We start from the raw sequence: 72089 nt of genomic DNA, 5'->3' as shown, positions 1-72089 counted from the left end.
AGGGTTTAGCCTGGACTGATAATCCTAATCGACCTCCTCTGAGCTTATGTTATATAAAGGATTTAGCCTGGACTAGTAATTCTGTTACACGATATGTGGCTCGAGAGAGTGTTTCTTGCTTAAGTGCCTTAATAGGTACCCTTGAATAAGGAATTGACGGATTATTGAATCGTACACTTCGAGTGTACTACTTGAACATCCATCGAAATTCAATGGACATATTACTCTTGACATGACATGAAAATCTTGAGATGATATGATATGAACTTGAAAGAATATTGCTTGATAAGCTCATCTATGTTACTTGATTGATATGAAGATTTTGGTGACTAACATGTTTGATTGAATGTATGTGATTAGGCAATTTTGCCAAATGGATGGAAACATAACACTGTATGCCTAGATTTAATAAGCAAGATTGGTAAGTTTAGTTTCCGTTAAACGAACTTACTAAGCATGTAATACTTACTCCGTTTTATTTTCCCTGTTTTATAGTGCTTGAAAGCTTGTGAAGGTTGGAAGATTATTGGAGCATCGTCACGCTATCAACTAGTCATTTTAGGTATACTTGGTTGAAATCATTTTGGTATAATGGCATGTATAGGACAACTTGACCATTTTATTTTGTAACCTACCCATCAGAATGTCTAGTAATGGTTCATTTTCGTATGATTAAGTATATTATTATGATACATATATATACATATGTTATGTTAAGAATACGTGAACATTGTTGTGAATGCTCTAAGTTAAACTAAGGTAAGTTTATAACCACCTATGCATGTAATGATATGCCTTGTTGAATCATGAAGTTTGTTTAATTTGAATGTTTAAATTGGTTAGTACTGGTTGTGTGTTTCAAGTACAGGTCTTGGGTAAAATTTTTGGTCAGAAATGAAGCTAGGAATGACTTCATTTTGTCCACACGGGTAGACACACGGGCTTGTGTCCAGACCGTGTGCGACACACGGTATGGTAACATGGGCATGTGGTTAGGTCATGTGTCCCCTGCACCTTAATTTTGAGAAATAGAATGCTCAGAATTGAGCACACAGGTAGAGACACGGGTGTATGTCTCAGCCATGTGTGCCACACTGTCTAGAACAAGGGCGTGTGTCTTGGCCGTGTAAAACCCACACCTAATTTCGAATTGAATTAAATAACGACACGGCCTAGCATACTGGCGTATGGCATGGCTGTGTGTGCAAGTCAGAGAGTTACACGAGGTCGAACACAGCCTCCAACACGGGTGTGTCCCAAGGTCACACGGGCGTGTGAGCCCTGCAGCTTGGAAAAAGTTTGTAATTTCGCGAAAAATTCTTAGAGGTCCCGACTAAGTCCCAATCAAGGGACGTTATGAATGATCTCGATAAATGAATAGTAATTTATATAAGTTATATGTAAATGTTTTTGAATGTTTTGGTAATGCTCTAAAACCTATTTTAGTGACAAATACGGGTTTAGAGTGTTAATTTAGTGGTATCAGAGCTACGATTTAGCCGATTCTCGGATTTGACATAGTGAACACAAGTTTAGCTATACATGCCATTATATAAATTGTGATAGTGTGATGACTCCTGATCGTTTTAAATGTGTTTTTCATAGAGTAATATCATCCAACCGAACTAGAGCTGATTTCGAGAAAGCTGAGAGTAATGCTTCAACTTCATTACAAAGGGTTGCGTCCGTGTCTGGTAGTGAAAGGCCCGTGTCTGAGGGCCGAAGTGAGGAGGCAAAATAAGTCTTCTTTCAAATGATGAATGAATAGTTCACACAGTACCTAAGAACAAACCTTGCTGTAAAACGACCTTCCCCACCTGCTCCCCAACTGATTCTTGAGGTACTATAGGGTGCCAGACCTGTTAGAATCGGTAAGCCTCTGATATATAAAATCCGCAAGCATGGGGCAGAAGAATTTAGAGCTACGACAGATGATGATCCAGAAAGAGCTGAGTTTTGGCTAGAAAATACCATCTGGATTTTGCATGAATTATTTTGTACGCCTGCTAAATGTTTAAAATGTGCAGTATCTCTACTGAAAGATAAAGCTTACCATTGGTGGAATACCATAACTTCAATTGTACTGAGAGAGAATGTTACATGGGAATTCTTCCAGGCTGAATTCAGGAAGAAGTATGTTAGTCAGAGGTTCATGGATCAGAAAAAGAAATAATTTCTAGAGCTCAAACAAGGAAATATGACTGTGTCTAAATATGAACGAGAATTTGTTCGACTGAGTAAATATGCTAGAGAATGGGTTCTAACCGAGGCTGAGATGTGTAAATGCTTTGAAATGGGTTTAAATGAGGATATCAAGTTATTGATTGGAATTCTCTAGATAAGGGAATTTGCAGTGTTAGTTGATTGAGCCCACAAAGCTGAAGAATTAAGTAAAGAAAAGATACAAGTCAAAAGAGAGGCTCGGGTTTCTGGAAAAAGAACTATGAGTAAATCACAATCATTTGCTTCTAAGAAATTAAAGAAGTATTATGATACCTCTACGGGATATTCTAGAAGAGAGCGGGGCTCTCAACGTTCTAACTTGAGGTCTTCATCTCCATCTGTGACCAGTGTGGGAAGTGGTTGTAACCCCAAAATGAAATGTAAACATTGTAACAAATTTATTTCACTATAAGGAATGTCAGTCTAGAAGTGGAGCTTGTTTTGGATGTGGTTCACTAGAGCATTTTCTCAGAGATTGTCCAGAAAGAGTTGAAAAGGAGATAGAACCAGCTCCAAAGCCTAGTAATCCTGTTGCGAGAGGCAGACCACCCCATCACCCCAATAATGTTAGCAGTAGTCGAGGTACTACCAAGGATACAATAGTTAGATTTGAGGCACGAGCACCAGCAAGGACATATTCTATTCATGCTAGGGAAGATGCCTCTGTGCCAGATGTCATTACTAGTACATTTTCTCTACTTGATACTGATATTACTACATTGATTGGTTCTGATTCCACACATTCATACATATGCACGAACCTAGTGTCTGTTAAAAATTTACCTATTGAATTTGTGGTTAAAGTTTCAAACCCTCTGGGCCAGTGTGTTAAGGTGGACCAGTTAAAATGTGCCACTGTATTTATAAAGTTTGATCCCGTTCTGGTTATTATCAACTACGGGTAAAAGAATCGGATGTGCCAAAGATAGCTTTTAGAACCAAGTATGGACACTATGAGTTTCTTGTGATGCCATTTGGCTTGACAAATGCACCTGAAGTGTTTATGGATTTGATGAACAAAATTTTCAACCCGTATTTGGATAGGTTTGTGGTGGTATTTATAGATGATATTTTGGTTTATTCCCGAGATGAAAATAAACATGCTGAGCACTTGAGAATAGTGTTGCAAACTCTTTGAGAAAAACAACTATAAGCTAAATTCAATAAATGTGAATTTTGGTTATGGGAAGTTAGTTTTCATGGGCATATAATATCTGCTGAAGGTGCCAAAGTAGACCCAAATAAAATTTCAGCCATTGTTAATTGGAAGCCACCGAAGAATTTGTCTGAAGTTCGAAGTTTTCTGCGACTAGCTGGTTATTGTTGGAGATTTGTAAAAAGTTTTTCAATGATAGCTTCTCCGATGACTCGTTTGCTATAGAAAGATGTAAAGATTGAGTGGACTAATAAATGCCAGCAAAGCTTTGACAGATTAAAGGTTTTATTGACAGAAGCACCTGTGTTAGTCCAGCCTAAATCGGGTAAGGAATTTATAGTTTACAGTGATGAGTCATTGAATGGTTTAGGTTGTGTTTTGATGTAATATGATAAGGTAGTAGCCTATGCTTCACAATAGCTAAAGCCACATGAAAAGAACGATTCAGAATTGGTAGCCATAGTGTTGGCATTGAAAATTTGGCGGCATTACTTGTTTGGAGAAAAATGTCACATATTCACCAATCATAAAATTCTGAAATACTTGATGTCACAGAAAGATTTGAATTTGAGACAATTCAGATGGCTCGAGCTATTGAAAGATTATGATCTTGTTATTGACTACCATCGAGGAAAAGCCAACATAGTGGTAGATGCTTTGAGTAGAAAATCCCTGTATACTTTGTGAGCAATGAACACTTGGTCGTCATTTTCTGATGATGAATCAATTATAGCTTAGTTGAAAGCTAGACAAGTTTTTTGCAACAGATTTTTTAAGTTCAAAAGAATGATAGTAAGTTGCAAGTAAAACGGGTACAAAGTGAATTGACTACTGACTCAGAATTTCAGATCAAGACTAATGGTTGTTTGTTATTCAAAGGCAAAGTATGTGTACCAAAAAATTCATAATTGATATTGAAGATTTTGAATGAAGCTTAACATGCTTGTATAACCTAGTAGTAATAAAATGTATAATGATCTGAAAAAAACGTACTAGTGACCAAGAATGAAATGAGATATTACTGAGTTCGTATCTAAGTGTTTGATATGTCAGCAAGTAAAAGCTGAACATCAGTTGCCTTCTGGACTATTAAGCCGATTATGATACCAGAATGGAAATGGGAAAGAATTACTATGGACTTTATAACAGAATTACCCTTATTTCCAAGGAAGAAGGATGTCATTTGGGTAATCGTTGATCGGTTGACAAAGTCTGCACACTTTCTTCCTGTACGTATAGATTATCCCTTGGATAGATTGGCTGAATTATATGTTTCTGAGATTGTCAGATTGCATGAAGTAATCCCATTGACCTTGTTATAGAAAGGATTTAGCTCGAACGAGTAATCCCATTGACCTTGTTATAGAAAGGATTTAGCTTGGACGGGTAATCCCGATATAATACCCCTCGAGCATACGTTATGATTAGGGTTTAGTCTGGATTGGTAATCCTAATTGAGCTCCTCTGAGCTTATGTTATATAAAGGATTTAGCCTGGACTGGTAATCCTGTTATACGATATATGGCTCGAGAAAGTGTTTCTTGCTTAAGTTCCCTAATGGGTACCCTTGAATAAGGAATTGACGAATTATTGAATCGTACACTTCGAGTGTACTACTTGAACATCCATCGGAATTCAATGATTCAATGGACATATCACTCTTGACATGGCATGAAAATCTTGAGATGATATGATGTTGACTTTAAAGAATATTGCTTGATGAGCTCATCTATGTTACACGATTGATATGAAGATTTTGGTAACTAACATGTTTGATTCAATGTATGTGATTAGACAATTTAGCCAAATGGATGGAAACATAACATTGTATGTCTAGATTTAATAAGCAAGATTGGTAAGTTTAGTTTCTACTAAATGAACTTACTAAACATGTAATGCTTACTCCATTTTATTTTCACTGTTTTATAGTGCTCGAAAGCTTGTGAAGGTTGGAAGATCATTGGAGCATCATCACACTATCAACTAGTCATTTTGGGTGGTTGAAATCATTTTGGTATAATGGCATGTGTAGGACAACTTGACCATTAGTGTCTTGAAATGTTATTTTGTAACCTAGCCATCGGAATGGCTAGTAATGGTTCACTTTGGTATGATTAAGTAGATTATTATGGTACATATATATACATGTGTTATGTTAAGAATATGTGATTATTATTGTGAATTCCCTAAGTTAAACTAAGGTAAGTTTATAACCACCTATGCATGTAATGATATGCCTTGTTGAATGATAAAGTTTGTTTAATTTGAATGTTTGGATTGGTTGGTATTGGTTGTGTGTTTCAAATGCAGGTCTTGGGTAAAATTTCGGGTGAGAAATGAAGTTAGGAATGGCTTCATTTTATCCACACGGGCGTGTGTCTAGACCGTGTGTGACACACGGCCTAGTAACATAGGCATGTGGTTAGGCCGTGTGTCCCCTGCACCTTAATTTTGAGAAACAGAATGCTCAGAATTGAGCATACGGGTAGAGACACGGGGTGTGTCTCAGTCGTGTGTGCCACACAGCCTAGAACACCAATGTGTGTCTTGGCCGTGTGAAACCTACACCTAATTTTGAATTGAATTAAATAACCACACGACCTAGCACACAGGCATGTGGCATGGCCATGTGTGTAAGTTAGAGAGTTACACGGGGTCGAACACGTCCTCCAACACGGGCGTGTCCTAGGGTTACACGGGTGTGTCCTTTGCACCACACGGGTGTGTGAGACTTGCACCTTGGAAAAATTTTGTAATTTAGGGAAAAATTCTTAGAGGTACGGATTAAGTCCCGATCCGATTCTAATGCTCGTATTGGGCCTCGAGGGCCCAATCAAAGGACGTTATGAATGATCTCGGTAAATGAATAGTAATTTATATAAGTTATTTGTAAATGTTTCTGAATGTTCTGGTAATACTTCGTAACCCTGTTCCATTGATGGATACGGATTAGGGATGTTACATCTAGTGTTATGCTCTCCCTTAATGAGTCAATTAACTTTAGATTTCATAGACTAAATGTAACAACTCATTTTTCATTAAAATTGAACAGTGGTTTCGTGAACACAAATATGAAGTCAAAAAATTTATTTTATAATTATTTTATGGTCTACAATATGATAGAAATACCATATAACGAAATTTTACCGTTTACATGCTTAATTTGATAAAAAGGACTAAATCGCGTAAAGTGTAAAAGTTGAGTTCTAATAGCTAATGGTATTAAATAACTCTAAGACTTTAAAGTGGAGGTCCTTATATGGTAATTAGACCATTATTTTGTTATTGGATGATAATGGTTTGGCATTTTGTGTAATTATTAAAGTTTATAAAGGTTAATTAGGTAATTAAGTAAATAAATGATAATTAAAATAAAACCAACTTAGTATCATCTTTTCTTTCATCTTTCTCAACAGAATATCAAGGATAAGAAACCATTTTTCTTGAAGCTAGGGTCGACGAAGCTTATTTTGCTCAATTGGTAAGTAATTTTTGTCTTATTTTTAATGATTTATAGGTTTTTGGGATCGTTGTAGTTTAATCTAGCTAGCCTGGGGATTAATTTGTGAAACTGTTAAAATTTTAGGGTTTTACCATTGATGAGCATGCTTGATTTTTGAAGTTTGATGATAGAAAATGAATGGTTGTTGTTAGATAAACAACTTTTGTAAAGGAATTTTTAGTAAAATTGTCAAATAGGGACTAAATTGAAAAATAAAAAATATTGTATGGTGAAATTGTGAATTTATGAAATATATGGGTTGCTATTAATATGTATAAAAATCGGCTAGGCTTGGGTAGGGATTGAATTGCATAAATTTTATTTTTCGAGCCTAGGGACTAAATTGCAAAAAAAAATTAAAAGTAGAAGGGTAAAATGGTAATTTTTCCAAAATAAGTTTTGGACTAATTTGAATGAGAAATATATTAAAATATAAATCCAGTTAGACCTCGTACGGAGTTAGATTGGGGCAAAGAGAAAGTATTGGATTAATCACCTTCGTATCTACATATACTCGTGGAGGTAAGTTCGTGTAATTACATTGAGTATTTATATGTTTTAATAGAATTATATGTGTGTGAATTGTATAATTGTTATGTATGAATACTGATTGCATATCCGATGACGTACAATGATTATCAAGCCTCGTTTGAACCTTAAGAATTCATAGGATACAAAAGACATGTCATTAGGGTTATCGATTTGGTTGTGGTCCTGCTTGTGTTGCAGACACATACTTACACTCACCTCATGGCATGCAACGTGGAACATTTAATTACTCAAGCATTCATATTCATGGTTAAATTATGACTTGGTAGTGTCAACATATCACCTATTCAAACTATCATGTTTTCATATGGCATTCCACACCAATTTCATATTTATCTATCATCTTTACTAACCTACTTTCAAGTTACTCACTTGCATCACCTTTATTGGCATACACATTAATCATATCTCATACACCAAACATACATGTCATCCATCATACTCATTATCCATAAGTAACCATAACCACATTAAATCATAAGCACATTTGCATGCATGTACCAATAATTAGGGTTGCAACCCACATAATCAATACAAGCCACCTCTCATGGCCATATACAAAATAATCATAATACTTTCATGAGCCAACTCATTTGGCTAATCAATATGACACATAACAAAAAGACCAAGTCCTTATACATGTCGTACTCAAAATGATAAGACTAGCTATACCCAAATATTCAGTTGATAGTGTGAACGAGTCCCAACTTCTTCTGATCCCTGAGCTAACTTGGCGGCACTATAAGAAAAGGAAAGGAAAGGGGGTAAGCTTTAAAGCTTAGTAAGTTCACATTCAAATAAAATACAACTTGAATAAGTATTAATCATACATTTAAGATAATGAACATAATCTTGCATCTTATCAAATCTCTTAAACTCATTCTTCATATATATATAAATATATATATTTTTACCACAAGTTCATCATATCTCATGTCATTCTCATGAGTTCGATGTACATACCTGTGCCACTTGCACATAAGAACTTACTTTCTCATCATTGACATATTTATCAACATTACTCATTTAACTTCCTTAAGAACTACCCGTTGAACATTTGGAATACAATCAGATACATTGGAATCTCGCACCTAAGTATCTCATATGTAGCCAACGCTACCTCATATCACATATCACATTTGCTCGCTTTTGAGCTACTCACGGGTCTATTCACATAGGCTGTCAGGTATCCGCAACACATGCCAAACTTCCCAGCTATCGATAGAATATGAGACACTAGTACTCGAGCGCCAAAACATGTGTCACATGCATCATGAACTCAGACCATAACTCAATGAGTTCAGATGCCACATATGTCATGAACTCAGACCACAACTCAATGAGTTCAGATCACATAGTTTTTAGTGACATGTCACTGTATCCTAAATTATTCCTAAGGTTCAAGCGGGTTTCTTCGATACCACATTTTCGTTGAGCTTGCTCGTATTGTTGATTTCAATATTCATAGCACCAATCACATGCTCATGGAATAATCACACATACTCATAATAGTAGTAAAGCATGAAAATTCATTTTATATCAAAGCAATAGAAATATGACACAACATCTCATATGAACTTACCACACATGCAATATTAAAACATTTAAAGTATGGTACATGTTGCAATATTTGCAAATGAACTTACCTCAGTACAAAATGACAGAAACAAGCTTAATCCTCGTAAACCTTGTTTTTCCTCCTGTCAAGACCTGAATCATGTTTTTCTTGATCTATAATGCCAAATTCAACTTGTTTAATACTTAAATTTCTCATATCGACCCATAACACATGCTTTGGTAAAATTACCTTTTTACCTCTAACTTTTCACTTATTTACACTTTAGTCCCTAGGCTCACAAAATGAAATGCATGCAATTTATTGGTTACCCAATCCTAGCCAATTCATATTCTAACTCATATCAGCCCACATTTTCCTTTATTACACATTTCTACTACTCATTTTTACACCTTTTTCAAACAAGTCCTTTTTAGGTGTTTTCACTAAAAATCGCTTAAAAAAGATGTTTATCACACATCAAACATTCATATTTCTCCATTAAACATCAAAAAACAACCATATCATACATGCGTCAAATTTAATACATGACCCTAGCTCAAAATAATGGTAAAAATAGCTAGATCGGTTGATAACCATTCAAAAATGTAAAGAATATTAAAAATGAGACTTGGGAGCACTTACAATCAAGCTTGAAAATGTTGAAGAGACTCCCCAAATTTGGCACCCTTAGAGAGGATGGACATCATTTTTGCTTGATTTTTCCCTTTTTATTCTTTTATTTATGAAATGACTAAAATGCCCTTAAGGCAGTTCTTTCAAATTTTTCCTATTCATGCCCATTTTTGTCCAAAATTTTAGAACTTGGTCAAATTACTATTTAAGGACCTTTAATTAATAATCTAGTGCAGTTTCATGCTTGAAGCTTCTAGAATGCAAGTTTTATAACTTATTCAATTTAGTCCCTAAAGTAAATTTGGACACTCTAGGCATAAAATTTCTTCATGAAAATTTCACACAAATATGAAATCATATCATGGATCATCAAATAATCATAAAATAATTATTTATATTTTGTATTTGTGGTCTTGAAACCACTATTCTAAGTAAACCCTAATTTGTGATGTTACAGATAATGAGTTTGATATGATAAGACATGAGTTCGATACGAATTATTAGATATATACATATGAATTACATGGAAAATGATATTACATGGTATATATGTATATGAAATGGATGATACATGTATATGGAATTTGATTAATTGTTGAGCTCATCCATGACTTAGTCTATATATGTGTTTACATGACTAACATGGTTGATGTATATGTGCTTAGGCATTTGGCCAATATATGTTGGGATATGCTTAGATTACTTACCTTATATGTGAATAAATGGTAAGTTAAATTCTATGTTATACAAACTTACTAAGCTTAAATGCTTATTCTGTGTTTTTTCGTGTTATAGTGAATCAGACGCTCACTCGGGTTGGAAGCTTTTCGGAACTATATCACACTATCCATCTGCTCTTTCGGTACTTTTGGTTGGTTTAATTTTGGTTATAATGGCATGTATAGGTTATTTTGGCTAATATTAGCCTATGTGTTTTGGTTGTGGATATGACCATTTGGTTGGTTTGCATTTTAGCCTTGTGTTGGTGAAATGGTATATTTTGATGTGTATATAAGTTGTCTTATATGGTTGAGGTATGGCTTGATATGGTAGAATGATGGAAGGTGAAATGGTGGTTTGAATATGCACTTTGTATAAGCCTTAAATGGTTGTGAATTGGTACTTGTTTGAATGACTTGTTTGGTGTTTTTAGTGCACAAGTTATATGTGAACTATATGACCATTTGGAGCTAGTTTTTGTATGTCATATATGGTACATTTTGGTATGTTTTTAAAGGGTAAATCAAGTGGCATAATATGACTTAGTTTTGGTCAAGCCTTTGTTGGTTAAATGATCAAATTGTGTTTATATTTTCACATGTTTATGAATTGTCATTTGAGGTTCCTAAGGGCATATTGGTTGTATGTGAATATACTACATGTTTAAGGCTTGATTTTGCTTGTTTTGTATGCCCCAATATGGCTTGTTTATATGCACAATGTTGAGTGTAGGTTGATGCAAAATTGGGTGAGAAATATGGCTTGTAAAATAGCCTATTTTTGTCCACACGGACGTGTGTCTCAACCGTGTGTGACACACGGCCAGGTGACACGGCCATGTGTCCCTTGTAGTTTTCAAAGGGTTACAAGTCAGGCTGTTACACGACCTAGCACATGGGCATGTGGCTTGGCTGTGTGGCCCAAGTCAGTGAGTTACACGGGCACGAAAACGGGTTGGAACATGATCGTGTGTCCCTATTCCAAATGTCGACACGACCTAAGACACGGATACGGCCTAGCCACACGACCGTGTGACCCCTACAGCTTTGAAATTTTTCAATGTTTTTCAAAAAATTCTTTGAGTTTCCAATTTAGTTCCGACTTATTTCTAACGCATATTTAGGGCCTTGAGGGCTTGTATTTGGGGTAGTGTGTTTGATTTTGTTTGATTTTGATATGAATATTGACATGATATGATATGAAATGTTTGGAATTTTTGTCTATTTGATTTGTAATGTAATAGCCCGATTTTGGGCTTAGTCAAAATAGTGGTTTCGAGACCATCAATCTGAATTTGAATAAATTATTTTATTATTGTTTTAGAGTTATAGTGTGTTTATATTAATGCATGAAAAAATTGGTGAACTAATTTTAGTGTTTGTGAGCTTAATTACGAAAAGGGACTAAATCGCATAAAGGGGAAAAGTTGTGATTTGCTAGCCAAAGGTGTTAAATAGATAGAGAGCCATAATTGGAGGCCTTTAAAGTGCAATTAGACCCCTTTAAAGAGGCATTGCCGGCCATAGGGACAAGAAAATTAATAGGTCAAATGATTAGGTAAATTGATGACCTAATGTATGATAAAATAATACCCTAAGAGACGAGCTTTCATCTTTTTCATTTTTCCTTTCTCCTCCACCGAAATTTTCAGCCATTCTAAGGGTCTTAGAAGCTTGAAATTTCAGCCATTCAACTCTTTCTCAAGTAAGTGATTTAGATGCTCATTTTTTATAATTTTAGTACTTTTGGAACCTTATGGCATGAACTAGCTGATGGGGGGACCATTTTGCAAAATGGTTGATAGTTTAGGGATTTTCCATGAATGAGATTACGATGTTTTCTAAAATTTTATGGAAAAATATGAGCTATGGTTGTGAAATAAACAACTTTTGTGAAGTAGTTTTCGTGGAAACCCCAACTAAGGACCATTTTACATAAGTTGTAAAATAGATGATAAATGTGTGAAATAATGAGAATTTTGGGTTGCCTCTAGTATAAAAAGTATTCGGATAGGATTGGTTAGTGAGAAAATATGATAAAAAGTAATTTTTGGACCCAGGGGTAAAATGGTCATTTTGTGAAAATCTAGGGGCAAAATGGATATTTTGCCCAATTATGAATTTTGGAGTGTCTAGATTTATGTTCTGATGAAATGAATGAAATTTTTATCATTTTAGATCAAGAATTACAAAATCCAGGCCTAGACCGGGGAAAAGCAAAGCAAGTGGACTAAGCCGAACTAGTCGTCTACATTTTGCAATCCGAGGTAAGTTGTATTTAAATAATGCAACTACATTGTTATCAATTGTGCATGAATTTTTATGGCATAAATTGCTTTATTATGGTAATGAAAATACATGATGATAATAGAGATAATAGAACTCCCGGATGAACCTTAGGAACAAATCGGATAGTCATGCCATGACATTTGGGTCATTTGTGCGCTAGTGTAAGACATGTCTGGGACATGCATCGGCCACATTATGAGAGTCAGTGTAAGACCATGTCTGGGACATGGCATCGGCATTGAGACGAGAGCTAGTGTAAGACATGTCTAGGACATGCATTGGCCTCGAGATGTAAGCTAGTGTAAGACATGTTTGGGACATGCATCGGCTACGAGATGTGTCAGTGTAAGACCATGTCCGGAACATGGCATCGGTACGTATAGAGGTGTCAATGTAAGACCATGTCCGGAACATGGCATCGGCACGGATATGTAAAAGCTAGTGTAAGACCATGTTTGGGATATGGCGTCGGCCTCGATTTTGATAGTCAGTGTAAAACCATGTCTGGGACATGGCATCGGCATTACACCCTATGTTTGAGGGTTACAGTTTAAGTTAAACAAGAAAAGTATAACCATGTTGTGAGTGGTACAGGTACCTACTTGAAATGTATGAGATGTGAGCTCAATTTATGCTATGTGAATTGTATTGGATAGTGATGAGTAAGTTGTGCTTATGCTTATTTTTGTACTATGAGCATGACGATGAATGGTAAAGTTGTTGTTATATTTAATTGCATGTAACTTACTAAGCTTTATGCTTACTTCCTCTCCTTTCTATTTTCTTATAGTGCTGCCTAATTAGCTCGAGGATCATTGGACGTCGGAGGCATCGATCACACTATCAACCGAAGAACTTGGTATAGTTAGATCTTTTATTTTGATTATGGCATGTATAGGACCCTGAGTTTTGAGTTTTGTGTCATTGTTAATTGGCCAAATGTGTTGGCTTACTTTAGCATTTGATTCATCTTGTATAAAACCATGGAAAATAGTTAATATTGAAAGCTTATATACATGAATGCAAGATAGTCTTTCATGAATGTGAAATTGTTGGCATGGTTGAATATATGTAATGTATATAGGTCTTATCTATGGTTGAGAAACCATATTAAGTTAATCTTTGATATGTTGGTTGGTGTTAGATTGTGTTTCAGGATGGCAAAGGCTTGGTAGATAGCCTTATATTGTCCACACGGGTAGGCACACAGGCGTGTATCTAGGCCGTGTGAGACACAAAGTCAGCCCTATGGGCGTGTTGTTCAGCCATGTGTCCCCTGCACGTAAAATTTGCAAGTTAGAATACATGGTAGTAAACGCATGGGCAAAGACACGGTCGTGTGTCTCAGCCGTGTAGAGGACACGGCCTCTGGCCATTGGTGTGTGCCTTGGCCATGTGCCCTAAATTGGATGCTGACGTCAGAAACAGAATGTCAAGGTTTTTAGACACGGGCTAAGACACGGGCGTGTCATGGCCGTGTGAGGGACACGGGCCATAGACACGGGTTTGTATTAGGCCGTGTAAAAACCCCTATAGGTTCGAATTTAGAATTTAATTTACACGGGCATGGGACACGGGCGTGTCCCTAGATGCTTAGGCCGTGTGTGTCACACGGACCATCGGCATGGCCATGTTATAATGACCACACGGGTGTGTTGCCCTTTCACACGGTCGTGTGTCCTATTTCAAGAGTTATTTTTATTTAGTCAGTTTAAGGACCCGAGTTGGTTCCAAATGGTTTCCAATGAAAGTTTGAGGCCTTGTAGGCCTACATTAAAGAGTTTAAACAAAGTTCGAAAGAATTTTAAATTTGATCAAGTCTTGGTGACTCGGAAACGATTGTATGCATGTGATTAAGTATGGTAACCCCTCGTATCCTGTCCCGGCATAGGTCTTGGGTGTGGTGTGTTACAGGTTAAGTCAGGTAATGCCTCGTGCCCAGTCCCGGCCTCAGACTCGGGTAAGGGGTGCTACATGTAAACTTCGGTAATGCTCTGTAACCCTGTTCTGGTGACAGATACAAGTTAAGAGTGTTACAATAAAGTACTTCCTCTTGATTGAGCATGACTTGATATTCAAATTTAAGAGTTTTTTGGAATTTAGAAAGAAAGTTGCAATTGTAGTTCTTTAAAGAATTTTGGATGCCAAGTAGTCCAACCATAATTTTTTTTAACGAATAAGAGTGTTACTTAAAATATCTTTATTACAAAGATTAAGATCTATCAAGATTCTTGAAAGTCTAATAAAAATGGTTCCTAAACTAGAGTTACAAGTACTATGAACCATGTCAAAAAGATCATTATGTTGGGACCATATAGGTTGAAATCGAAAAGGCTTATTACCAAGATTGAGCTAAGAATGGAAAAGAGAGAGAACATGATAGTGATCAAATGATTCTGGAAAGATGTTGGTTATTCACTTCAAGAAAAAGGGATCTCCAAAGGGGGTTTGCAAGGCAAGATCAATTCTTTCTTCGATGAGACTATTATTTTCCCTAAGGTTTGACTAGGTAAATCTAGGATCTAAAAACCTAGATTAGTAAGTTGACAGGAATCAAGGCATTTATGAAAGAGTTTATGTATCACTAAGTTTAAAAGAAAACCCCCTCTTTTATGGGAGTTTGAAAGCACTTCATTAAAATCTCCAACAAAGAGCCAAGAGAAGTCATGGTTTGAGGTACCAATTATTATATTCTCCCTTTTGGATCTGACGCCCTAACTGTAGTATTTTTTTTCTATGTACACTTATATTTTTTGAACAAATTGGTTTAATAATATTCATAAATTACATTAACACCCTTTGTATATTGTCTTCAATGTTTTTCCATACAAAGTAAAATGGAAGCAAATATTAACTCACTAGTTATTTAATGTTTAAACCAATATTAAACGACATTATGTGATCGGATCTAATACGAAAAGACAATTTATATCAGTAGACAAACTTAAACATGTCATTAATCTAATAAAAAATGAGTAAACTGATTGAAAGACAAATACATCATCTATCAAGTCCAATTGGGCAGATGTTCCGTCTTAAGCATCAAAGCGAATGACTCCTAAAAGATAGAGTAACTGGACTAACAGTACATCGGGCAAGACCCAAGTAGAATAGATCCTAAATCTGTTTATGGATTTATTCACTTGTGACATTCATAGTATAACATACCTTAATCCTAAGTGAATGATGAACTATGTATACGTGACTCGTATACTTTGATGTAAGTAAAAGCTTGAGTTCAAATAGATAAAAAAAATTCGAAAGATAGTGCATTAGGTATTTGATTTCTGCAGTATGTAGCATCATTCACATTAATGGAATTCATAACCCAATAAATGGGTAAATGATATCCTCTAATTGGCATTATATAATAGATGAAAAGTAAATGTGATAACAGGTCGTTTGTCTTTGTGATAAACAACTTGATTATTATTTGATAGTAATTGACTTTTTATGAAAGAAGATGTAATGATTATCATGAGATAAAATAGGATCATATTGGGAGAACGAATATCCCAAAGAGATCAAGTTTATCCTATGAGAGTAACACACTTATGACAAGGTCATTGGATGAACAGTGATTAAGTAACTTTCGTAATTATATGTAATAAGGAAGAGCTTGGTCATGATACCATAGTGAAATGACTTCGTGATTAAATAAGTTTATAATTAATAGGCGAAAAGCTGAAACTTAATTATAAATTATTTGAGTCTTAATTACATACGTCCAATCAGCCCCTACACTAGCTTGTTGAAACCAGTAATGACATTTAAAATCAAATGAACAAAAATAAATGAAAATAATAAAATTAGATAGATGAGTCACATTCACAAATGAATATGTTTTCTCATCAAGTATAAAAATGACTTGAGAATTAATTTAAAATTTTTGAATTATTATTTAATTAAATAATTGAAGTTCGAAAATGAAATTAAATGAATTAATCATTGTGAATACATTGAATATGAAAATTAAATATGTTTCTTCATAAATTCTTTTACGGTAAAATTGTCATGACTTCAATGAATTAAAATTGAGTTGAAAAAATTATTAAATTGAAAAATTAATTAAATTAATTAATAAATAATATTTATTTTGAAAAATAGAAAAAATGTATTGGGTTGGATTAAATTTAAAAAGTGTTTATTTAAAAGTCTAGTAAGACTATATAATTGGACCAAATATAAGAGAAGCTCAATTCCCCTCGTACGTAAGCAACAACCCTAGTGTATTTAATTAGGGTGTGTCACTCCCTTCTAATTAGATTAAAAGACTAGTTTTTCTATTAAATAAATATTATTTGTATTTTTCTAATTTAATTAAAACTCTCCTACCTCTCATTATAAATAGATAACACTAGTAAAACTATTTACACAAGTTTCATACAAATTTGATATATTGTGATTCTTTCAAAAAATAAAGAGAATTATTCTCTAGCTATAAATTTTATTTTCTAATAATCACAATTCTAACGATTTCTATTGACAGATAATTACTTTCCTATTTAAAGTAATAAATTGTTTATGGTTATATATTTGGCTTGTGATTATTTGAGCCCACATTTGAAGCAATTTGTGGTACGAGAATAGCGGAGAAAGTCGTCCAATTGAAAGTCGAAAATTTTTCTAAAAAAAATTATTATTATAAATATCACAAACCATCTCCGACTACTTATGAAATGATAAAATATGGCAAAACCTATACCAAAAGTTGGTTCACGTAGGAATGGGCGCAATAGTCATAGAAAAGTGCACGTAGAATACTAAAAGGAGTAATTCATGTTCAAGCATGTTTCAACAATACCATTGTTACTATTATAGATGTACGAGGTCGAGTAACTTTTGGTCTTCCGTCGACACTTGTGGATTCAAGGTTACAAGAAAGGGGACCCTTTTTGTTGCTCAAACCGCATGGGAAATGTTATTCGAGCAGTAGTAGACCAAGGTATGCAACGAGCAGAAGTTATGATAAAAGGTCCTAGTCTCGAAAGAGATGCAACATTACAAGCTATTCGTAGAAGTGGTATACTATTAAGTTTCGTACAAGATGTAACCCCTATACCATATAATGGTTGTAGACCCCCTAAAAAGGACGTGTGTAGAAATACACACTAAAAATATTTCAAGAGAAATAAATAATGATTCAATGATCTGATCAAATAAAATAATATTACTATGGTTCAAGAGAACGAAAAAGTATCTACTTCGACTCAGATATGACAATGGAAGTGAATTTAATCAAGAACATATAGTAAGCGCCTTTATTATGTACGCTTTATTTTGTCTCCACTTATGAAAGGCCAAGCCGACACAATAAGAGTTTTGCTTGGAGAACTAGAAGGAACATGCATTACGTGTGCAAAGTGTGCAAAATCTGAAAAAATATCACACGAATATTCTACCAGTCTCAATTTTTAAAATTTTAATTTTCTGTTGTTACTAAAAATCATTTTTCTAAACCGGAATTTTCTAACACTCCCATAAAATATTACGCTCATTAAAACGATGACTAGCATAGATAGCTGAAAATAACTATGATAAATTTGAGGAATTCACCTTCACAATGCCATGAATTTCTTGCTCCGAAACACAAATATAGTTAATGGTGATGCGATACAAGTTCCACTCACCCAAATGCCACCTTTATGCCTTCGTTTTAATAATGACCAAAATGTCTAGTTGTTGAACCCTAATCAGATCATTGACTGTGATAAGAAATTTGCGATGACGATCACTTTTGTAGTTCCAAAAGAGGATTGACATAAGATGATACAAATGTTGAATACCAGTCGTCTCGAAACAAAAGTGGTCATCTTCCGTCATTTCCTTCAGTATCGTCAACAGTTCCACCTTGTAAATTAGCAGATGGTTTTCTCTCACCAGAAGGTGCGTGAAGAAAATCAGGTAATGGATATTCATGACAACCGAGACTAGAAAAATGAGGAGTTGATTCTCTGGAATCTGGATTTTCTAGAGGTTGGATGTTGAGCTCGTAAACTGATATCCTGAAAAGCTAGGGCGGAAGTTTGAGTTGATCTTGGCTCTGGCAAAATCAAGGCAAGAGTCCTCTTTAGTTCTACTGGGTTGATTGTTTCTTCTAAGATCACTTGAGTGTTTGAACTTGACCTTTGAAATTTCCTACGGTTTCCAGTTCGTTGAAGGCCATCATCAAAGTATCCAGAGCTTGTCCCACTGGCAGAAGAGGATGAAACAAAATGTTTGGAGCTGGAGGATTTGCTTCCCTTAAATGAGATCTTCTATTTCTCCTTTCCATACCAACTTTCATTCGTTGGCTGGCGTTAATGCCCTAGAATTCTGGCCTTCGGTGTTTCTTTGTCGCTCTTGGCTTGCCACAGGGTTTTTTAGGAGAAAACTAAGAGGGGGAAGGAAAGTGACCAGAGAGGCTTGGGAAGGAAAAGCTAAAATGCCCTTGAACTTTAACTCCTGGAGAAAGGGCGGAAGAAACTATCCCTTCACTATTAACAATCTTTCTAAGCATCACATCGGGCAGATTCTGGAGGGAAAGGGAGGGTTGTGGCTCAGCGTTAAAAAGTAAGTATTAGATTGATCATTTAAGATAAGACATTTCCTACCTTCAACTGGGGAGAGGGTAAGAGAGAGATATCCATTTTACAGGTGGATCAAGAGGGTTTAGCATTCTCTTTAGCAAGCAACGAGGAGTTGGGTACAATAGGATATCTTGTCTAACTTTTTACTTTTGGGAGAATGGATCTTTGGAGGACTTGTGTCAAAAGCTGATTTACTAACAGGGGACAAGTTTTGAAGGGTTTGTTTCGTCTTTCCCGCGGCATGCATGAGATTTCCTTTGAACAAGCATCCAAGGACCGTATCCTTGTTCTTCAGCTGGAGGGCTCTCAAGAGAAGAATGGTCCTTTGAGGAAATGGAGGAAGAACCTTGTTCCTGAATAGAAGGGCAATCAGGCGAGATATGGTCTAAATTCCCATATTTAAAACAAATTGAATTGAGACCCTCATAAATAATGGGTTGTCTAAAACCTTCAACATTAACAAACGAGGTAGAGGGTTGTTTAGATTGACTTGAATCCACATACAAGCATATCTACTCCTCACACCCATTAATGTTCGGTCATCCACACGAAGAAGAGGTCCAACACATCTACCCATATTCTTAAGAATCCCTATATTCAGGAAGTCTAAGCCACACTGTAACAAAAGAGTTCGTAGTAGTCCAAGCCCTAAAATTAGGTTCCCTCCTTCTAAAAATAAGACAATGCTTGAGAATATCGGCTCACCTCATCCATAGAGTCTTGCTTGAGAATGATTTCCCAGAACGGAGATTTTTCAACGAGTTTCTTGTTGCTCCCAGAGAGGTTCTCTTCTTCAGAAGCAAGAGATACAGTAAGAGGAAATTTTAGAGAAAGAATCTATTTTTTTACCGTTTTCAGAATCTATTTTTTTTTACCGTTTTCTGTGTTCAGGAGTTTTTAAGACTTCAGAGTATGATATCCATGTGGGTTTTCTAATTATAGTTACTTTAGATATATTTTTGTAATGGTAACCAAATGTAGAATGCAATAATAAAGTACATTCTGCTCTAAAAAATACTCTAACCTCTAATTTTATAACATTATTGAAAAATACAATCGTTCAAAAGTATATATATATATTCTGTGTACTACTAAAAAAATATGGAAAAAAATACCTTTTATTTCTAATTATATTTGTAAACTTCACAAAGTAGTAAACTGAATAAATATATTCTGTTTTTAAATTAGCAGGAAAGATATACGCTTACATTATATATAACAAAACTTTAAAAAATACCAATAACGATGAGTCAATTCAATTTAATTGTCTGCAATTTTTTAAAATCAAAAACACTAAACATTAAGGCTCTGTTTCCAATGTTTGTTTCACTGAAAACATTTTTCAAGTGGAAAATGTTTTCTAAGGTACGGGTAAAATGATTTACGTTTTGGGGAAAATGTCTTACAGATTTCATTTCTGTAAGACATTTTCCGATTCCTCCTTCATCCAGGTAAAAGTCTTCTTCTTCCCTTCTTCATTCATTTTCCTTCTTCCATTCTTCATCTTCTACTCCATCGCATATCTTCTCTTCTCAAGTTGCTGTTTCATTTCTTCTCTTTCTCTCTTTCTCAGGCAAATATCGCTCTTCTTCGCTGGGTCTTGGCTAAGTTATGGCATAAAGCTCTTTTTTTTTCTTCTTGTTCTTTACTTGTCCACATTTTTAACAATTTTATGCTTGAAATTTTATGTCTTTCTTTGTTTCTTTATTTTTTTTTTTTTTTGGGTTTGGGTAAATTCTATCGATTCAGGGTTTTGCATGTGCTTCTGTAATTTATACTTGTGAAATTATACTTGTGCTATTACCGCTTTCAACCTTCGTTGCTAAAATGCAACATCAAACATTGATATTGTGTTATACTAAAACGGAATCATTGCCATAAGAAGCGGTGAGTAATTCTTTTCGATTCTAATTAAACAGTAAGACTGCCTTAGATTAGGATTTGTAATTGTTTGTGTGGATATGGTATTTTAGATCGATGTTTCTTTGACTCGTTATTTCCCTGAGTACCCCTTTCCTCATCTGCATCCCAAATATTCGGAAAGGGTATTGGTTATGAACTTATGGTTCTCCAAATATATGTTAAAACTTAGAAAATTAAGCATATCCATGTTGGCACTTGGAACTCACCCTTTAGCACAAATGACATAATTTTAGATAATTGAGATTATTATGTTCTTTTTGGTAATTAGACATGGGTTTTTTATCTGGTAGGCACAAGGAAAAATGGAGTTTTATATTCCTTTTTCTTCTAAAATTATACTTGTGCTATTACTACTTTCAACCTTCGTTGCTAAAATGCAACATCAAACATTGATATTGTGTTATACTAGGACTTTGACTGTCCAACTGGCCCTTTGTTTACAATGATTGGACAGCCAGACAAGGTTGATAGTGTTAACAAAAAGCAAAAACCTGAATATCAATTTATGAAATCTCAAATAACCAACGTAGACACCATAAGTGAAGCAATGTTTTGTTTTGGCTTCCTGACAAACTCAACCTCCCTTCACCCAATGGTTGCAATTTCCCTTTGGCTTAAAAGAAGCCAAGCTAGTTCCTGCAATTTGCATTTCGTCACAGATCTCAGTAGATGTACAATTTGCATTTGCATTCAATGGAGTTTTATGTTTCAAAGTGTACAAATTTCAAGAATCCTTTCAGTTTTGACTCTAAAATGTTTGTAATTTTTCATTTTTGATTAGTCTGCTCTCAATATTTTATACTATTTGGATAAATTTTGAGTTTTAGTTAAACTGTTTAAGGCCATTTATTTCTGGTTATGGTGTTTTTAAACAGTATGTTTTTGTTTACATATACATATGATAGATATGTTTTTGTTTATTTCCTTTGTGGTATGATTTAAGCAGCTGCAATTGTGCTAGTTCGAATAGAGTAACCTTGAGCTTCATTTGGAGATGTAGACTCCCTTTGGCCCTTCTTTCTCATAGCTTTCACTGAGGAAGAAAGGTTCATGTTCTTTTCTTTAGCTTCATCTATCTCGATTTGTTCTTGTCTGCAATCTTCACTACAAAAAGGCATGTAGAATAATCACAAATAATTATACCCCTCCACCATTGCAACATCATTTAGTAGATTGAATGGGAAGTTTAGGAACAAATAGAATAGTCAAAAATCTCGTGAAGTAGGAGTAGGAGCCATTGCCAACAAGTACAAACTAGTAACTTTGGTTACTTAAGTAGCTGGGACTAGTAGAGCCTCCTGATTGCATAGACTAGTAGTGGAATTCTTGAATAATTAGCCTGCATATTTGACGTGGTTTTATAATGTTTTAGTTGCATCTTTTTTAAGGATGATTCTTGAGATAAGTTGATGTTTTTGACTGAACTTTTTTGGTTTAAAATATGCAACGCGATTTGTGGTTTCAAATTCGTTTAATCCATTGATGTAAGAGTAATTACTAGATTTGATCATTTGATGCTCGAGATTCGACTTTTTCTGCTCTTTCTTCTTCTTTTTTCTTTTCTGAACTAACAAAAAGTTAATCTAATGTTTCAATTTTCTATATTTTTGTATCCAATTCACCCAACTATTTTCTTAAAGTTGAGCTCAACTAAAATTAAAATGAAGAAAATACCCCAAGTACTATGATAGTAACTAATTATTAATGTTAACAATGTAACATCCTGATTTTGGGCTTAGTCGGAACAGTGGTTTCGGGATCACAAATCCGATGAAGAAAATTTAATTTTTATTATATTTTTATGGTCTACAATTTCACGGAATTATTTCTTGAAAAATTCATTAGAAAATTTCGACGATTGGGCACTCAATTTAGTAAAAGGGACTAAATTGTAAAAAGTGTAAAAGTGAGTTTTACATGTTAGAGGTGTCTAATTGTCATGAAATTTTAAATTGGATGTCCTTAAATGATAATTAAACCATTTTATAACTTTTTAGACAAAAATAGCCTTGGTTGGGTAAATTTTGAAAGAATAGTAAAAAGGGTATTTTTGTCATTTAGGGATAAAATGAATTAAAAGACAAATTTTAAACCCCAAATGTGTCCCTTTCTTCTTGCTACAGCAGAATGTACCAAGAGCAGCCATGGTTAGGGTTTGTCCAAGCTTCCAAGCTTAATAGTAAGTGATTCCGAGCTTTATTTTTAATGTTCTATGTATTTTTGAAATCCCGGTAACATGATCTGCTCATTTCTACCATTATTTTGAGCTAGGATTTATGTTTAAAAATTTACCCATGAATGATATGCATGTATTTTGATGTTTAATGGTAGAATATGAAGCTTGAAATTGTGTTAAACAACTTTTGCTAAGCGATTTTATGTGAAAACGAGTAAAATGACATAATTGGTAAAAATACATAATATTCATAAGTACATGTTAGAGTGAGAATTTGATGTTTCTATAGAAGGGAAAAATGATCACCATGTCATAAAACATAAGAAAATAGGAAGAATTTTAATTTCCGAACCTTGGGGAAAAATGCAAATATGCAAAAGTTTAGGGGTCAAAATGAAAATTTGTAAAAATATGATTTTTAGACCCATATGAATAGTGTGACTAATTATTAGGCTAAATGTGATATTATATATCAAGGAAATCGAGATTTGGGCTTAAATCGGGAAAATACAAGGTTATGGACTAGAATGGTAAATTGCTATTTCTGGATCCGAGGTAACTTCGCGTGATTTAATAAGCCTATTATTCATGTTATTATTGATATACATGAAATATAATTTGTTATAATTGTATTGAATTTGATGTTAATAGAAATTTGATAGAATATGATATTTAAAAGAAATGGGTGATTATCGAGAATGTGAGATCTTGCATATGATTGTCCTGTTTGCATGAGTGGTTGTGCTAAGAGATAGCACAGATACGTACTCAAAACTCATGAGTACATGTTTGACATGTGAAATGAAATGGACTTGTGAAGAGAGTGCAAATGAAATAAGTTTTAGTATTGTTCAATTAATGGACACAAACGGTGATTTGTGGTTGATGAATTGAGATTAAATGAGGAAATCTCAGTTGAACCTTCGGAATGGAAAAACGTGGTGCTAAGTGGATATACCACGGTTATATGTGTAACGTGGTGCTAAGTGGATATACCACGATTACACATATTGATACATGTAACGTGGTGCTAAGTGGATATGCCACGGTTACATATATTGATTCATTAACGTGGTGTTAAGTGGATATACCACGGTTAAACATGTAACGTGGTGCTAAGTGGATATACCACGATTAAATATGTAACGTGGTGCTAAGTGGATATGCCACGGTTATACATGTTAATTTGAAAAGTGGCGCTAAATGCGTATGCCAAAATTACATGTTAGCCCAATAGTGTGGAGCTATGTGCTAAAATCACCGGATATTGTTACTTTCCGAAGTGTTCACCAAGAGAAACAAGTTTGCTAAATGAAATTTAACGTGAAAAAAAATGCGGGATAATACCAGAATATGAATATATGAGTTTTGAATTATGAGTTAGATATGTGATTGAAATTTTTGATAAGATGAATATGGATAAGTATTATTTTAAAAGTTGATAATAAGAAATTTTAGTGAAGGAATGAAATTTGGGATAAACAATCTAAAACAGCAGCAGGGGAGTGAATTTGAAAAATCACCAAAAATAGTATAAGTTGAACTAAAAGTGGAATGAGATATGGAATTAAAGCTTATTGAATCTATTTTCATATAAAAGAAACATAGCAAACAAAGGAATTCTGTATTTTTAGATATTTATATTTTTGTAAGACTGGTTCAGACTGATTTCGTGATCCCTTGTTCTGAATTGTAAAAATCATTAAAAATTGTAAAAAAATATTTAAGGAACATAATTTATATTTTTGGTTTCCTTATTTAATTTATTTTCAGAATAAAGAAACAATAATCTCATTTGAATTTTTTACCAAAAGATAATTAAATTTTAGTGAATAGTGGTCAAAGCTGTCAAACAACAAAACAGGGGAGACTTTAAATAATAAACTGTACTTATTGGCTGGACCAAAAATTCTGAAAATTTTATGGTGGAAATATATATGAGTCTAGTTTTTGGAAAAATTTGTAGATCTTAATTTTGAGTTCCATATCTCCAGATATAAATGATTTAGTAACTATGACTCAAGAAAATAGCTTAACCAGAACATGTGTAAATGTACAATTGGGATAGTTTTACTATGGAAAGCATGTTAGTAAATTGTTTATTATTTTCATGCGAGCTTACTAAGCGTAAAGCTTACCCCCTCCTTTCCATTTCTTTTAGTGTTGTCAGGTTAACTCGGGGTTGGAGATCGTCGGAGGCAGCATCACACTATCAAGCCAACACCTTGACAGTATAAACACATATGCTAGAATTATCAAGTGAGTGGCATGTATAGGGACCTAGTTTTATAACATGTGTTATTATAGTTTGGCCAAATATATTGGTCTTTAGTGAGCTAATGATTCTAACTTATAAATCTAGCTATTCATGTTATGTCTGATATTGGTGATGTGCATATGCTTGTTTGCCATGATTGGTTGGTAATATGTTATGTGTTGTTGTAAGAATGCCATGCTTGTGTCTTGATTGTGAATATATAATTACTCAAATATGCCATGTCAATTTCCATGAAAATGTATAAGTGTATGTAGGTAATTAAGGGTGACAATTGGCTTGGAAAATAGCCTTGAAATTGACCACACGGCCCAATCCACACAGGCGTGTGACTCTCCGAAGCAAGAAAATTAGTTAAGTTGCCTAAAGATTTTCAAAGTTCTTGGTTTAGTCCCGAACCACCCCAATTCATGTTATAGGTTTCAAAGACCTATATAAGGGACGATATGCATGTGTTCAAGATGTTTTAATTTTTGGTGAAAATTTTGGGGCCCAATTTTGCATGTTGTGAATGTTTAAGTCCGTTGACGCCTCGAACCCTGTCCCGACGTTGGATATGGGTGAGGGGTGTTACAAACAAAATACCCCAAGTTTAGCTAAAAGTGGAGAATCAAATGAGGTTTTAGTTCATTTTTTATATGCTCTTGTTGCGTTTTATAATATTTTAGAAAAGTTTGTGTGTGTTTCTACCAAAGATTTCATTTTCAAGCTGCTCTATGTTGACTTGGGGCTCTTTTTTCTTTGGCAATCAAGTTAAAGAAGTATTGATAAACCAGAAACGGAAAAATGTTACTATTGGATCAAGAACTACAATATAAAGCCTATGTAGAGAAGAAGAATATGCCTACTTTGCAACTGCTCAAATTGTATTATATTTAGTTGAGTAAAGAAATTACCACATAACTTCAGAAGGGTGAAGACTGTAGCAGCAACAAAGAAGACCATTGAAATTGTAACCCAAAAATGCTGCAAATTGAAATAAGAGCTAATTAACTGTCAATTCTATAAAAACCTGACAGGCTTACTTCCCAATAACAGTAAATATTTTATTACAAGAACCAAGTTTCTCCAAGGCTAGAACGCCGAAACATTCCTATACATTCTCAAATAAACACTTACCTTCTATTGCACCGAATTGAGCTATTAATATTATTTTTGTTTAATTACCCTTTTTTGTATGAAAAGCACTAAAAACTATTGGAAGAATAAGGGATTAAATAAAAAATATGGTACTTTATGAGCTTAACTAGAAACAGAGAGTAATTTAAAGGATTGATTAGACAAAGTACTTTAAGAGCTTAACCGAATACAATATATGATAAGGGCTTATGTAGGATATTTAAAAAAGAACAAGGGCCTTTTTTAGCATTTTAGCCTTTCTCAAAATGCTCAAGATGCTTTAACTCTTTCTATATCAAAATAACATAAAATCTCCACACATCAAAGGAACCATATGTCTTAATTCTTTCTTTGTCAATATGAGAAAAACAATAACAGCAAAGGCACTAAAGTATTGCAAGCTTCAATCTTTTACTAGTTCATATACTTAGAGGAGCCTTCTATAATTTTTTTTATAATTTTAAATTTTCTATAACATTTTTTTAATAAATTTTGTTTATGATTTTTAAAAATAAATTTTAAATTTTAAAATGGCTTAATTAATTTTGTTCTATTGGGTACTACAGTTTGTGATGAATATGTCTTGAATTATGCCTTTTTTTGTTATTATTTAAGTTGGGGTTGGTTAGTTAACTCCATTCCCTTTAGTGATGGTAACTTTAGTCATTGCTTGAGAAACTTTCATATATGTATGTATGCACTTTAGTCATGGTAACTTTAGTCATATATGTGATATTATGAAAAGTTTGCATCTTTTTTTGTAGTGATCAAATATTTGTGTGGCATTATTTTGTGTAGATAGATCGTAATCAAGATCAAAATGCAATTGTCGGAGTCGTGGCTTCAGTTTTAGCTTTTGGGGCTCTTTGGATTAAAAATTAAAAACTAGGAAGGAAATTGCTTCTCACCCTCGTGTGAATTGATATTATGAAAGAGAAAATTATATTAATAGTATTTTATATAGTGGTGACCAGCATTGTATTGCTGTGATAAGGATGAGACCGATAGCCTTTTTTAATTTGTGTGATATTCTTAGTAGGAATAATTTGTTACAGTTAACTAAATCGGTGAATATTAGGGAACAAGTAGTTATATTTTTACATATAATTGGTCACAATGTAAGGTTTCGAGTGATTGGATCTAGATATTATAGATCAATTGAGACAATTCACTATTACTTTAGGGTTGTATTAAGAGCTATTTTGAAATTGTATAAGCTAGTTATTAGATTACCTGATGAGTCAACTCCTAGTGAAATCAGAAACAATCCAAGGTTTTATCCTTATTTTAAAGATTGTATTGGAGCATTAGATGGAACTCATGTTCGAGCATCCGTTCCACTTAGCGTTCAAGGAAGATTTCGTAGCCGTAAAAGGGGGACGACACAAAATGTATTGGCTGCCATTACATTTGATTTGAAATTTTCATATGTTCTAGTTGGTTGGGAAGGTAGTGCACATAATTTTTGTATTTTAAGTGATGCACTTTCACGCCCAAGAGGATTAAGAATTTCATAAGGTAAGAATTATAAATCATTAAATACAAAATATTTCTAGTAAGCTTATAATTTATTAGTAATAATTATGTTTTGTAAATTGTAGGTAAATATTATCTTGCTGATGCTGGATATGGCATCCGAAATGGATATATTACCCCATATCGTGGTGTCCGATATCATTTAAAAGAGTTTAGTACTCAAGGGCCTGAAAATGCAAAGGAACTCTTTAATCTTCGTCATTCATCATTGCGAATCACTATTGAACGTGTTTTTGGAATTTTGAAGAAACGGTTTTGTGTATTAGATGCTGAATCATTTTGGAATTTTCAAGCTCAAGTAGATATTGTTTTGACTTGTTGTATCATTCATAATCATATAATGGGAGTTGATCCTAGTGATTTACTTAATCAAGGATTATACGAGGAGCCTGAATCTGATTTGATAATACCAACTCTTACGGAGCAAGAAGAAAGAGAAGAAGCAAGAGAATGGCCTGCTAAGAGAGATGAAATTGCACAAGCTATGTCAATTGATTATATGGCTAAAAATATTAGATAGGTTTAGGACTTAGGTTATTGTTTCTATGTTAGGTATGTTTTAGTATTAAAATTGTTTTTTTTTTTTGTTAATGTTGGTTGGATAATGATATTGAAATTTTAGTTTGTTGGATCTTTAAATTATTATGTCTTGAATTTGTTAGATATTGAATTTATTATATTTAAGCTTGTTGAATATTGAAATGATTGACAATGAAAATTATTAATGTAGAATGGGTAAGGGCAACAAAGAAGGAACCTCCAAGCAATTCAGGTGGACAAAACCGACAGAACATCTTTTTCTTGAAATTCTAGCAGAGGAAGCCCAGAAAGGAAATAAACCTTCTAACGCTTTCAAAGCAGTTTCTATTAATCGAGTTGCCGAAGTTATTTTTGAAAGATTTCAAGTCCAATGCGATGCAAAACATGTGGAAAATTATTTGAGGACTATAAAAAATCAATGGCAGATTATATGTACAATTCGGGGTGAAAGTGGTTTTGGATGGGATGATTACATGAAAATGATTATGTGTGATAGAGCGACATATGATTCAACAGTGATGGTAATATATGCATATGTATTTTAAGTATATTTCAATTGTTTTTTACTTGTTATTCTAATTGTGTATAATATCCAACAGACACACAAGAAGTATGAACCATTTTTGAATAAAAGCATTGATCATTATGATGAAATGACTTTAGTTGTTGGCAAAGATATGGCAACAGGAAGTTTTGCCAGAACATTTGTTGACATAGATTTGGATGATGGTAACCAAGACTCAGTGCCTATAGACTGCGACAATGAAGAGACTGAAGAGGTAATAACAAAAGTATCTTCATCTGGCACATCCAAACGTAAAAGAAAAATTGCTCAAGAAAGTGTCGTTGATGAATAAATTAAATTTGTGGGTGAACAACTTGGCAAAATTGCTAATGCTTTAGAACAATTTACTGCGGATAAGACACCACATCTTTACGAAGAAGTGATGTCGATGGAAGTAGAAAGATTTGATGATAACTTCCTGTGTTCTGTGTTTGATTATCTCGTGAGTTATGAATCCGAGGCCAAAACTTTTTTAGCTAAAAGTAAGAAGCATAGAAAAATTTAGCTTCAAATATTTTTTTAAGGTTGAAGATATTGATACTTTTAATGTGGTATAATGTTAATTATGCACTTGGACAATGTTATTGTTATCATGTGGTATACTACTAATTATGCATTTGGATAATATTATTAATTTCTAATATTAATTGTGGTTTGAAAGCTAATTTCTAATTATTCAATTCTTGTTTTATTTTTTTATAATACAATTAGAAATAATTTATTTGATTTTGGTTGTTTTTAATTTATTATATATTTAATTTGATTTATTTATTTATAAATAAATCATTATAATATATGTAAAAATAATTTAAAATATAAATTTATTAATATATGTAAAAATAACTTTTCCGAAAAATATTTTCAAAAAATCTACCAAACAAAAAATATTTTATATAGATCCATCCAAACATCAAAAAAGTAAATTATTTCCAAAAAAGTAAATCATTTTCCAGAAATCATTTTTCAGAAAACATTTTACTCGCAAACAAACCGAGCCTAATAGCAAATTATTTTCAACACCGTACTCAACCATAAACGCTCCCACATTCTATACACCCAATGATGAAGGAACAAAACTGTCCATCAAGTGGCATGTGCCTCCACAATTATTACCGCAAAGTTTATACAACTCTATCCTACACTGAACACGATTATACCAACAAACACGACACAAGTACACGAATTACATACATATTACAAAATCTAAAAAGGGTTGCAAAACTACAGCACCAAGCAGCAGCACACATTGATTTAAACATATAATCACAGGTAAGAATCTAAGTAACCATAAGTGTGTTTTTTGTTATACTGCAGCAAACTAGCATAAGTTCTATCCCATATTCCTATATACAGAGACTCGTCATCTGGACTCAAAGATACCCCCGAAATCTCACCGAAGAAGTCGATCTCTTGCCGTTTCTGGAAACCAGCCCTTATGTTATACACATGGACAAAATCTGCCGGTTCAGCAACTACCATGAATTGGCCATCGGATGAAAAGCAGATTGATCGTACGGCACCTAAGTTTCCTTTAAGAGTCACGACTGGCATTGAGAGGTTTCTTATGTCCCATACTCGGCACGTCTTGTCCTGATTTCCCGTGGCAAATATGCGTCCATCTGGGTGCCATGCAGATGCGAACGAGTAATCTCGATGGCCTACCACTGTGGCTACAGTCTGCGACCAAGGAACATGCGATTCAGGTTCAATAGAACTAACATTTCTTACTTTCAGCACTAAGCAACATATGATATTCTTGACAATATTTAAAATACCAGAATAAAGATCAAACGGATGAAACCTCCACTGGTTTAACCAGATCGACTGGTTACACTGATTGAGTCGGATGATTAGATTAAAAAGAACTTAATATAAAATAATAGGTAACTTTAACATTAAATATTAAATATTAAATATTTTCCAAATTACTAGAATCTTTAATATTAAATTTAAAATACTTTGTAAATTATTATAAATCTTATCGCACGCGTATATGAGTGACAATCACGTATTTAGATTACAAAGATAGTGTTTGAAAATAACATAGTGTTTGAAAATAACATGCAGTAAATAAGTAAAAATATGATTTATCATCAATCCTAAATTGATATGGAGTTAATTTGTCATACAAAATCAGCAACGGTATTAATATACGCAAATATATACAAATATATATAACAAATATATTTATTAAATTTCTATATAAAAACAAAAAAATTGCTATAATTCAAATGGTAAATGAAAAAGTTTTATATACAAAAACAACCATATAATCACATAACTTACTTAGCAAATAAATAGCTTTTTTGGTAATTACCTAATTGAGTTAGGACTAAATTAATAGCTCGATTAGGAATTTAAATAATAGTATAAATACACAAATATATAAAATTAAGAACAAAAATATACTTATTAAAGTTTCAAATAAAAACTAAAAATGGTTTTAGTTAAATGGTAAATGAAAAAGTTTTATAAAAATAGTGTCCTTATTTCAAATCTTATTATAGATAATTTTTTATTGATTTATAAAAATATAAAAAAGACGAAAACACTAACATAATCATTTAATTTATTTTGTAAATAAAATAGTTATTTGATATTTCTCTAAGTTGTTGATCTCATTACATAGCTAAATGGTAGGATTTTTAATATAGATCCAAAAATAGAATGTTCAAATCTCCTTGCATAAAATAAAATTTAAAATAATAATAAAAATAAAAAAGCTTAAACCCAATTTTTTGCGATTTCTTTTTTTGGTTTTTTACCAGTTTTTAATCAGCTTAACCAATTTATCCCCCCGTTCGTTAAAGTGAACTAGTAAACGGTTTTCGGTTCAACTACTTTGACCAGTCAATGGAAGAGTCAAATGTACACAAATGCAACCCTGCTTTCAGGGAGGCTATCTCCCTATTTTGAATAACTGATTACGGAGCAACCTTACCCAGTCACCATTACAGTTCCCATATCCTATCAGAAAATTAAATTCTTACCTTTCCATTTTGCAAATCCACAAGCAGCCCATCCAAGTCATCTCCAACGACAGTGATAAGTCTTTGATCTGGGCTGACTGATGTGTGCTGCATCAGAATAAAGTTCAGTCATGTTATTGAATTTTAAGATAATCCACGAAAATGACAGATGATTTCAGTTTGCTTTTTTCTGTTTATGAAGCAACAATCTCCATTGCCGTTGAAATGCAGACCTCTTAAGTCAAATTTACTCCATTAGGTGAAGAAATTATTTACTTTGGATAAGACAACCGTTTTTAAAACACATGTGAATATAAGCCATATTGCTTCGACTTTCATTTTTCTTTATGTACCCCATGACCGAACTAGTATTGGAAATATTTTCGGAAATAAGTACGAGGATATGATCCTCCAACCACTCCCCAAATAAGTGAAAGACATTTAAAAGAAAAATTAGCTATACCTGTGCCAGAGACATACTCGTATCTGACACTACATTGTAACACAAGATGCAAGATAGAACATTAAGGATTCTGAAAGAACTGAATCAAGATTGTAGGCATCACAGTAGCAATTTGAAGGACTTACATTTACTGGCCAAGGGAACTGGAAATGGTTTAAAAGTTGAAATCTCTCAGTATCATATTCTCTCACACTACAGTCATTGTTTGAGGCCATAAAATTAATTCCACCCCTGCAAAACAGCTTCAAAATTCAATCTAATATTTTATTCGATATATTATCCAAGTCAAACAGCAAATCAGCAATTATCATGCTACCTCAAGCTGTCATATATCTCAATAGCATTTGTAATTGCATTATCGTCATACGTTGTCCGGGTACAAAAGGTTACTCCTTTTCTGTCCAAGTGCTGCAGAAACAGGAACATGAAATTGTACAATATTATATATAAAAGAAATGGCTAAAGGCAAACAGAGAATGCCAGAAATAAGTTCATACAAAACCAGAATTCGCAGAAACAAATAAATGAATGATATAAATATGGAAATATATACGAACTAGAGCATGCTATCAATCCATGTTCTTTTGAGAACATGCCAAACATTTAAATTTCTAGGATTTTCTAGAAGTCCCTTTCTTGATTTCTACCAGGATTCCCATCACAAATTAAGAATGATATCATCATAAAACAGCTGCTTGAATGGTTACTCAGAATGTAATACATCCCAGGTTGCGGTTTGGCCTCACACACTCTCCCACATACTACCTGGTTCACACCATAACACTCTCCAACACACTCTGCCTTTTCTTCCCATTGCACGTATGAAAAACTACGTTGCTTACTGTTCTTGAAACGTCTAACACATGGCATGGGAATATGACCTCCGAAAATCCTCCAAATACATGGAAAAAGTTAGAAAAAAATAACCATACCATATTGGAGAAATACGCATATTTGAGACTCACACCCGAGTTAGAGTAACATAGATGAAAAGTTCCTAAAAGAAAGGTTGTTATCTACACACGTCTCACCCCGATACTACCTGATTCACTACATAAAATCCACAACTATTCCACCCCTTCAACAAAAGAGAAAAAAGGTGAGAGAGTTGACAAGACATTCTCCTGATTTAGGAAAACAACTATTCAAATGTTTGTCATTTCTTGGGCAAGTTTTCAAAATGATTTAGCAGAAATAGGAAACGCAGAAAACATTAACTTACCTTAAAAGTAAGCTCTCCTTGGAAGCCTCCTGCAACCATAAAATTGTCTTTGACTGCTAGAGTGCTTATTTGAGTTTGTGTAAAACCTTCTAACAAACTTCCGGGATGTTTCTAGTTACAAGGAAAATTAAGAGAAATTAGCAGATAAAATAAACCCAAATTACTACAATAACCATCTATCATTGACAACGTTAATATTTGTAAAGAAATTATAAGCACTAAGGCTAACTAAGTGCAATTGTAATACCTCGGTAGGTGCCACATGCCCAGCAAAATTAAGGATCTCAGACAGATTACATGACAATGATGACCAATGCATAACCGAATAATTGGACATAAGGTAAACATCATGCTTTGAAGTAGCCCAAACCAAGTTTCTGAGCTGTAAAATTCATTCCACAACAGGTTAATTAAGTCAAGAACACTGTACATAATAAAACTTCTAAGCCAAATATAGGACCTACTTTAGGTATTCTTAATCTTACTACACAAATATTGCCATGTACAAAGACAAAAGTAATGAGTACTAAAGGAAAGAAAGGGAAGTAGAACTTAATGAAACAAACAGCAACTTATGTGCAAATGCAGATGCACACAAAGTTGCAGGTTCAAAAGCATAAATATAACCAATCAAATCTATAACCGATAAATAACACTACTGAATAACATATTCAATACCAAAGAAGAAAATCAAGTTCCTTTATAATTGTCCATGCACACAACTGCCCTAGAGAAGTGATGACAAAGGTAATCTTTTGAATGATTAAATACATTAAAGCTAAATCATTTCTGAAAGGACAAAAAGAAATTCAAGAACAATATGTTTTGACACCAAAATCAACATATTAAATAAAATGACACCCTATGTTGCTCCAATTTGTTGTTTTTCTTTAAAAACACATGTCCAGAGCCTGTACCCGACATGGCTATGGGGATTAAACCTCCACTGTTTCTCCAAATACATGAGTGAACGTAGAAAAAAAATGAACATATCAGTATCAGACACATTCAAATTTGACAATTGCACTTGAGTCCAAAGTAACTAGGATAACAACAAGAACAAAAGATATAAACATTTTCTGACTAACAAACCTGAAAATGAAGGATCGTAGGTTTAACTAATCTAGTATTGTGGAAGAATTCATAGTAGTTCCCACCCTTCTGTATATGTTTAAATTCCTGAAACAACAAATACATTTTACACATATCTTAATATGATATCCGCTTTACTACAAACTAGTTCATTTATGGATTGTAGGAAAAGATACAAACCTTGTCAACAGCTTCACCGGAAAAAGGCATATTCTCATAGTTCTTATACTGCTCAAGCCTTGTCAACCTATATTTTTCTCTAGTTATGTTCAGTCTTTCCCACGGAATCCCCTGAATGTCTTTCCCCTTCCGCGCTTGCGCAGAAGTCGTATCGGTCACCTTGGTCAGCTGCTCAAATTATAGCATGAAAGTGATGAATTTCATCATTTAGTATAAAATTAACTAAAATTAACAACAAATATATATAGAATATATAAATATCACCAAAACGAAAAACAAACCATGTCATATTCATCAGCATCCACATCTCCACCAGCTCGACCGTAGTTGTCTTCATCCATGTCATGTACAAAATCTTCATCCATGTAATAGAAATCCTCCCCTTGCGGGTAGGACATGATATATTTGCATTCAACTGCAAAAAGGTTCAATTAAAAATTTCTTTCTACAAATAAAATTAACAAATATTAAAATAAAAACGCTTAGGGAAACCTAAAGAGAGTTGAATCAAAAGGGTTCCTAAAATTCATAGAAAAAAAAACTTACTTTCAGACAAACTAGCGAATAGCAAATTTACTATTTTTCTTTTCATTTTCTTAAAACATATCTTAAAAAAAATTGAATTTCTAAAAGAGAACGGAATTTTTAAGAGCAGAAGGGTGTTCCAGGGAGCTTATTTTAAAACAAATGGCTTTCAAAAATTATTTTTAAAAAAAAAAAACCTAAAACATGATAAAATCATATCCAACATAAAAGATGAACAAGAACAAAAAAAAAACCCCAAAAATCCTTAAACCTAACAAAGGAAAAAATAAAACTATTTTTCTACCACCAAAAAGAATTGCGCAGAACTAAACAAAAAGGCGAAAAGGAATAGGACAAAAGAGAACAGATACTGAATTCACTAAAAGAAAAATTAAATTTAAAAAAGGAAAAAGGAAACGAGAGATTGTTATTCTTACAGGAAGTTTAGTATGATGGTTCTGAAACTGAGGCCTCGGATTTAATCATTTAGGTAGTAAAATATTATAAATAAAGAATAATGAAAAGAGTTCCGGGGTTACGTTATAGTGGACGAAAACCGTCATTGCAGCATGCTTTCTTGGGCCGGGTTACCCCTCTCCGATTCAATCAGCTCCGGTTTAAATTTTTTAATTTATTTTTCCTTACAGTTACATTTAAACAAAAAATATAATTACGAATCAATAGGTGATTAAAAGAAAGTGTGGTCAAGTTTAAATCCTGATGATGAGAAATTCACTTAAATATTATTCTCAATCAAAAAGGAAAAACACATCTATAATTATATCAAAATATATAACATTATTTGTCCTCTTTAAAAAATAAAATAAATAAATATGATTTATTTTCTTTTCTTTGGATAAAATAGGGTTGGGCTTTATTAATTTAAAACTAAAATTTACATGAAAACCAAAATTAAAAAGAGCAAAGGCACAAAGAGGCTCAAAGAAAGAAAAGTTATCTGATCCTAAAAGGAAGAAAAAGTATTGAAAAAGAAAGATAATAAAGAAGCTACTGAAAAAGTAAACAAACTATAAAGAAAATTAAAGAAAAACGTGCCTACTCCTTTAGGGAAAGAGATTGCCCGTCCCACTCTTATCATCTTTCTAAGCGGCACCGACGGTTCCATTTCTCCCAAAAAAAGCCTGCCAAACTTATCTCCCTGCATTAAGACAATCATTCAGTCGAAGCATCCCTGTCTAGATCTGATGCTTCGGTAACCCAAGAAACCGGAAAAACCAAGAGTCCTTCATTCGTCAGTCAGGCTCGCGGAGCCAATCATTGGAAAAAGTTGTTGCAGCGGAGTCTGGGACAGATCCGATCAGGTAAAAGCCTTTTCCCTTCCTTACACATTCAGTGCCTAGAGCGTCTGCTAAAGCATTTCCAGATCTTTTAACATGCATAAATATGATGCTTTGAAATCGGGCGAGAGTGCCTTCGATATTACGAAGGTGCGAGCTAACTTTTGATTTGTCAGTATGACTTGAGTTACATTTCGTAATAACAGACAAGGGGTCTCCTTCGATGATTACTTTTGTTAATCTGAGAACTAACCCCATTTTAAGCGCCTCAAGGCATGCAAGGGCTTCCCCGGTGAAAGCCGGTCCCACATTGTCGTGCAAGTTTTAGACACTATTACCACACCTTTTCTATTTCGAGCAACCAGCCCTGTACCTAATCTACATCGTTCCATGACAAAAGCCGTATCAAAGTTTACTTTGATAAAATCGGTAGGAGGAGGATTCCAGCTTACTTTATCACCCTGGACGGTAATTTTCTTCTCTTCTAAACAGTCCAATTCATAGAGATACCTGGAGATAAAATTAGTAATTTCCTTTCCTGATTTAACCACTTTGTCATGAACTCTCCTATTTCTTTCAAACCAGATGGCCCAAAGTGAGCAGCAAACAATCCTTCGTTGAATGTGCCAACAGACATTAAAAACTGCAGTAAGGCAATCCAACCACCCCTAACTAGGTAGGTTTAATAAATCAATGAGGCCTAAGATTTCCCAAACTTTATTTGCAACAAGACAAAAGCAGAAGGCATGACTATTGTTTTTGCTCCTCCCCCACAAATGGGACACAGAGTGTCTCGAACCAGCTTCTTCAAGAGTAAGTTTGACATGGTAAGGATATAATTTTTGGAAATACGCCAGACAGTAATTTTTAGATTGGAAGGCAAATTTAAGTTCTATAGTTTACAATAGAAACTTTTATATGTAGCTTGTTATTCCCTTAAACTGAGAAGCACTATTGATTTCTAACAATTTGTAAGCACAGCGAACGTAGAACTCACCATATGCTTCCTTCCACCAAACCAGGGTATCATCTTGTGGTTCAAGTGCCAGCGGGATCTGAAGGATTCTTGATGCATCATCCTCATCAAAGATGGAAATAATAGTATCCTTTTTCCATTCTCTATTATCATCAATAAGCTCAGAAACAAATTCAAGATTACAATTACTAACTGTACCACATAATTGAAAATTAAAAGAGCATAGTATCCATGCAGCATTAAAAATAGGGATCGCTTCACTCGTACCCACCCTCCAACCAGAACCATCCTAAAGTACCTTTTTTATTGCCTAGATGCTTTTTTCACGCATACGAAGCATTCACTTTAAGACATGAATTCAGAAAATTAGAATGTGGATAATATTTCGCTTTCAAAACCTGCGCCAACAGAGAATTTGGATTAGTCATAAGATGCCACCCTTGTTTTGCAAGAAGGGTAATATTAAATTTCGCAAAACTCCTACAGCCAATGCCATCATTTTCTTTTAATTCACACATAGAACCCAATCCACACCAATGTAAGCCTTGTTTCACATGAGTCTTTTGCCACCAAAATTGAGGCACGATGCTTTCCATCTCTTTACACAAGGATTTTGGCAAAAGAAAATAACCTATAGCATAAGTAGGTATTGCTTGTAACACTGCTTTAATAAACACTTCCTTGCCGCCTTGAGACAAGAAACGAGAACTCCAATTATCAACCTTTTGTTTCATACGGTCTTTTAAATATTAAAAAGAGACATTCTTCCTTCTACTCACTATATTTGGGAGACCCAGGTATTTCTTGAGGTTAGTAGAACACCTTACACCCAATTCGATGGAGATTTGTGTTCTCACCGAATCAATTGTATTTGATCTAAAAAAGATTGTGGATTTGTCAAAATTCAGACATTGACCCGAATGGGTCTTATATTCTTTTAAAATTTACTTCAAAATTTTATCGCCTCCCACAGTAGTCTCCTCAAATAGAATACAATCATCGACAAAGAATAAGTGAGATGTTAATGGACCTTTTCAACTAGCTTTTACCCTCTTTAGAAGACTTTCATGAACAGCCAACCTCGTTAAAGAAGGGAGACCCTTACTACAAATGAGAAAGAAAAAAGGGCTAAAAGGTTCCCCTTGTCGAAGTCCTCACAAAGGCTAGAAATGTGTCCTAATTCTTTCATTTAAGCTTATCGAATAAGAGACAGTGGAAATAGACTTCATCACAATGTCAACCCAAGCTTGAGAAAAACCTATTTTTTCCATCATTACTCGTAGAAAATTTCACTCTATCTTGTCGTAGGCTTTACTCATGTCTAGTTTGAGCGCAAGTAAACCCTTTCTACCTTTTTACTCCTGGCTAAAAGTATGCAATAATTCATATGCCAATAAAACACTATCAGATATTAATCGATCAGGAGCAAAAGCAGTTTAGGACTTGTCAATATAGACTTATAATACTTTTTGAAATCTGTTTGCAACCATTTTGGCTATGATTTTATAGATAACAGTGTAAAGCCTAATTGGTCTAAAATTTCACATTTTTGTAGGATTGTGAATTTTAGGGATAAGAATTATATTAGTGACATTTATAAACCCCATATTCATGCTATTATTTAATACTCCCAAACCAAAACAACAAACCTCCTTGCCCATAATGTACTAATATTTTTGAAAGAAATTGATGAGAAACCATCTATACCTGGTGCCTTCATAGGGGCCATACCTTTTAATGCCCCAAAGACTTCCTCCTCTATGTAGGAAGTAGTTAGCTCAGTATTGGCCTATTTAATGATGCACCTATCAACTCCGGATAGAGTATGGCTCATCCCATTACCTCCCATTCGTCACAAAAAGCTCAACAAAATAGCTCGTCTCAATGTTTTCCATTTCATTATGATCTAAGGTAATTCTACCACCCACATAGTCCAAAAACGAGATCCTATTTGAATTCTTCCTTTGCGCATTTGTGAAAAAATTTGGTATTTTTGTCACTAGCCTTTTAGCCAGTTTACTCTTGCTCTTTGTTTCCAAAAACGTTCTTCATTATCAATATCCTAATTAAAAAAGGAGTTTTGTATCAATAAATGCTTGAAGATTTGTATCGTCTATATTTTATCAAAGTCTCCTTCAAACCATTCCTTTTCTCCTTTCTTTGCCGAACCCACTTAAGTAAACTAACTCTAGTACTTTCTAGTTTGGAAAGAAGGTCCCCCTATTCGAATCTTATATTTTCTTAACTTCAGCTTCAAAGGAGTCTTCTACAATCTACCAAGCTTCAAATTGAAACTTGCGTTGTTTTTTATCTCCTCCTCCACGGTATGTTTAGATCAATAGTGGGCAATGATTTGAGAAAGAGTAGGGCAAATGACAATAAAAGCACTAAGGAATTGAGTAAACCACTTTTTGTTTGTGACCCCCTATCCAACCGTTTTCTGATGTTTGTTTCTAATAAATTCCTTCTCTCCTATGTAAACGAAGGGCCCGAAAAACCTATGTCAAACAAGCCATAGTCCATTAAGGCATCTCAGAAATCTTTCATTCTCCTTTCTTCCCTTGGTAGCCTCATTTTTTTTTAGAAGCATAGAGAATCTTGTTAAAGTCCCCGCACACGAGCCATGGGAGATTACAATTAGCTCCTAAATATCTGAAAACGTTCCATGATTCTTGTCTACTTTTTGCCAAAGAAGAACCATAAAAGCCTATGAAGTGCCACTCGTCATCTTCCTCGCTCCGTTTAATCGTCACGTCAATAAAATTATTAGAGAGCTTCTTTAAACATACTTGTAGATCATCTTTCCATGTCAGACAGAGGCTACCTTTACTACCATTAGCCCCAATCTCAAATCTATGCAAAAAGCCATATCGTTTCCTAACTATTTCCATTATACAAGAATATAATTTTGTCTCCATAAAGAACATTTTTGGCTTATAAAGCCTCAGTGAATGTCGAATGTGGCACACTGTCTGTGGTCTTCCCAAACCATGAACATTCCAACATAAGAGTTTCACTGTGCCTGGTCGGCTTGCTTATTGGTAGCTGTCAATCCTTCATTAGTTAGAGCTAAAACTTGCTCCAAGGCATTTTTGTCAAACTGTCCATCATAAAGTTGTCAACTTCTTCTCTAGCACATTTTGCTTTTTTACTAGTAGTGTCGTAGAAAGAAAACCCACTTCACTAAAGAACTCTCATTCCCCTTTACGTTTCCCATGTGTCACAACCCTACTACCTTGTTCTAAATTAGCGGTTCTAGCTAGCCTATTCTAGCGTTTGGTGGGCTGTAGTCTTTCTTCCAAGTTTCACATCTTACACTTTTGGGGCCCATTTGAGTCATTAATGGGCCCAGCTCCCAAATGGGGACTATTGTGATCCATAAGTTCCCAGCCCGAATCTTTCCCTAAAGGAGAATCAATCGAAGTCCAATACTTGCCTCTATCATCTTCTCGAATTTCATAGGCCCTATTTTTTAATTCCACATCTGACTTTTATTCATTTAAAATGCTCTTCAAACAACCTGTTTGAGTCCAACACGCCAACTTCTATTCTAACACGCCAACTTCTATTCTAACACACTTCCCCCTTTTGCGTTTCTCGTAACAAACTCTTAATCAAGCACATCACCCACAACACCCTTCCTCCCAGTGGTAATTTCGGAATCCAATACCTCATTTCCGAATCTAATGCCCTCTTTCGAAGTCGTGTCATCCATAACCGCCATAAGCAGTGTCCCAATCCCAACACTCTAGTATTTCGAATGTGTGGAATCATCGTCTTCTCCCACATAGGCAAATTGTTTCATGGATTTCTTTAAGATGGCACCCAGCTTTTGACTCACCTTTCCCACCAATTTAGATTCTACTTTAAGCACTACAAAGTAGCGTAAGTCATCCTCTAGTTAGTGGTTAATAACATTTGAAACCTCCGTGCATTCTTTTAGGTTCAGCCACAGCCAAAGTAAAAACTGGGCAAATTTTCATACTTAAAAGGGATCCATTGCTTTTCCTTCGAACCAACCTGGATAAAATTCCACGCCTTAAAGGTTTTTGTAAATTAATATTGACTCGAATTCAACAAAAATTCCTTTTTGACTCCGATACAAAACTCCACCAAAAGTGGACCCAACTACATTCATAAGGTCCTTACTGTCGCATTCTGGCAGGCAAGGGCCAACTTTGATCCAAAAGGGAGACATAATCCACTTTATCTTTCTTCTCTCCATGAATTCTAACAGTCGATAAAAAATAATTAGATTTCTCCGAAAGAACCATGGTTGACCCTCCAAAATCGTCTCTAGGTCCTCCTCTTCCTCAAACAAAATCATGAATAAATTCTACCCTACAACTTGTATTTCAAACTTTTTTCATGTCTTCCAGATTCTTTTCAGTTGGGCTCGAAAACTATCAAGATTATACGATTTCCTTGTCCACACAAAACATAACATCGTTGGCTTCCCTGTATGAGCAATCGACGAACTTTTCACTAATAACTGAACCAATTCTTCTTCCAGAAAAGAGATCTTGTCCCTCTCCTCCCTTTCCATCTACACCAAAAGTCACCACCCTTCTCGAACCCAGCCACAACAAAAGTTGTTTCTCTAAGAGACATTGAGAACGTACTCTTAACCTAGGTTTTTTACGACTAAAAGTATTATAAATATGATTTCTTAAGCCTTACTAATACATCAAACAATTATCTTATTTCTCAAGTTTGATATTGATAATGTTGTATTTAATAGATATATTTTTATTTAAATTTAATTATGAAAAAATATTTTTAAATAATAAAATAAAGGCTTTTTTACCTAAATAACAAAATAATAATAATTAATCACGAAAAATAAATTAATTACGAAAATATGCATTTGCTATAGTATTCTAATGGTGCTGCTAATACTGAAATTTGATGACTTGAAATATTCAGGGACCTAATAGGTAAATATCCCATTTTGGTTGAAAGTTGGAAAAAATACTTTACGAGTGTCGCATTCGCATGCCGGCACAAAACCTTTAAGTAGGGTAAATTGCCTCATAAACTCCTTTATTTATTATTTCCTTTTATTCCCCTTTAACACCAAAATACAAGCTGCTCCGATGTTTATTATTTGCTAATTACCCAAATAAGATAATCAGAGGCCAATGCTCCAGTGCCGAAAAGCAAGTCATGTAATCTTCCTGCTCCATCGTCGTAAATACAAACTGCCCTTCCTCTACTTTCTCCACTCACCGAAATTTGATAGGACAACCATTTTTGCAAGCATTTATAACTGTTAGAAATGTTTTGTTTGACAGTGCACTTTTTGCAGCCATTTTTGCAAGCATTTGCTAGAAATGTTTAAAGAAAGTAGAGAAAGGGTAGTTTGTATTTTATTTTATTCAAGGTAGTTTTGTGTATTATTTGCTTCATAACCTTATTTAGGTAATAAGCAAATAATAAACATTGGAGCAATTTGTATTTTAGTGTTAAAGGGGATAAAAGAAAATAATGAATAAGAGGGTTTTATGAAATAATTTGCCCTATTTAAAATTTGGTGCAATGTGTTAGTGGCACTTTAAAGCCTTTTTTTCGATTGCCAATTAAAACGAGATATTTACATAACAAGTTCCAAAATGTTTTAAGTCATCACATTTTAGTCTGGTGTCGCCAATATGTCAGGCGGCACAGTTAAAACACTGTAACAAATGTCTATTTTCGTAATTAATATATTTTTTATACCTTTTTGTAATTAATTATTATTTTTATATTATTTAAGTAAAAACCTTAAAATAATTTTGCAGTCCAACTCATATAATTGGGATGAATGTGTGTGCAAATAAGGGTGACAAATGGCTTGGTAAATAGCCTTTATTTTGTCCACATGGGTAGACACACGGGCTTGTGTCTAGGCCATGTGCGACACACGGGTTGTTCCATGGGCATGTGTCTGGGTCGTATGCACCTAAATTTTAAGAAACATAATGCTCAGAATTGAGCACACGGGCAGAGACACAAGCGTGTATCACAGCCGTGTGAGGGACACGGTCTTAAACACGAGCGTGCGTTCTGGGCGTATGAAGTCTACACCTATTTATGAAAATTAAATTAACCACACGGCCTAGCACACGGGCGTGTGGCTTGGCCGTGTGACTTCAATTTGTTCATGCCTTGCAAGTCAAAGAGTTACACGGGTTAAGGACACAGACGTGTGTGACCACACACCTTGCCCACACGGGCATGTCTCGAACCACACGAGCGTGTGACCCCTGTACATTGCCAAAATCTTTGAAGTTTTGTAAAAATTTCCTAAGCTCTCGGTTTAATCCTACACCACTTCCAACGCATGTTTTGAGCCTCGTAGCCTCGTATTAGAGACTTTATGACTGATTTCAAATGGTTTTAATTTGGTTGAAATTTATGACACGAAACTGTATGATTGTTTGCGATGTAAGTCCGATAATGCCTTATAACCTTGTTTTGGCATCGAATACAGGTGAGGGGTGTTACATTTAGCATCATTTAATTATTTCTATTTCCAATTTAGTTCTTGCCCTTTTCTTATTTTTCTATGGATGAATCATCAAAAAATCTAGTAACTTTTCTTTAATGGTCTAATTACCATATAAGGACCTCAAGTGTTGAATTTCATAACTATTTGATCCTTCTAGCTACTAAAATCCAACTTTTACCTTTTATGCAATTTGGTCATTTCCGTAATTAAGTAAATAATCAGTAAAATTTTCTTATCAGAATTTTCATATCACTTTCCTATCATAATGCAAAATATGCAATAATATAAAAATAAATTTTCTTTTCGGCTCGGATTTGTGGTCTCAAAACTACTATTCCAATTTCACTGAGAATGCGCTGTTACATTGGACACGGGCTGAGACACGACCATATGATCCCATTTCAAATTTCCACACGGCTTGTGACACAGGCGTGTCTTTGGCCGTGTGAGACACACGGCCAGGCCACACAGTCACGTCTCCTATATTCTGTAAAATTTTCTAAGTATTCCAAAAATTTTCTGTGATATCGATTAAGTCCTAAACCACTTCTAAAGTATGTTTTAGGCCTTGTAGGCTCGTATTAGGGGCGTTATGTATGATTGTGAATGGTTTATTTTTAAAAATGGAAAAATGTATGTGAAATGTATGTTTAAATGTGTAATAAGTCCGGTAATGCTTTGTAACCCTATTCTGGCGACTGATTTAGGTGAGGAGTGTTACATTTATTGGTATTAGAGTTACGATTTATTTGATTCTAGGACTAACGTAGCGTATTTAAGAGTCTAGCTATACATGCCATATATACCCTGTGATAGTGTGATATCTCTTGACAGTTTAAAATCGTATTTACATATAGTAATGGATCTCAATCGAGCTGTGGCTAATGACGTTGAGAGTAATGTGTCAGCCTCCATTCACGGAGTAGTGCAATCTTAGTCGAGGCCTGTATCAAGTAGTCAGGGAGGAGAGGCCAACCAGTCCCAGTAGCTCCTCAAGGTTTGAAACCTTTACGGTTGAGTAAGTGGCCTATTGAAAAAATTCGAAACTATGAGGCTGAAGAGTTTAAGACCTACTGTTGATGACGATCCTGAAAGAGCCGAGTTTTGGCTTGAGAATACAATCAAAGTATTTGATGAATTATCTTGCATGCCAGCTGAATGTGTAAATGTGTCGTATCACTCCTGAGAGACACTGCATATCAGTGGTGGAATACTTTGATATCCATGGTACCGAGAGAAAGGGTCACATGAGAATTCTTTCAAGCCGAGTTCAGAAAGAAATATATAAGCCAGCGGTTTATCGACCAGAAGCGCAAGGAATTTTTAGAACTGAAACAGGGTCGAATGTCTGTGACTAAGTATGAGAAAAAGTTTGTGAGACACAGTAAATATGCTCGAGAATGTGTTTCCACAGAGACAATTATGTGTAAATGATTAGAAGATGGGTTGAACGAAGACATTAGACTTCTAGTTGGGATTTTAGAGTTGAAAGAATTTGTTGTGTTAGTCAGCAGAGAATGCAAACTGGAGGAACTGTGCAAAGAAAAGAGAAAAGTCAATATTGAGGCTAGAGATTCGAGAAAAAGTCCAATGAGTAAACCCTATCACTCTTCGTCGAAGAAATCACGAGATTTGTTTAATCGTTTGAATGCTTCTATTGGGTATTTTAATAGAAATCGTGGGAAATAATACACCAGTCCTAAAATTCAAGCCACTTCAGTATCGAGCATTGGTAGTGTTAGAACCAACAAACTCGAGTGTCAATAGTGTAGTAGACAGCATTTTGGAGACTGTTGGATGAATAACAAAAGTTGTTTCAAATGTAGCTCGCTAGATCACTTTATTTGAGATAGTCTTGAGTTAGTCAAGAAAGAAACATTTCAGAATGCAAGATCGAGTAACACAGCTACTAGAGGGAGATCACTTAGAAATACAGGAAATGTGACTAGTAGCAAAAGAGTGACAAAGGACTCTACTGTGAAATCAGAGGTTAGAGCACCAGCCAAAGCTTACACTATTCGTACTTGCGAAGATGCGTCATCACCAGATGTTATCATCAGTACATTTTCTCTTTACGACACTGATGTAATTGCTTTGATTGATCCTGAATCTATTCATTTATATATCTGTATGAATTTAGTGTCTAGTAAGAGTTTGTCTGTTGAGTCTATTGACTTTGTGATTACAGTATCAAAACTTAGGCAAGTATGTCCTAGTTGATAAAGTTTGCAAGAATTGTCCTTTGATGATTCTGGGTTACTGTTTTCTGAAAAATTTGATGCTTTTACTGTTTGATGAATTCGATGTGATTCTGGGCATGGATTGGTTAACTCTGCATGATGTTGTTGTGAGTTGTAGATGAAAGACTATTGAATTGAAACGTCAGAATAGTGAAATCCTTCAAATTGAATCTGATGAGTCGAGTGAGTTGCCTGTTGTGATATCGTCGATGTTAGCTTAGAAATATGTGAGAAAAGGTTGCAATGCTTATCTTGCGTATATACTGGATACAAAAGTATCTGAATCGAATATTAAATTAGTAGCAGTGGTTTGTGAGTATCCAGATGTGTTTCCAGAAGAATTGCCTGGGTTGCCATCGATCAGAGAAGTCGAGTTTTCTATTGAATTAGTATCAGGAACATCACCAATATTGATAGCTCCATACAGAATGGCTCCGATAGAATTTAAAGAGTTGAAATCTCAATTGCAAGAGTTAATAGATAGAGGTTTTGCACGACCTAATTTTTTGCCCTGGGATACACCAGTGTTGTTCGTAAAGAAGAAAGATGGATCGATGAGACTGTATATTGATTATTGTCAACTTAACAAGGTTACGATTAAGAATAAGTATCCTTTGCCGAGAATTGATGATTTGTTCGATTAGTTGAAGGAGTAACAATATTTTCGAAGAGTGATCTGAGATCTGGCTATTATCAGTTGAGAGTTAAATATTCGAATATGTCGAAGACTGTGTTCAAAACTAGGTACGGGCATTATGAATTTTTTGTTATGCCATTTGGATTAACTAATGCTTCTGCAGTTTTTATGGATTTGATGAATCGAATCTTTAGACCGTATTTAGATAGACTTGTTGTTGTATTCATTGGTGACATTCTGATTTATTCCCGAGATGAGTCTGAGCATGCTGAACGTTTGAGTTTTGTATTACAGACTTTGAGAGATAAGAAATTGTTTGCTAAATTTAGCCAATGTGAGTTTTGGCTCTGAGAAGTTGGATTTTTGGGATATATTATTTTAGCGGAAGGTATCCGAGTTGATCCGGGTAAGATTTTTAGCAATTGTTGACTGTAAACCACCAAGAAATATATCCAAAGTTAGAGGTTTTCTGAGATTAGCTGGTTACTATTGGCGTTTTGTAAAAGGATTCTCAATAATTGCTATACCGATGACTTGTTTATTATAAAAAGATGTGAAGTTCGAATGGTTCAAGAAATGCCAACAGAGTTTTGAATAGTTGAAAGCATTGTTAAGGGAAGCACCAGTTTTAGTTCAGCCTGAGTTGGGTAAAGAGTTTGTGATTTTCAGCGACTCGTTATTAAATAGTTTGTGATGTGTTTTGATGCAAGAGGGAAAAGTGGATAGCTTATGCTTTTAGACAGTTGAAACCGCATGAAAAGAATTATTTGACGCACGACTTAGAGTTGGCTGCTATTGTATTTGCATTAAAAATTTGGCGACATCATTTATTTGGTGAAAAGTGTCACATCTTTACCTATAACAAGAGTTTGAAGTATAGAATGACTCAAAAATATTTGAATTTGCGAAAACAAAGATGGCTCGAGTTGTTGAAAGACTATGAATTAGTGATTGATTATCATCCGGGAAAAGCAAATGTAGTCGTAGATGCTCTGAGTAGAAAATCTTTGTTTGCTTTGCGGGCGACGAACACACAGTTTACCTTGTCTGATGATAGTTCGATTTTTAGCTTATTAAAAGCTAAATCGTTATTCCTATAGCAAATTTGTGAATATCAGAAATGTGACAATAAATTGCAAGCCAAAAGTGTGCAATGCAAGTCGACTACTGATTCAGAATGTCAGATCGAATTCGATGATTGTTTAATGTTTCGAGGTAGAATTTGTTTACCAAAGAATCCTGAGCTTATACAAAAAATTCTATAAGAAGCACACAGTGGTTGTTTATCTGTTCATCCGGGGAGTATTAAAATGTACAATGATTTGAAACAGTTGTATTGGTGGTTGGGCATGAAACGAGACATTTCAGAGTTTGTGTCGAGATACTTAGTTTGTCAACAAGTCAAAGTCGAACATCAAGTGCCTTCGGGATTATTACAGCCTGTGATGATACTAGAGTGGAAATAGGATAGAGTTACGATGGATTTCGTATCGGGATTACCCCTATCTCCAAAAAAGAAAAATGTTATCTGAGTTGTTGATCGTTTGACAAAATGGGCACATTTCATTCCGGTACGTATAGACTTTTCGCTTGATAGCTTAGTTGAATTATAAATCTTTAAAATTGTCAGATTGTACGGGGTGCTAGTTTCTATTATTTTGGATAGAGATCTAAGGTTTACTTTGCGACTTTTGGAAGAAATTGCAAGAAGGTTTGGGTACGCGATTGTAATTTAATACTACTTTTCATCCGCAAACTGACAGTTAGTCTGATAGAGTAATTCAGATTGTCGAAGATATGCTTCGTTGTTGTGTTCTAGAGTTTGAAAGCAACTGGAAAAAATATTTACCGTTGGTTGAATTCGCGTATAACAACAGTTTTCAATCGAGCATAAAGATGGCACCATATGAAGCATTGTATGGTCACAAATGCCGAACGCCGTTGTACTAGACCGAGCTTAGTGAGAAAAAGATTCACGGGGTTGATTTAGTTAAAGAGACAGAAGAGAAAGTGAAAGTAATTCGCAACAGTTTGAAAGCATTCGAAACGTAAAGACATTGAATTGGGTCGAATTTTTGAAAGTGTAACACCCCAAATCTGGTCTGGATGTTATGGTTGAATCTGGCGATGTCACATTGAAGTGTTTTTTGTAAAGAGATATTGTTAAAAACCCATTCTCTACTACATCTTTGAGTGATCTTAAAGATGATTTCAAGACATGTCGTTTATTTTCCAAATATGAGTTGTTTGCCGAAAGTTAACCATATTAAAACATCTTTATTTAATTTTTTCTTATTTAAAACGATATTTCTTGTGGAAGCTCTTAAAATCGATTACGTATTTGTTGTATTTTTGAAAAACATTTATCTTTTTGAAAACCCACGTCTTATCCTACTGCTAGCAGTTATAAATCAAAGCAATTAAAAACCCAAGTTAGAAATAAAATTCAAAGAGGCTTTATTACAATAAAAATACCCAAAATAAAATTACTTATAATTTAAAAATCAAATAAGAAAGTATGTGTAGTTGTATGGCCACTTTTGAGTTTTGTATGGCCACTTTTGAGTCCCTCGTAGCACCGATCCACCTAAGACTAGAGATTACCTGTACAGATAAATAGATGGGTGAGTTATGAAAACTCAGTGTGTAATCTCATATCAAATAACCAAACAGTGAGCATATACAGTCTGGGCCTAAGCCTATTTCAGTAATGGTTCAGTCTCAGTTAATGACTTAGCCCACTACAGTATCAATATCAGTTTGTCCATCTCAATGACAGTAACAGTACAAATATGCAATCAAGAGATCCCACCCATCCAGCCTCTACACTCCATCTCCGTCCAACCCTGCACTCTATGTGAGGATATAATCAACCCACCCATCCTTACACTCTAAGTAGTACTGGTTGCGACACTAAACAGTATTTGCAGCAGAGCTGCCAGTACAGTACACATCCTCCAGTCATAATAAACCCATCCCCATGCAACATATCATGCATCATGTCATAATATCATACATGTATTCAATATGTTTAAAATGGCATGCTTAAATATAATCATACATCTCATACGGGCATAACAGTCATTTTATCACACAGGGCATAATAGTCATTTTATCAATTAAGGGGCCTATGTACACTTACCGACCCTACAGCAGGTCCACAATCGTCTTGGGCGACCCGAGCAATGTTAACAGTCAAATTGTAAAAATAGGCCTACGACTCATATTACGGGCCCATTGGGCCCACATGTCCGTGCGGCTCACACGGCCCATAATGGCCTTGGCCGTATGCATTACACAGCCTAGCCCAATAATTTTCACACGTCTCTGTGGTTTACCCGTGTGTGGCCCATATGCCTATGGGCCCACACAGCCCCAATTCGGGACCCATGAATTCGCACATGGTTGGCCTCGACGATCATTTGCCCATGTTTAATCACACGAACTACCACAGGAGCGCTCACACGCCTGTGTAGCATCGTCATTCACTTTTTTTCGGCTTTTGCCGATTTTCAAAGTTGGGATTATGGTTACACACCTTGTTTGCAAAAATGCACACACCACTCTTGAACACTCCAACCTATATTCAAATATAACACACCATTAGTCCCTTCACGATAGGGTTAAAACCACCCCTCTTATATTACTTATCCATAAGGTAGATTGTCACTTGCCTTAATAGAACGAATGTGGCCCAGCCCGCCTAAACCGCTGAAAAAGGTTGATTACACACACCCTTGACGATTAACTACATTACAATCAAATTCTATTAACAATAATGCTCAAACAAATAGCTTGAATCCAATGCATACCAACTTACCGAAACCGCAAAACCAAAGATGGAAGAAGGAAGCAATAACCTAGGAACGCAAGCCAAACACCTAAAAAATTGAGAAGAACATAACAATTAAGAAGGAGAGGAAGATATGGATGGAGAAAAAGCAAGGTTCGGCTACAAAGAGATTCGGCCACAACAAACTAAAATAAAAGGAGGGGAAAAGAACAAGAAATCGATCGAGGGAAATCGATTGAGAAAGGGAAAAAGAACTAGAAGCAATCGATCAAAGGGAAACCGATTGAGAGGGGAAAAATAAATATTCGGCCAAAGCAAAGAAAATCGAGAGGGTGACTGCTAGAGGAGAGCCAACGATTAGCAAGTGAACTCGAGGAAAGTGCAACTCGGAATAACAAAAAAAAAGAAGTTACCTGAAAGGTCTATAGTAGTATTTAGCCTCTCAGAAAGTGAAAGAAATTAAAAGAAATTGTTAGAAACCGAAATTGAGGAGAGAAACTAACCAAAGTCGAAATCTTGAGTGTTGGGAGTTCAAATTCGGCACCAACACTCCCACTCCTTCAAAATCTCTTATTTTCCTCCCCAAATCCCTCAAAACCTTCCAATCCTCTCTTAACCTCCTAGTTCAAATTCCACTCAAACACTTCAGTGTTTCGGTCAAACCACAAAACTCCCACGACACTAGCAGCAAAATAAAACACCTCAATGCACCTACCAGCACTCGAACCTTAGACCACAGGTAACCACCACACGTCACTTATCCCCTAGACCAGCAGGTACTTTCTAACATAAAATACCCACATTTATTTAAAAGCCTACTGACTAGAGATAGGGTTTATTCAAATTAAAAACAAAACTTTTGCACAAGCTAAGGCTTGAACCTAAGACTTCTCAGACACTTCCAGAACGGACTGCAAACGGAAGATGATTTTTTTAAGATGCCATAATAATGAGATTATCCAGATTGAATCAGATGATTTGAATGGTTTACCGGCAGTAATTTCTTTAATGTTAGCTCGAAAATATATAAGAAATGGTCATAAAGCTTACTTTGCCTATGTGCTCGACTCTAAAGTGATTGAAAAGAAGATTGAATCAGTACCAGTTGTGTGCGAATCTCCGGATGTGTTTCCTGAAGAGTTACTAGGTTTGCCGCTGATCCGATAGATAGAGTTTGGTATTGAGTTAGTGCCAGGAAAACTCCAATATCAATAGCTCCGTACAGAATGACACCGATCGAATTAAACGAGTTGAAAGCTCAGTTGCAAGAGTTGACAGATAGAGATTTCGCATGACCAATTTTTCTTCTTGGGGTGCCCCAATTTTGTTTGTGAAAAAGAAAGATGGAACTATGAGAATGTGCATCGACTATCGATAGCTCAATAAAGTGACTATCAAGAATAAATACCTTTTACCATGAATAAACGATTTGTTTGATTAGTTGAAAGAGGCTACAGTGTTTTCAAAGTTAGATTTGATATTAGGTTACTATCTATTGTGAGTTAAAGGCTCCGATATGCCGAAAACTGCATTTCGAATGAGGTACGGACATTATGAGTTTTTAATTATGCCTTTCGAATTAACGAATGCACCTGTTGTTTTTATGGACCTAATAAATCGGATCTTTAGACCGTACTTGGATAGATATGTTGTTGTATTTATTGATGACATCTTGATTTATTCTCATGATGAATCCGAGCATGCTGAACATCTGAGAATAGTACTACAGACTTTGCGTGATAAGCAGTTATTTGTGAAGTTCAGTAAATGTGAATTTTGGTTGCACGAAGTTGGTTTTCTGGGGCAAATTGTGTCAGCTTCGGGTATTCAAGTGGATCCGAGCAAGATTTCAGCAATATTAAATTGGAAGCCTCTGAGAAATGTATCCGAAGTTTACAGACGATTCGTAAAAGGTTTCTCTATGATTTCAAGCCCAATGACGAGACTGCTTTAGAAAGATATTAAGTTTGAGTGGTCAGATAAGTGCTAGAAAAGTTTTAATTAGCTGAAAGCCTTATTGACTGAAGCTCTAGTGTTAGTTCAGCCAGAATCAGGTAAAGAATTCGTAATCTATAGTGATGCATCATTGAATGGATTGTGATGTGCTTTGATGCAAGAAGGCAAAGTCATAGCTTATGCCTCGAAACAACTAAAGCCGCATGAAAAGAATTACCCGACGCACGATTTAGAATTAGCAGCTATCATGTTCGCGTTGAAAATTTGGCGCCACTATCTATTCAGTGAGAAATATCATATTTATTCTAATCACAAAAGCTTAAAATATTTGATTGACTCAGAAATATTTGAATTTGCGATAGCAGAGATGGTTGGAATTGTTGAAAGATTACGAGCTAGTGATTGACTACCATCCGAGAAAGGCTAATGTTGTGGCTGATGCTTTAAGTCGAAAATCTTAGTTTGCACTACGTGTGATGAATACTCAGATGACTCTATCTGATGACGGCTCGATTGTAGTTGAGTTGAAAGCGAGACCGTTATTTTTACAGTAGATTTGCGAAGCTCAGAAAGTTGATAATGAATTGTTAGCAAAACGGGCTCAATGTGATTCGAACTCTGATTTAGAATTTTGAGTTGATACTGATAATTGTTTAAGATTTAGAGGCCGAATATGTATTCTTAGAAACTTGAAGTTGATTCGGATGATTTTGAAAGAAGCACACAGTAGTCATTTTTCTATTCATCTGGGAAGCACGATATATAATGATTTGAAACAATTTTGCTGGTGGTCTGGTATAAAGTGAGATATCTCTGAATTTGTTTTGAAATGTTAAATCTGTCAAAAGTTAAAGCTGAGCATCAAGTACCGTCTTGGTTACTTCAGCTGATTATGATTCCTGAGTGGAAATGGGACAGAATCATGATGGACTTTGTTTTAGGTATACCTCTATCACTGAGTAGAAAAGATGCTATTTGGGTAGTGGTTGATAGACTTACGAAGTCAACTCATTTCATTTCGGTTTGCATGGATTATTCACTTGATAAACTTGCTGAGTTGTACATTTCTCAGGTTGTGAGATTACACGGAGTATCTATTTCTATTGTTTCAGATGGAGATCCGAGATTCACATCTCGTTTTTGGAAGAAATTTCAAGATGCACTCAGTACAAAATTACTTTAGTACTACTTTTCATCCGTAAACAAATTGTCAATCCGATCGAATTATTCAGATACTCGAGGATATGTTGAGATGTTTCATTCTTGAGTTTGAAGGAACGTAGGAACGATACCTACCATTGATTGAATTTACGTATAATAACAGCTTTCAATCGAGTATAAAAATGAAGCTTTATACTGTTACAAATGCTGAACACCCTTGTGCTGGACAGAGCTTAGCGAGAATAAGATTCAAGGCTTGACCTGATTAAAGAGACTAAACAGAAAGTGAAAGTGATTCGTGAAAGTCTAAAAGCAGCGTCAGATCGTCAGAAATCGTACGCAGACTTGAAATGGAAAGATATTGAGTTTCAGATCTGGGATAAAGTGTTTTTAAAAGTTTCTCCGTGGAAGAAAATACTTCAATTTGGTCGTAAAGGCAAGTTGAGTCCAAGATTCATCGGGCCATATGAGATCACCCAGAGAATAGGTCCAGTGGCATATCAGTTAGCTCTACCGAATAAGTTAGAGAAAATTCACAATGTTTTTCATGTATCGATACTTCGACGATATCGATCCGATCCCTCGCATGTGATTTCCCCGTCTGAGATTGAGATTCAAACTGATATGATGTACAATGAAGAACCGATCAGAATATTAGCTCACGAGGTCAAAGAACTGAGAAATAAGAAAAAAAATTTAGTGAAAGTCTTATGGCATCGACACAGGGTCAAAGAAGCAACGTGGGACATCAAGGATTCTATGAAAGAGCAATACTTGAACCTATTCACTAGTAAGATTTTTAGGGACGAAAATCCCTAAGGGGGGAGAGTTGTAATAGCCCGATTTTAGCTAAATCGGAATAGTGGTTTTGAAACCACAAATATGAAGTTGTAGAATTATTTTAATATTATTTTTGGTGTTTACAACATGTTAATTGATATGTGTGAAAATTTCGTAATTTAATTTTACCATTTGTATGCTTAATTTGATAAAAAGGACTTAATTAGTAAAATGTAAAAGTGACATTCTATTTGTTAAAGTATTTATTTGCTATGATTAATTAAATATGATGTCCTTATGATGTGATTAGACCATAGTTAGTAGATAATGACATAAATGGTCATCCATTATATGATTTTATAATGTTTTCATTAATGACATTAAAGTAACTTTGTAAATAATGTTATTAAATTAAACAAAAACATTATTTTGTTCATCTTTTCACCACCATTGCCGAAAATAACAAAGAAAAGAAACCATTTTGAAGCTTTTAGGTTTGGCACTTTGAAGTTTAAATTGAGGTATGGATTTTGTTCTGTTTTTGATGATTTTTACGTTTTTGAGATCGTTGCTTCGAATACTAGTTAGCCCATGCTTGAATTTTTGAATTTGTTGATGTATTCATGATTTACCATTGATGATAGCTTGATGTTTTTGTTGTTTGATGATGAAAAATAAATATTTGTTGATAGATTATTATGTTTAATTAAGTGATTTTTGATAAAAATGCTCATTTAGTATTAAATTGTAAAATTTGAGAATTTAGGGGTCAAAATGTGAAATAAATGAAATTAGTGGCTGCTAGGGACCTAAGGAATATTCAGCCAAACATAGGTTAAATGAAATTTTGAGTATTTTGTGTTGTTTTGAAATAGGGACTAAATTGTGAAAATGTGAAAAGTTAGGGTGATAAGGGCGTTGCTCGGTGAAAACAACATTCCTTGTAAGTTGCGAATCTAGGATTGAAGCAAACACTTCCCTGCAATTAGAAACAAGACAAATGGACGTTCTAGACTTAGAATAGTCTTAGGAACTAGAAAAGAAACAAAGGAAAAACAAAAATGAAGAAAAAAGAAAGGGCTGAAATTTCTGGCAAATTTGAATCAAGGTTGAAGATGAATTCTTGAAGCTTCATTCATGGCAGCCTTGAATATTCAAAGATGGCAGAATTGATTTAGAATATTGCTAGAAATTTAGAAAAAATAAGGAACTCGAAAGAACTCGTACAATATGCTGAACGAACCAGAATCGAATCTGTTCTTCGTTAACGGACTTGGACCCTCTAGATAGCAATCTAGGAACTCGAAGTATCAAGTAAAATTGACACACAAACACAGTCTGATATGCCAAGAAAGTTCGGTGAAAAACCAATGTTTGAGAGAAAATCTCATAAAGATTATATTTCATTCAAAGTGTCTACCTTCTTACATTGTTTTTACACATATATATATGGATAACAAGAGGTGTCTGGCCGAATTTCCTTGTGTGGCTGAATGAGGATTTAAAATTCAAATTTTAAACTCTTAATAACTCCTAAAATGGGCGGCATTGTATGACAACCTTGTATTTTAAATTTGAAATTCAAACACAAACTACTTGATCTTATCCTTGAAGCCTTGTAACTTGAAGTTGACACCAAGTAAGAAAAAGGAAGGGCTGCTCCAATTCAGCCAATAATGTACTCACTCATCCAAGCTGCCACACGGATGTGTGAATGACCAGATGCCACTTGGGCTGCCACATGTGCACTGGTACACTCCCTGACTTGTAAATTATTATTCAGCTACTTTTGGACTTGCCAGCTGAAGTTGAGCTAGTGGAGCTGAAATTGAGCTGACGGAAACTGAACTGAGCTAAAACTAGCTAGCTACAAGTGGAGTGAGCTGACATGAGCTGGTGTAGAGTACTCTGAGCTAACTTGAGCTGAAGATAAGTTGCATATACACTCTTGAGCTAGTGTCTCTTCGTGTACCTAATCCAAAGGGCATAAACACTTATCAAAGTTTATGTAGACTTAATGTAACATAGTCTAATAAGTTGTAAACAAGTGCACACTTATTTATTAACACCCAAACAACTTAGAATCAATACAAACACTATCAAACCAATCCCAAAGCATACGTAGCATAATATATACAAAATTAAACACACAGAATGAATAGTATAACCTAAATATGTCACATATCAGCATGCAACACATTATAAAGCTTAGGTTCTAAGGCATAAACATGATCGAATGAATCTGGAATTGTAGCTTAAGTAAGGAAAAGAACTTCCCTGAATTTCTTTGCCTTAGAAGTGGTAATAGGTCCCAATGGTAAGACCTCCGGATCAGTTTCCTTGATTGACATGGATGTGCTCACATCATCCCCCCTTCTTGAAAAGAATTTGTCCTCAAATCTGTAGAATCTTCATAAGGGGTTAAATCAGAAACATTAAATGTGGCACTCACATTATATTCTCCCGGCAAGTCTAACTTGTAGGCATTGTCATTCACTTTCTCCAACACCTGAAAAGGACAATCTCCCCGCGGTAATAGCTTGGAAAGCCTTTGGGCTGGAAATCATTCCTTTCGGAAATGAACCCAAATCCAATCTCCAACATCGAAGGTGATTCGCTTTCTACCCTTGTTTGCTTGCTTTTCGTATTGCCGAGTCATTCTTTCTAGGTTCTCGTTAACCTATTGATGCAACTTTTTCACATATTCTGCTTTCGCTTTACCGTCTCTATTCATCACCTATTTCTATGGCAAAGGCAACATATCTAGAGGAGTAGCAGGATTAAAACAATAAACAACCTCAAAAGGTGACATCCTAGTAGCAGAATGTACAGCATGGTTATAAGCAAATTCAACATGTGGCAAACAATCTTCCCAAGTTTTTATGTTCTTTTTAATGATGGAACGAAGTAAAGTAGATAAAACTCTATTAACAACCTTAGTTTGTCTATCAGTCTGGGGATGACAAGTAGTAGAAAACATAAGTTTTGTACCTAGTTTGCTCCAAAGAGTCCTCTATAAATGACTCAAAAACTTTACATCCCTGTCAGAAACAATTGACCTAGGTATACCATGCAAACGCACAATATCTCTAAAGAAAAAATTAGCCACATTAACGGCATCGTCAGTCTTATGGCAGGCAATAAAATGTGCCATCTTCGAGAACCTGTCAACCACAACAAATATACTATCTCTACCTGTCCCAGTTCGAGGCAATCCCAATACGAAGTCCATCGAAATATCAGTCCAAGGGGAATCTGGAATAGGTAAAGGTAAATACATACCATGTGGTGAAACCTTCGATTTTGCTTTCTTACATGTCACACAATGTTCACAGTACCGTTCAACGTCCCTGTGCATCTTAGGCCAGAATAGATGCTCCTTCAATGTATGTAATGTTTTGGTGACTCCAAAATGACCCATCAATCCACCTTCATGTGCTTCACGGATCAGTATATCACGCATTGAACCCTATGGAATGCATAACCTTCTTTCTTTGAAAAGATAACCATCATGCCTATAGAACTTTCCATTTGTCCCTTTCTCACAAGCATTATACTTATCTCTAAAATTAGGATCATCAGAGAATAACTCATGAATATATGCAAATCCAATCAATTGTGAATCAAGATAACTCAAAAGTGCATATCTGCGTGATAATGCATCAGCAATGACATTATTTTTTCCCTTTTTGTATCGAATGACATAAGGAAAAGATTCTAAGAATTCAACCCATTTAGCATGTCGTTTGTTCAATTTATGTTGACCTGTGATATATCGTAAAGCCTCATGGTCAGTGTGGATCGTAAACTCCTTAGGCAACAAATAATGCCACCAAGTCTCCAAAGCCCGGATCAATGCATACATTTCTTTGTCATAGACAGGATAATTTAACATTGCTCCACTAAGTTTCTCACTGAAATATGCAACAGGCCTCTTTTCCTGTGACAAAACAGCACCTATACCAACCCCAGAAGCATCACATTCAATTTCAAACAATTTATCAAAATCAGGTATGCTAAAACAGGCACTTTTGTTAAACAATCCTTAATTTTCAGAAAGGCGTCCTCTTGTTCTTTACCCCATGAGAAGACTAAATTTTTCTTTATAATCCCAGTTAAGGGGGCGGTAATATAACTAAAATGGCGAATAAACCGACGGTAGAAACTAGCTAAACCATGAAATGATCTAACCTGACTAATCGATGTCGGTCGTGGCCATTCTTGGATCACCTTAACCTTCTCAGGGTCAACTTCAACACCCTGTGAACTAACAATATAACCAAGAAATATAAGTTTGTCAGTACAAAACACACATTTCTCTATATTTCCAAACAACTTTTCTTCTCGCAAAGTATGCAGAACAGCTCTCAAATGTTCTACATGATCCTGCAAAGTCTTACTATAAATTAAAATGTCATCAAAGTATACAACACAAACTTTCCAATAAAAGATCGCAGAACATGATTCATCAAACGCATAAAAGTACTAGGTGCATTAGTTAAACCAAAAGGCATCACCAACCATTTGTACAAACCTAGCTTTGTCTTGAAGGCTGTCTTCAACTCGTCGCCTTCTCTCATGCGAATCTAATGATATCCACTCTTTAGATCAATTTTGGAGAAGATAGTCGCTCCGCATAACTCATCTAGCATGTCACCAAGTCGAGGGATGGGGTGTCGATACTTGATTGTAATCTGATTCACGGCTCAACAATCAACACACATCCTCTATGTTCCATCTTTTTTCAGTACCAACAACACTGACACAACACATGGACTCAGACTCTCTCGAATGTAACCCTTGTCCAACAACTCAGAAATTTGTCGTTGAAGTTCATTCGTCTCTTCGGGGTTACTTCTATATGCTGGTCTATTTAGAATCGTGGCACCTGGAATAAAGTCAATCTGGTGCTCAATGCCACGAAGAGAGGGTAAGCCTTTAGGTGTTTCATCCAGAAACACATCTTCAAATTCCTGCAAAAGAGATGAAATAGAAGTAGGCAAATCAATAGGAATCTCAGAAAATAAACAATGATCTTTAAACAACAAAATAAGCATAGATTGCTGAGAGGAAAGACATTTCTTGATTTCCTTACTGCTTGCGTACACATTCATCTTCTTTTTCCCACGAACTTCCTCGATATTCTTTTGCAACCTTACATGGTCTTCTTGCACTTGACCCGAGGTTAAAGGTGCTAAGGTGATCTGCTTTCTTGCATGCCTAAAATAATATATGTTCGTAAAGCCATCATGCGTCATCTTCTTGTCAAATTACCATGGACGACCCAATAGCAAATGACCTGCAACCATCGAAATGACATCACAGAGTACTTCATCCTTGTATTTTCCAATGGCAAACGGCACTAAAACTTACTTAGTCACTTTAATTTCTCCACCATCATTCAGCCACTGTAATTTGTAAGGATTGGGATGTTTTGTCGTCTTCAAACCTAACTTTTCAACCATCACAGAACTAGCAACATTAGTGCAACTACCACCATCGATAATTACAACACATACCTTATCATTGACAAGGCATCTCGTGTGAAAGATGTTTTCTCGTTGCTGTTCTTCCTGAATCGGTTGAGTATTCAGACTCCTTTTGACAACAAGTGCTTCACCGGTGGCAAACGTCTGCACATTGTCATCATCTTCTTCAACGTCCACTGGAGGGGTGTCATGCTCGTCTTCCTCAGACTCAGACTCAACCTCACCACTCTCTAACATTATCATGGTCTTTCGATTAGGACATTGGCTAGCAATATGTCCTCGACCAAGGCACTTAAAGCACAGAATTTCTCTCAGTCATTCTTGTGCTACCACTGGTAGTTTTCCACGCCCATTATCAGCAATGGGAGGCTTTGGTTTGCTGGATTCGCTTGGATCTCGAATCCGTAGTGGCGGTTGTGGTGCTTGTTTCCTGGAATTGTTAGGAGTATACAATGGATTTGAAAAAGATTTAAATGGAGTATTACCTTGAGTAGAAGCTTTTCTGCATTGTTGTCGCTCAATTTTGATAGCCATATGCACCATGTCATCCAATTCGACATAATGCTGCAATTCAATAATGTTAGCAATCTCAGAATTCAACCCTGCAAGAAAACGTGCCATAGTAGCCTCTCGATCCTCAACAATGTTGGCTCGCATCATGGACATTTCCATTTCCTTATATTAGTCTTCAACACTCCTACTCCCCTGTTTCAACGTCTGCAACTTCTGGAATAAGTCACGGTGATAATGAGAAGGAACAAATCTCTTTCGCATGATTTGCTTCATTTTATCCGACGTTCTCACTGGACCTTCACTGGTGCGTCTCTGACTGATTAGCAATTGATCCCACCAGATCAAAGCGTAATTAGTGAATTCCATTGCAGCCAAATGAGCCTTCTTCTGTTTCGAGTAATTGTAACACTCGAAAACATGCTCGACTTTGCTTTCCCAAGCGAGATAAGCATCAGGATCTGTTCGTCCCTAAAAAGATGGAACGGCAACTTTAATGTTAGATAAATTATCATCAAGTTGCGCATGACCCCTCAGATTTTGTCTCAGAGGCTGATTAATTTCATTTTCGTCACGGTCCTCTTCATGGATAGATTGGGAACCACCGCCATCTAATCTATCCATTCGAGACTGTAAAGGCTCCAATTCTCGTCTTAAAAGACACTGAAGTTCATGTGTAATGGCTTGCATTTGCAAGTTTGGTGGCTGGTCATTCGGATTGCTTTCATTTGAACCTACCATTATAAACACTCGAAACAAATAGAAAGTAATAATATATGTTAGTAAAATAACGAAAAGGACCTCACAACAACACACTCAACAAAATTCCTCACAGATCACTCCAAGGAAAGATCGCTCATTAATTGCACTCAACACTCGTGTTTCACTCGGGAGAATGCTTGAATGGCTCTTTTTGTCTCCCCTTCTATTCTCATTCGCTCGGTTTGCCTTTTCCACTCAATCTCTCACAATTCAGTTCTTTAAGGAACTAACTCGATCATTCAGACTTGTTAACTATGTCAAGCTTACAAGATAAACAACAATGATAAAGAAAACAAAGGGTTAAAACGAAAATAGGGTTGAAAGAAGAAAAAAATGCAACAGAAAATTCACAACTTACTGCAAAGAAATGCTTACAACGATCCTATCACCGAAAAAACAAGAACAAGTTGTTTTGGTTGATTTCTAAGTATTTCATAGCATAATTGATCATCCTTCTTCATTTTCATGCACCAGTACAAGTTTCTTTTCTTTTTTCCTTTTTTTTCTTTTTTTTTTAAATTTTTGAAACTGATTGTTGTGTTTTATTTTTTTAACTTGTTTTTTTTACTTTTGTTTGTTTTCTTAGTATTGTAGTACAGAACGTGCTAAAATCCAACCTTTGCTCTGATACCATATGATAAGGGTGTTGCTTGGTGAAAATAACGTTCCTTATAAGTTGCAGATCTAGGATTGAAGCAAACACTTTCCTGCAATTAGAAACAAGACAAATGGACGTTCTAGGCTTAAAACGGTCTTAGGAACAAGAAAAGAAACAAAGGAAAAACAAAAATGAAGAAAAAAGAAAGGGCTGAAATTTCTGGCAGATTTGAATCAAGGTTGAAGATGAATTCTTGAAGCTTCATTCATGGTAGCCTTGAACTTTCAAAGATGGCAGAATTGATGTAGAATATTGCTGGAAATTTAGAAAATATCAGGAACTCGAAAGAACTCGTACAATATGCTGAACGAACTCGAATCGAATCTGTTCTTCATCAATGGACTTGGACCCTCTAGATAGAAATCTAGGAACCCGAAGTATCAAGTAAAATTGACACACAAACACATTCTGATATGCCAAGAAAGTTCGGTGAAAAACCGAAGTTTGAGAGAAAATCTCACAAAGATTATATTTCATTCAAAGTGTCTACCTTCTTTCATTGTTTTTACACATATATATGGATAACAAGAGGTGTATGACCGAATTTCCTTGTGTGGCTGAATGAGGATTTAAAATTCAAATTTTAAACTCTTAATAACTCCTAAAATGGGCGGCATTGTATGGCAGCCTTGTATTTGAAATTTGAAATTCAAACACAAACTACTTGATCTTATCCTTGAAGCCTTGTATTTGAAATTTGAAATTCAAACACAAACTACTTGATCTTATCCTTAAAGTTGACGCCAAGTAAGAAAAAGGAAGGGCTGCTCCAATTCGGCCAATAATGTACTCACTCATCCAAGCTGCCACGCGGATTTATGAATGACTGGATGCCACTTGGGCTGCCACATGTGCACTGGTACACTCCCTGACTTGTAAATTATTATTCAGCTACTTCTGGACTTGCCAGATGAAGTTGAGCTAATGGAGCTGAAATTGAGCTGACAGAAACTGAACTGAGCAAGAACGAGCTAGCTACAAGTGGAGTGAGCTGACATGAGCTGGTGTAGAGTACTCTGAGCTAACTTGAGCTAAATATGAGCTGCATATACACTCTTGAGCTAGTGTTCCTTCGTGTACCTAATCCAAAAGGCATTAACACTTATCAAAGTTTATGTAGACTTAACGTAACATAGTCTAATAAGCTGTAAACAAGTGCACACTTATTTATTAACACCCAAACAACTTAGAAGCAATACAAACACTATCAAGCCAATCCCAAAGCATATGTAGCATAATATATACAAAATTAAACACACAGAATGAATCGTATAACCTAAATATGTCACATATCAGCATGCAACACATTATAAAGCCTAGGTTCTAAGGCATAAACATGATCGAATGAATCTGGAATTGTAGCACAAGGAAAAGAACTTCCCTGAATTTCTTTGCCTTAGAACGGGTAATAGGTCCCAATGGTAAGACCTCCGGATCAGTTTCCTTGATTGGCATGGATGTGCTCACATCATAAGGGCTAAAATGCAAAATGTCCATTTATGTGTTTTTGGATGAAATTGAATGAATATATAATTAAATAAGGAAGAAATCGGATTTGGATCGGGGGAAGTCCAAAGTTGTTGAATAGTCGTTCCAGTCCGTTCGTTTTCGTACAAGGTAAGTTCATAAGTAAATAAATGTTATTAAATTCTAATGTATGTATATTATATGTGCCGAATTGAATTGTAATTAAATATATATATGTGCCAAATTGAATTAAGCATGGGAAGATTTGTTTCGAGTTTGAATTGATTGAATTACAACGTCCGAAAGCCCCGTACGAACCATAAGAATAGTATAGGATACATATGTTATGACATTAGGACTTCCGTGGTGTGATTTCGTGTATGACCATGTCTGGGACATTGCCATCGATATGAGATTACGTGTAAGACCCTATCTGGGACAGAGTAATTGATATGTGATAACTTGTAAGACCATATCTGGGATATGGCATTGTATGTGATATATGTGTTTCCGAGTATTCCTTAACGATTCCAAATGGTTCAACGGGCAATGTCAAAACGAGTTCGAATATGAATTTGAGCTAAATGATTCAGGTACGTATAGAGTTTATTTGTCTAAGTGTGGATACTTAATGTGATCATATGAACTACATGAGAAATGTGATTATATATGTGTACGAAATTAATTAGATTTGGCTATTTTGAAATGAATTATGAATGTTCTTGTGTTGATTTATTTACTTATGGCTTAGTAAGCTGTCCAAGCTTACTTTGTGTGTTTATTCGTTATTTTATAGATATTTAAAGCTAGCTCAAGCTTGAGGATCGTTAAGGATCATCATCACACTATCAATCTCTATTTCGGTACTTTGAAGCTTGTACTTTTGATATATGGCATGTATAGGCTAGTTTTGATATGTTTGGTTTTGAATTTGTATATATATATAGCCATGCGAAAAATGGCTTGATCATAATGTTAATGCTTGTGTGTATTCGGTCATGCCTTAAGCTTATTTTGGAAGTATATTTCATGTTAAATATGTTTGTGATGTTGGTTATATGATTCGGAAATGAGAAATGGTAAGTATGATGTATAATCAGCTTTATAGTTAGCTCATTTTGGAAGTATGAAAAGTGGTATAATTTGGCTCCGTAATAAGGTAAAATGATGAATATATATATTTTATTGTGTATTGGTTGTGTTGATTCGGTTTGTAATGGCAAAATATACACATATATTATGCTTGAATGGTTGGGTTTTTTGGTACGGTTCATGATGGAAAATGATGATTATATTTTGAGTATGTTTGATGGACATTTGAATAGCTATAAGTGACATAGTCGTTTTTGTACAAGCCCAATTTTGGGCCCAAAACCCCTAACCCAATTTATCCAAAACCCCTAACCTAATTTACCCAAAACACTAACCCAACCCAAAAAAAATTGGACCCTAATCCCACTTAGCCTCACCTAAGACCCTCTGGCCATCTGCCACCTCCTGCCTGCTGCAGCCACCGCCCTCGTCACTGTGCCACCGCCCAAAGCTGTACCTGCAAGCATTAAACGAGACAAGACAGAACAAGAAGCAAGTTGTAAAAACGCCTATAAAAGGCTGAATCCATTACCATTTGTACATTCGAGCATTTTCAGTAAAAATAATAAGCAATATTAGACCAAAAATAAAAACAGATCAAAAACATAGGCATAAAGTCGCAACGAAAAATCGAAGGGAGTTCAAAGAGCGCAAGATAAGGTTTAACTATTCTCTTTCGGATCTATTTTCTAAGTATTTTTTTTGTTTGATTTACATTAAAAATAACATATACATACATATTCATAAGCACTAAAATACAGCAAAAAAATATAAAAAAATCATACCTGGAGCGATTTCCGGCCACCGTGTACGGTGGCCAGCACGGCGGATGACACGGCGGTGGACGGTCAGCTCCTCGCCGGTTTTTGGGTTCGCTGCAGAGAAAGGAGAGAGGGAGAGAGGTTTTCAGCTTTTTTTTGGCTGGAAAGAATGGAAAATGAAGTTTCAAAAAAAAACTTGACTTTTAAAGGCCCCCGGTACGACGTCGTTTTGGGGCGTGCATTCAGCACCCAAAACGACGTCGTTTAGAGACCCGATCCACGACCCGACCCATCTGCCCGAAGGATCCGCGTGTTTTTGCAAGCATGGTCTAATTGCTTGTGTAGTCCTTCTGCTTTTTGTACATTTTGCAATCAAGTTCTTATTTATTTTAAATTAACCCGGAAATTTGTCGCGTATTGCGATTCGGTCCTCCCTTCAGTGATGCGTTTTAAGGGCTCGGGAAAATTTCCCTTTTGGCCCTCCGCAGTCGCGCACATTTTCAAATTAGTCCATTTCTCCTTTATTATTTTTAAATTGGCCCCGAAACTTCATTTTGTTTCGAATTCAGTCCCTTTTTCATATTTAATACAGTTTTTGTATTATTTTTGCCTTTTTTTTTATTTTCTAATATTATTTATCATTTTATTTATTATTCTCATTGTTATTATTAGCATGTTTATACTATTATTTAGTAATCTTTTTATTTTCCATTTAACACTTATATATATATATATTTTATGTATATGTTTATATATTATTATTATTCCCAATATATATTTCATGTATACCATACTATACACATATATGTTATATCTATTTTTGCCCCCATTATATTTGATAATAATATTAGTGTATGTATTATTATATGTGTATATATCTTTAACCTATACATATACGTCTACATTTATATATTAATATTAATTTTTGGTATTATTGTTTTGTCAATGCATTTGTATATCATATATACATCCTTCTAATATATATATATAATACTCCATATTATGCACATGTATATTAATATTATACATATCATATATATTATGTACATATATATTGTAAATATCATATTGTTTGTACATTCTATTATGTATATTTTTATGACTATTATGTACTCATTTCATATATATATCCCGTATATTTTTAATATATCATATTTTTTTGTTTGTTTTGTTTGTTTTGTTTCTATTATTTTAATACCATATGTATTATTATTGTTTTATACTATTGCTATTATTATTGTTTTCGTCATCATCGCCATTTTTCTTTTGTCATGTTTTATGCATTTTTATGTATTCGATGGTTTTATTTTCCTCATGCATTCGTCTATATTTACACTATATTTACACATTACTAGGCTTGCTATTATTTCATTTTTATATAATTGCTCATATTATTATTTTTGATATCGTCACGCTCATTATTATACATTATTATTAATACCAAAATTTGCTTTTATAAATCACGTTATATTTTTTTCACTTAATATGTTCAAACAATTCTCTCATAAAAGCAATATCCTGTATTAGGTAATTCGAGATAATCGTGCCCTAACTTACTGAGTTTCGAATTTTCTCATTTAACCTAAATAACGGAATATATTCTTTTTAAATCACTATACGAGTTTTGAAAAATGCTTATTCTCGAAGATGCGAAGTGTTGTGCCCTAACTTACCGGGTATGACATTTTGTCATCTCAAAATAAGAATTTGTTTTGGAATAAAGGCAATATTCGGTGTTTGAGAATTCGAGAAAACGTGCCCTAACTTACTGGGTTTCGATTTCTCTCGTTTACTCTAAATAATCGAATACCCTTTTAATAAAATACACAGATTTTATAAAAGGCAAGCTTGCTCTCGAAAATTCAAGATGTTGTGTCCTAACTCACTGGATATGACGTTTCATATTTTGAGACGAGAAGGTCTTTAATATTTAAGCATTTTCTTTACAAAGAGGGATCGTATTTCAAAAGTCTTCCAAGTTTTCAATCTTCGACACTAAGACACTAATTAATCAACTAGGTACCAATTTTGGGCGTATCGAGGGTGCTAATCCTTCCTCGTGCGTAACCGACTCCCGAACCTGTTTTCTTGATTTGCGTAGACCAAAGTTGTTTTTTTAAATAAATCAAGTTATTTATTAAAAACAACCACTGTAATGAGGTGACCCGATCACACCTAGTCAAAAAGGATCGGTGGCGACTCCCGTTTTTTTTTATGTTCATTTTCAAAATCCAAGTCGATTCCCGTTTTAAAAAAATGGTTACGACAGTTTTGATATTATAATTTTGAGATAATATGTTAAGCTTAAGATTGAAAGATCGAAATGGTATGAATTTTTGATTGTTGTATTGATAACCGAATAGATGGTTGTTTGAATGGCTGGTATATGAGGTTTAGATATGATAATTTGCATGCGAAATAGGTATGCTTGAATCGTCAATTGTGCTTAATTGATAAATATTACTATGATGAAATGGGTAAAAATTTTATAGGTTAATTTGCTAGTTGAATAGATGATGAGATGAATGGCTAAGTATATGAAATTTGGATTGATTTTGAGCATTTGAATTAGGTGTAATATGATTTGCCTATTTGTAACTGAATATGGTTAATAATATTAATATGTTTAAACTTTAAAGCATGAACTGCTTATGTATTATAAGTAGTAAATCATGTTTGGGTTTTAGTTGATTAAGTGGTTCATATGTGTGAATGTGATTTATATTATTGAGCTGCTGGTTACTATTCGAGTTGTAAAAATTTCGTGATTAAGTTAATATAAGTTTGTGCATAATTAAAATTGAAAGACTGTTCTAAGTTGTGTTTTGGTTGGTAATGCCTCACAACTTTAATCCGGCGACGGATACGAGTTAGAGGTGTTACAATATTTAACTGCTTGCCAGTGTCTTGGACCGGCATTCGCTTAATCTCAACTAACCAATCCTACTGCGAAACAGATAACTAGACATGTGCATAAGATGACATACATGAGACTTCCTAGTGTAGAAGCATAAGGAACCTTTCTCATATTTTCTCTTTCTTCTACTGTTTTAAGACATTCCTCCAAAGAGAGATGAAATCCCGATGCTGAAGGGTGGGTTCCCTTCTAAGAGTCGATCATTGCATAACGTTCCAATTATAAAGGTTTTGATAATGTAAAACTATATGTTTAGTATAACTCAGTGGTATTTCTATATCTAACATTTGAATAAAATATAAATTATGTATGCCTAACTTAACAATAGGAATAAATACAATTTAGTATGGAAAGTTACATGTCATAATACATCAACTAAGAATACAATTCGATTTACTTCTTATAGATCAATCAGTTATATTTGTACCATATACATCTCTTTATATTACAATTGAAATAATTTAATCATTACATAATAGATTCATATTTTCGGATTTAATTACAATATCTTTTATCCATACATGTTTCAATCTCCTTTATAAACAATTTTTCAAAATTAATACCATTAATTCATATATTATCCATCAATACATATACGTAAAATTATCCCACATTTCAGAACAGATCATATTTCATACTTATATCAATATATAATATTTCCACAATAATTCAGTTTACTCCTCATTGTTAGCAGCCATTCTGTATCAAAACAATTCAGCCCTTTTTTAATCATTTTCAGCTCTCATTAAGATCTTACCTTGCCTTGCAATACAACTCATAAATGCAACAAACGAAGTAATTCAAATTTAGAACACAAACCATACATTTTGAGCCATTCGTCCACGGTTTTGTCTTTCTTTTCTTTTTCTTTTTTTGAGAAATCCAGGTTGTTACAATGTACTCTGCCACCACTAAATAACATGAAAAACTCTAGCTCTTGAATAGCAACCAAATTTAAACCAAATCGTTTATTTAGTCCAACCGAATAATATGAAGTTGTCCAATTTTGGATCATGACTAAATTTTTTTTTTTGGTAAAAAGATATTGAACAAAATCAACTATATAAAACAGTTGTTTCCTTTATCCCCATGTAATAACTCAATGACTTCCTTAGGAACCTAATTAAAAACTTGTAAACTTGATTTCAAATTCAGACTTAGTTTGGCGAGATGATCTACCACCAAATTTCGATTTCTAGAAATATGATTAATCTTCCACTTTCCTTCCGCTCTCATGATACGCTGCACCATTCTAAGAACAGTAACCCCGAAATCCTTCAAGCCTAAATCAAACAAGACTTGGGCTTTCTCGAGATTATCAGTCAAGAGGGAGATTTTTCTGTATCCCTTATTAATCAAAATGAGAATTCCATCAAGGATGCCCCAGACTTTAGCTTCAAATAGAGAGCAATCTCCAAGAAAACGAGAGAAACCCACTATCCAATTTCAGTCATGATCTTTAGCCACGCCTCCTGAAGCAGCACATCCAGAATCTCTGGCCACAGCTCCATCTGTGGAGAGAAAAACCCAAGCATTATCCGGGATATTAACAGAGATCAACTTGTGAGTACCCCTTTTGTTGGAGCCCATGCGTGTTTCATACTAATGAGCCTAACAGCTGGAAGTCTTAATCACCTCAGTAGTCGACCAGGAAAGCTTCTAGAAGATAAAGAGATTTTTATTCTTCCATATCCGTCACGCAATTATACCAAATAGGCATGGCCAAGAGATTCCACAATCCTGCAATCTTTTATGACAAACAAGGTTAAGTGAAAACCAAAAAGGAAAAGGGGAAGAAAAGAACCTTTGTTTAAGTTGTCTTGGAAGAATAAGCATCCACACATTCTTCGCAAAGGGGCAATCCCAAAGGGCATGAGACAAATCTTCAACTGCATGTCCACACAAAGTGCATGAAGTACAATGTCCAATCCCCCTTCTATCACGTTCCGAATTAGTTAAAAGTCTTTGTTGATAAGCCAACTAGATTATAGCATATATTAATTCCAACCATATAAAATGAAATTTACTAGCTTGGGACATAAATTTAAACTCAATTAAGGTATAAATATTAGTCCAACCAAATTACATGGAATTATCAAAATTTGGACATGAAATTAAACTCAATTTACGTAATAACGACACATAATCAATATCAAACCCAAAGTTATACATTTTTAATCACAACACCAAAGCATAATAAATTACAGCTATAAACTTTTTTCAACTTGTCGCATTAAGATATCACAATTTCATTGTAAAGACAGTTTAATATACGATAATTAATCCCCTTCAAATAATGTTTAAGACAACATAATTTGTAACACCCCCTACCCGTATCTATTGTCGGAACAGGGTACGAGGCATTACTGTAGTTTATTGAACATTTTCAGATAATTCTGAGTCATTTATTATTCATATTTTGAAAATAATCATAACGTCTCTCTATTAGGCCCTCGAATCCCCAAACATACATTAGAAACCAACCGAAATTAAATCGGGATCATAGAATTTTTAATTTTTTTATTTTTTTACAAAATCTTAAATTATATTTTCATCTAAGTACTTACCATTTCAAAGCTCCTTATAATTAAATGTGTTACCATCCAATCAATAGCTTGGCACTTGTCTAAGCATCAAACAACATCATTGTTAGTATTCTTGCACATATTTCATATAAATTCAACATTGATATACCTATTTTCTCGACAAATCACCCTTAAGTTTAATAATAGTCTGAACTTACATAATTTCCTTGTATCAACATATCAAAGATAATCATATATGTACATGTCACGAAATATATTATTCTCTTACTGTTTCTTCATAAGCATATATCATTCATTTCGTTATATCAATATTTAATACACCATCATTTCCTTATATCTTATGTATATTTTTTCGGTAATAGTTCGTATTAAACTTAACATAAATTAAATTTCATGTACCTATACTTATTTCAATTATCTATCTTCTTAATTATTTCATACAACTATTTTGTACATATATTTCCATATGACCAATTCCTGTAAACATTTCACACAACCATTTTGTATAACCAATTCATATAACCATTTGTCATCTGGTACATATTACCTAAATATTAGTTGTTGAACAGATGTCTTGGCGACTCTCATCCAAGATCTTATTTATCTTCGACATGATGCCATAGTATCTTTCAACTATGGTCTTACTCGTTTTCTGTCATGTTGCCATGGTATCTTTCAACCATGGTCTTACACATTTTCTATCATGTTGCCATGGTATCTTTCAATCATGGTCTTACACATTTCATATCATGTTGCCATGGTATCTTTCAACC

General features: G+C 34.7%; 1 protein-coding gene and 2 long non-coding RNA genes across 6 annotated transcripts; 1 reads left to right on the top strand and 2 right to left on the bottom strand.

The window, feature by feature from the left end:
• Positions 1–17575: 17575 nt before the first annotated feature.
• On the bottom strand, positions 17576–20083 carry LOC121218561 (uncharacterized). Its single transcript, XR_005915045.1, has 2 exons — positions 19904–20083; positions 17576–19551 (listed from the first exon to the last, which is right to left on the bottom strand). It is a non-coding gene; the product is annotated as an uncharacterized lncRNA (long non-coding RNA).
• Positions 20084–30357: 10274 nt separating this feature from the next.
• LOC107887274 (uncharacterized WD repeat-containing protein C2A9.03) lies at positions 30358–37037 on the bottom strand. Of its 4 annotated transcripts, none has more exons than XM_041095961.1 (10): positions 36840–37037; positions 35540–35673; positions 35259–35426; positions 35079–35165; positions 34234–34368; positions 33987–34097; positions 33081–33172; positions 32890–32995; positions 32323–32409; positions 30358–31009 (listed from the first exon to the last, which is right to left on the bottom strand). In XM_041095961.1, the coding sequence occupies exons 1-10, from the start codon at positions 36958–36960 to the stop codon at positions 30596–30598; spliced, it is 1455 nt and encodes a 484-aa protein (XP_040951895.1). In that variant the 5' UTR covers positions 36961–37037; the 3' UTR covers positions 30358–30595. The 4 variants fall into 4 exon arrangements, with proteins under 4 accessions (XP_040951895.1, XP_040951899.1, XP_040951898.1 ...); XM_041095965.1 differs by lacking the exon at positions 36840–37037 and adding an exon at positions 36323–36466; XM_041095964.1 differs by lacking the exon at positions 36840–37037 and adding an exon at positions 36221–36377.
• On the top strand, positions 36906–43567 carry LOC107887275 (uncharacterized). Its single transcript, XR_001681101.2, has 4 exons — positions 36906–37105; positions 37288–37549; positions 37667–37908; positions 38104–43567. It is a non-coding gene; the product is annotated as an uncharacterized lncRNA (long non-coding RNA).
• Positions 43568–72089: the final 28522 nt, after the last annotated feature.

This window comes from Gossypium hirsutum, chromosome A03 (genome assembly GCF_007990345.1).
Source record: "Gossypium hirsutum isolate 1008001.06 chromosome A03, Gossypium_hirsutum_v2.1, whole genome shotgun sequence".
Classification (NCBI taxonomy): Eukaryota; Viridiplantae; Streptophyta; class Magnoliopsida; order Malvales; family Malvaceae; genus Gossypium; species Gossypium hirsutum.
This window is presented reverse-complemented; position numbering and strand designations above follow the sequence as displayed.

Bases quoted from the DNA above. Each gene is read 5' to 3' on its own strand.
- LOC107887274 (XM_041095961.1), bottom strand. From the start codon at position 36,960: ATGATTGTCTTAATGCAGGGAGATAAGTTTGGCAGGCTTTTTTTGGGA. The intron at 34,098-34,233 runs GTATTACAATTG...CCTTGTAACTAG, and splicing joins GGCATGTGGCACCTACCGAG to AAACATCCCGGAAGTTTGTT. The intron at 31,010-32,322 runs GTAAGAATTTAA...CCTTGGTCGCAG, and splicing joins TGGATTTGCAAAATGGAAAG to ACTGTAGCCACAGTGGTAGG.